The following is a 72,089-nucleotide window of genomic DNA, read 5'->3' as shown; positions in this document are numbered from 1 at the left end:
TTGTGGTCAGAAATCCAAAAATCTATGCTGTTTGAACTATGTTTATAGTGATACAAACACAAAAGTAAAAGAGGAGAAATAAATGAACAATTAGTAACCCTGCCCTAAAGATCCATTGCTTTTTCTGTATTCAACAGAGATAGTGGCTTCTCGGTTTAGGTTACAAGAATTTATCTGTTTTATTCACAGCACCTGATAATCACCAAACTACCTTGAATTAGGCAAAGACGACAGTGTACAATCAAGTTAAAATGCCCACAAAATAACATCAGCCATACCACTGACTTTCTCATTTTTTAAAAAAAAACTTTCATACTTCCCCTTTCAACATCTTAAAATACTTTTAACTGAAAAACCATACCAGTACTGTTACTTCTTATGAAGGTATTATGTGTATAAAGCTGTCACATTTCAGTATTGTTGAAGGTCTCCATGTGATCGAAAAATCTTAAACAGTATGACACTTCAGTGTAACTTCACCTTTCAAAACTGAGAACTGAATGTAAAATTCTGTGTTTTTTGAGTAAAATTTCTCGTTGATTTCATGTGTGCCAGATTTTGTAAAAAAAATATACTGTTGGTGTTACTTGCATGGTTTTGGGGCCATAACTCTGCCCATAATTTTTATGTTTCAGGGCCAGTCTCATGTTAGCTACCATCAGGCATAGATGATCAACTTAGATGATCCTAAGTGGTTTACCTCTAAGTTATAAGGTAATTCTTGCTTTGACATGTTTTTTTAAATAAGCACAGTCTAATATTTTGGGCTTTTTTGGGTGGCAAACCACAAAATTTCCTTCGGGAGTAGTCTTTCTTAAAACAGCTCCATTTGGAGATCTCTGTTCTCCTTTGGCTTGTAGCTGACAATGTCTTGTAAGACAATGTCAAAGCTATTGTAGTGCAAGGAAGAGTCCTATTTTACAGTCAGGTGTCTGATTTGAGATAAATATTGCTGGAATGCAGCTTTAGGACTTGAACCAGAAGTAGTACTAAAAGTGACCCCATATGTTCTGAAGCTTACATATTTTCCTTCACACATAAAAAGATCCTGAAAAAAATTTACAGAAGACTTGCTTCATTGTACACTACAAATAAGTATGACCCCATACCTCCTTTAAAAGACTATACTTACTTTAAAGGACCACCTTATCCTTTCTTTTAATCCTCCCTATGCCACAACAATGAAATTACTAGATATGACAAAATATAAGCATGCTAGCATTGGAGATCTTTGTGATGCTTCAGGGAGAAAATGTCTTATTGCATTCCTAATCTTCAAAATGTTTTTGGTAAAATTGCTCAGCTGTGGGGCCCTTCATTACAGGAAACAGGATTTCAAAAGGAGTTATAAAAAAGCCTTCTCAGGCTAAACTTGCGTAAAGTTACTCCTTTGTGAAAAGATGTCATGTACTGAATTCATTAGCTTTCATATTTCCTTCATGATAAATTAGGACTTTTATGTGAAATTTTATATTACTATAGTAACGACTTCATTTGCTTTAATTTCCCAATTTATTTATTCATCTTAAAATTAATTTGGGATAATTATATGTGTTCACAAAAATGTATTATCAACTGAAATTAAACTCTTTATTCAAGTCTAGTAAAATTTATAGACAGTACAAGGTCATTCTGGTAGTCAAGCTATTCCTTTTTAGGAGCAAAGTTTTCCTAGAGTGAGTGATGCATTCTTAAATCTGTGGAGTTTGTAAAAGACTGTGGCTTTATCAATACACTCCCTTATATAACTCAGTTCAATATTAACTGTGAGGATAGGTATTTACCAAGGCCATGTAAGGCTGCTGCTAATGCTTTGGTTACTTAAGGTGTATTTCCTAGGGTGCTTTTTGCATGCTGGTCACTATGAAAGTAATTGCCAGCTCATCCTGGCGCCAGCATAACCCATAACTTTCCTGTGCACCCAAGGATGTTGCAGACACTCCTTTCCTCTGCTGGCAGCGTAGCAGCCTTGGCTCCTTATGGGTGATGCCTAAGCACCTCTCTTAAAAGTTATCCTGCTCTCAGGCAAAAGTTCCCAGAATGTTCTATGACCACTTTTGCATCCTGTAGGGACACCGATTTTAAACTACAAAAGCGATGGGATTGAGGGGGGTTTTGCCCCTTGGTTTTGGCTAGTTCCCTGTTTCTGTCTTTCCATTCTCTCTGTGTGTCTCCCCTGCTTTTTTCTCTTTTGAGAGCCATTGCCTACTGCTGATGTGCTGATGTGGGCCAGGTAAGTGTCTGACTCTGTTCAGACCCTTGTGTGCACCATGGGGTCACTCAAGTTGCAAAATCATCTAGCTGCAGGCTAAACTGGGAGCTTTGCTCCCCAGCAGCCATCAGAGAGGAGAGTATTTCCCGGTCCCGGCAGCTTCCTACCCCAGACTGACTCAAAAGGTATTTTCTTCCCTGTTTGCTTATATTAAGTAATGGCAAGACCCTGAGTCAAGGATTTTGTAGTGGCGTTGAAGGGAGAGGAGGCTGTATGAGAGAGCACCTTAGGATGGAAATAAAGTGGCCACAAGGTAATATACTTGTGCTGGGAGATTTGTCATGTGGAGAGTGTAAACACATCTTAAGATCAAGGTAAAACAGACAAACAAAAGAAAAGAAAAAAAACCCAAACAACAAAACGCCCTAAAAAACAACAACAAAAAACCCCAACAAACCCAACGTATATTAATGGATAGAGCAATGTACAAATGTATGGTGCTGAGCCTTGTGGTGACAGTGGTTTTAAAGAATCTCAGATGAGCTGCAAGATAGATAAAACTTCTGGTTAATGAATGATGGTGTTAATATCTTAAGGTGTGTCTTCCCTGAACACATGCAAACTGTACCTTCTGATTTTTGGAGCTGCTTCTAATATCTTTCAGCTTCTGTACATTTTTTTGTGATGGTTGCAGTACCCATGATGTAACCGGAGTGTCAAGAAATAAACATTGGCAGAGAACAGCAGCCCAGCAAATGCTCTGCACCAGGTACCTTGGTGTTGTTTGCCGCTTCTGTCTTTGAACTGACTTGGGACTCAAGGAAGGATAAGCGTAGCTATGGAGCTCACAGAAGAAGATCCAAAGGGCTGAAGAAGAGGATCACATTTTCTAATCTGGGCATTTAGAAGAGGGAAACAGAATTGTTTGTGTTGGAAGAGTCTTTTAAAGATCATCTAATTGCCCACACCCCACTGTAGGCAGGATCATCTTTCACTAGCCCAAGTTGCTCAGAGCCCCCAACCTGTCCTTGAACACTGTCAGGGATGGGGCATGTTCCACAAGTTCTCTGGGCCACCTGTGTCAGCATCCAGGGACTGTCCAGGGTAAGTAAGTAGTAACCTCCTACTAACACACCAGATCTTCAGTGAGTAGAAAGCAATTCAGTTTAGCAAAATCAGTCAATGCACATGGATTTACACAGAAGGAAAGCCAAATGTTCTCTGCAGTGAATGTAAATACAACTCCCTCTGCAGTGTTGTTTGTAGAAGGTGTCGTGCACAGCACCTACAGAACGCTGCAGCCTTGCTGGCCCCTAAAACATTTGTTCAATGTCTGGATATATTTGATGTTTTCATTCAGGCTCCTACTTGAGGTTACAAATAACTGTAAAAGTATCACAGTTTGTTTGTTGTGGTGTTGGTGGTGGTGTTGGTGTTGTTTTTTTAAAAGCTTCTAGCTGTTATATTTAGAGAGAAAACCCTGAAGCAGGTATGATCATATGATCAGACTCTTTAAGGATATGAGAGATGTGTGTGTAAAACAGAAGCATCCAAGGGGTTTAATTAACATTTCAGGATTTCAGTGCTTCATCACAGCAATGCAAATATTGCCACTAGGTGCAAGGCTGCAGTTTAGATGTCACTGTGTAGGTTAAATGTTGTGGAGGGGACTGTGGTAATGGTTTTCCACATCGTGAATGGTGTAAGCATGAGCTGATGCATAATGCCTGCATGAGCCCGCCTGTCACTTATGCAGACCAGGCTGCCTGCTGAGTGGTTACTAAATTACCATATAGAAAGAGAGGTGTAAGAAAATTAGATTCTTGGCACTGCTGTTATTCATATCTTTCAGTTATTATTACAAATATGTGAATATCAAATATTCACCCTTTCTTAAAAAAGCTCCTAAGCCTTTAATCCTTTTGTTTTCTTACAATGAACATCTATTATTTTTACTGGGGAAAATATGCAAACCCAAATAATATCCTGTAATAAAACATCTAAATACGTAAAAAGCTGGTGAGGAATAAGTACATAATAATGGTGGCTTTGCTTTGTTTCTTACTTAGTAGCAGCAAGAAGCACAGGCGTTGGCTGGAGGACCATCTGCAGCAAGGACAAGGAAAGTCATAGAAACAGTCAGCAGACAAGGTTTGACAAGAAATGCAAAGGGTCAAAACATTGTGATTTCATTAAGTAGCTACTTTCAGAATTATAGTTTTCCTCGCTCCAAAAGCTAGGAGAAAATCTATCATTTCAGCTTTTGTTCAATAATGTTATGGAAAGAAATATAATTGGTTAGGAAATGTAGATAATGAAGTTAGGACTTAATAAGGTGTGTTTTGAGTATTGTTTACTAACTGTGTTTTTTTATTGCTTCTAGGTTATTGTCTATATTACAGCTCCATAATTTCACCTTAAAATACTTCATGTTGTTTTGGTTTGGTTTGTGGTGTTGTGTTTTTATTTTGGCTTGTGGTTTTGGTGGGTTTTTTTGCTTGTTTGCTTTTTATTGTTCTTCTAACAAAGTGAAGACATTAACACTCATTTAAAAGCAACACCTACAGTTTCTGGCCTTTCTAGTTTCAAGAGGGAGTAAAAAATGTGTGTATGCAGCCTCACGAACCAAAAAAAAGTCAGAGACCCTGGGTTGGTTTTTTTTGTGTGTGGGTTTTTGTTTTTTTGTTTTTTTTTTTTTTGGGGGGGGGCGCGCGGTATTTTTGGTTGTTTGTTTTTAAATAGCATTAGAAAATATATCAAACACTATTTTGGAACTGCCTGATGTATGACTCAAGAACCTTTGGAGCTGGCAGGCTTTTGGGCTTCCTAGTGGTCTGTGCATATGTGTCTTCAAACTGGCTCAAGAGGGTAGTCATATAAATATTTTTCTTTTGGTGTGCATTTTGACAGCCTAAATACAGACTGAGGTGATTTGGGGTCTTAAATCCAAGAGTCTTTTTTGCCTATAGTGAATTATTAGACTATATGTGCTTTAGTTAAGCAGATACATGTATGAATTTACTAATTTCCAGAAGGCAAAAATTGATGACTTGCCTTGGGATGTTTGAGACAGTTTTACCTCTTTTGTAAGGAATCAAAGGAAAGGGGAGGACTTTCTCTTTTTTAAAGATGTTTAATACCTGATGTATGCTTTTTTTGTTTCCTGAAACCAGTTCTCCAATTTTTCACCAATTAGGTTTTGTGTGTGGGTTGTTGGTGGGGGTTTTTTTGGTTGTTTTTTTTTTTTTTTACTCAAAGCAATAAACTGTAACTTGGATATTAACCTTGACCTGTCCATGTTCAGAAACCATCTCTAATGTCTCAGATCTGCTAGTGGAAGATTTCTTTCTGTTAGTACATTTCAGATGGGAAGGGTCACACACACAAAATCATATAAAGCTAAAGAACTTGAGAGAATGAAGACTTGAGAGTAAAACCTAACAGCTGTTCCTAGAAATAAGACCCCAAAACAAGCACCTGCAATGGGCTTGGTCTGTCAGCTTGTGACATGCCACATGAACAGTTCAGATTTAACACACTGCCAAGTTCCACCCTTCAGTAATGCCTTCATTTTCTGGAAAGTCAGTATTTCTTGAAGAAGCATCTGAGCTCTGTTAGAGTAATTTTGCTAGCTGGCTCAAACCGTGAATTCAGATATTTGAGGAGGAATAAGTACTAATGAACTAAACCTCTCTGTTTGGGTGTTCTTCAGCTTTGCTATGGTGGGTGTTTTCATCAAACTGCAAATCAAGAATGCCTTTCCATGCTCTGCACATTGCCTGAAGCAGAGCAGGAAGATCAGGGTTGCTGCTAAAGAGACTGTCTGACTCTTAAGAAGGTGAAGGAGGGGAGAGACAAAAAAGTTTAGGACAGGGTGGCACAGAGGCAGCTGTTGGACCTTATAGGCTTGCAAACACCCTCAGTAGGTTTCAGTGTGAATGTGTTACAGCAGCCCAAAGCTTCCTTGAGGACATGGGCAATATTATCTTGTTTGGAGCATCCTTGAGATGGCAGAGCAGAGTTGTGAAGATGTAGCTCAGGGTTACTGGTTCTACACTTTTGAACTTTATCTACCATCAGGAGCTAGCAATTAGCTGGAAGTAAATATTAATTCTCTTTTTTTATAGGCAGTGAAGTCTGTCTTAAAGTTAATGGTCAGCTACAAATGACGGGTCCAAATCACTTGCTTGTAGGACATGTTACATTTTTGACATCCCTCATGTTATTTCATTACAGCTTAAAAAAATAAAACCCAGACAATAGATTTTGATCAAGTAATGGTGTCAAACACATTTTGATACTTCCGCATCTTGATGCATGAATGGCCAAAGAAAAAATGTATTTTTTTCACAGTCTTGTAATTCCTTCCTCAGCTGAAAAGGTAGATAATAAATACTGGAAATACATAAGATTTGGTTCTAGTAAGACCTACAATTTGCTATCTTAAAGAACAGCAGTTATTAATTTACAGACATAATCAAGTGATTTATATTCATGATTATGGTTCAAACCATCATGACATTTGTTCTTTCTACATCAGATGCCTTCTCAGTTTCTGCTTTTTTTTTAGTTCACTAGGTATAAAGAAAAGAATGAGATGGTTTAAGTTTGGTGTGCTGGTTTTTATTAAAACCTTGTTATATCTCTTTTGCTCTGATTTCAGGTCTTCACAACTGCATCATCACAAGCACCTGAAAAATGTGCACTGCACTAACTACAGTAAGATTTTATGAAATGGTTGCTATATTTTAGAGATTCATAGCAAGTAATTTCCTCATTTGCACCGAGCTGCAAAATTTCTTCCTCTTACTATACAATGTATGTTCAGTTGGAATTCTTATCTTTGTAATCACTGTCATGACTTGTACTGGTCTTTAACTTGACCTAACAAAAATTCATAAATAACACTGGTATTCAATTTTACACTATGTTTGTTACCTCTGCCATACTTTGTTGGCTCAAAAGTGCTATTTGAATGAGGATAAAAGCCCATGGTTTAGACATGCTGAAACCTCTTTATCTACAAAAAGATAGTGTTTATACAATGTCTAATTGCATTGGTTTTAAAGAAACTACATATACTTTGAAAATTAACTTCAAACATGTTCTAATTTGCCATGACAATGAAATTATTCCATTTATATTATTTTTGTATCTGGTTAGTAAACAAAACCAAAATCTTTTGGCTGTTGGTTACTATGACAGGAAAATTACTTTTGTCTGAAACCAGGCTCACAGTATCTGATGTTGAATTGTGAAGTACTTTGGGAAAATGAGACAACTTTGGCTGAATTCAAATTCTTCCTTTCCAGGGTCTTTTTTGGAGAAAAAAATGTTTGCAATGCATTTGTGAGGCTTCCCACGTCCTTGTCTTGCTTGGTCGGATTTGCATTAATCTGAGTTTGGTGTCTGAAGGACACTTCAGAGCAGGTACATATTTTTTTTTTAAATTATTCTCATTTTTTCCCCGTGAGTTTTCTTGATCAGTTTCTCCGTACAATTGATTCACAGCTGTAGTTTTTGGGGGGGTTTTGTTGCTTCCCACCCCCCCTCACCCCCCCCAAACACAGGAATCTTCTGTGTCCTCTTCAGCAGCCTATGATGTTGCAAAGCTGAACAACAGCGTGCCTTCATGCTCAGATTTGGAGCTGTGATAAAAATTTTGCAGGAAGCTCTGGTAAGTCTTCTGTCTAGAAATTTCAATAAAAAGAAACCTTACACTAGTTTTCAAAGTTCTATTCTGAATACTGGGTATTGAAGCTTAAAAAAGAAAAATTATGCCTGTGGTGTGGTGTAGAGGAATTTTAGAAGGGTGAAGGCAGGTTAATTAACACTGATAACATACAGCTGTGGGCTGGCTTCAGGGGCGGTGGGTTGGCTGATGTGGATGATGTGCAGCTGTGGCTGGTTCCTGCTAAGTAGTTAAATAGCTGTAAGGGGTATGGAAGAGGAGCTCTGAAAGAAGCAGAGAGGAGAGGCAGTGCCCCCAGATGTAGGTGATACAAGGAGAGGCCCCGGGAGAAGAAAGGGGCCTGGATGAGGAGATGCTGACTGGAAGAGAAGCCCTCAGAAGAAAGAATCTGGACATGGCAGAGGCAAGAAGCAGGGTGGACTGGCCTGGAGAGGGTGAAGAAACAGCATAGACAGTAGATGAACTTTTGAACCCTTGTGGGGGATTGGTGGCTGTGCCGGGGCAAGGTGCGGGAACTGCTTATTGAAGGTAACCCGGTATGTGATGGTAAAAGCCTTGTTGTAGTCAGCTGGTTTTGATAGTGCTGCGACATTGTGGTATTTAATTTGTTAACAGCCATTAATGAATGTTCTGAAAGTGTTTTCTTTGCAGTCCATCTCCTTACTAATCTTAACAGGCACTGGTAGAGCCCTGGAGGGTGGTGGTGCAGCAAACAAAGCTGTTCTGTGAACCACATCGCATATTCCAGGTGTTCACTGCAGTCTTGGAGAGCGCTAAAGAACTGGTTAAGGTGTACGCTGAACCTTCTTTGCATTGAATTCTACCAAACTTATATTGCTTGGCAGTGTTCTTCAAAGGTCTGAGAACTTTATTCAGGTTTCTGTTTACACATGTACTAAAGAAAATAAAGTACAATCTGTAAAGAATAAAGGGGAAGAGGCATCAGCCTAAATTTTCTTTTGCTCCTGTTTAATATTGCCAAGGTAGTTTAAGAGTTAAAGATACTCTTTTTGAATTAAGGAGTCCTAGTCTTCAACCTCTGTTTCAGCACTGTATATTATATTCAGTGTTTATGTAAAATAGAGAAATAATGCTGAAAACACTCAGTCTTTTCTCCCTGTGAACATAAGAATGGGAAAAGTGTAATTATAGTTTCTGTTACCTCTCTGCATGGGCTGGGATTGTTCTAATGGAGTTTCTAAAACCGGATCTTTTTCAGTATGCACAGGAGCTGTGCTTCTGGTTTTGAAAAGTTGTTTGTGCTCTGGTAGAACACTGAAACAAATCTATGATTTCAGTGTCAGAGGAAGACTTGGGGGACAGGAGTACCATTCATGTGATCTTCTTTTTATTTGGTGGTGGAATTTTATCACCGGGTTCCCAGGAGCCCTTTAAGAGCTGTGCTGAATTTGGACCAGTTTTCTGCTTGCGTGCATCTGCCTCGTTAGTTTGCCAATGTGTCCTGAAATTCTTGGGAGCAAATTCATCACCACTATAAACCCACTTACAGCAGCAGAGTTACAGGGGGAACAGATTGAGTCTCCTGCCAACAACCTGTTGTATGATACAGAATCTGAGACTCTCACCAAAATGTTGATTTGACCCAGTTTAACTTTTGCCCAATTAGGATATTTGCTTTATCTCAGGAAAAGTAAGTTATTACTCAATGTATGCAGGATCTGTAATGTTCAGATATTTGCAGATGCATTTAGATATAAACTGTAGTACAACTGTGCTCATATTGCCAGGGAGGGACTTGTGCATGGTCTCCCTGCCCCCGTACCTGGGACAGGAGCCTGAGTGCAGAGGCCTGCAGTGCTCCTACCAGAGCAGGTGACTGGGGACCAGCACCACAGGTCACAGACCACAAGGCATTTGTTTAGTAGGGCATAGCAGCCAGAAACTTCAGGGTCTGTAAAGCTGTCTGGGATAACAACCCAGTAACTCCTTGGAGAGGCTGGGCGCTCCTCTGTTCTCTAAGTAAAAACTCTATATGCCACTAATCAAAATAATTCACTTAATGTGACCTCACAGTGACGTATATGTTCTGCTGAGGCCCAGCAATATTCTGTTCACACCAGAGTAATGTAAATGTGTTCAGATGTGAACTAAGTAAGTTGTTAAAGCAGAATCTTCTCATAGCTCGAACTGAAGCTTTCCTATCATTGTCTGGTTTTGTCTCATGTTGTGTCTTGGTAAGACTGTTATCCTGCTTTCATCTAAAGACATTAGAAGCATTCACAGAATTATTTTCATCTTCATTACCCACATGGAAAAATCATGAAGCAAGGAGATGAGTGCATAACAATTAGCAGCTGACAGTAAGCTAATGAGTAGCTGACCTGGGAGTGTAGCGCAGACCTATGGCTCTTTGTACCAAACAGTCACTTGTGCTTCAGTACACAGAAAGGTGACAAGGGCTGATCTCTCCTTCTTCTGAAGGAGCAAGGGCGGCATCTGTATTTCAGAGGAGGAGACCTCAGTTGGCAGTTGTCTTGTCATATGCAGAAGGCAAATCAAGATAGTTTCATTTCCTGAGGCTTGAGAGATGAGTCTTTGAGCACAGGGCTACCAACTGCTGTTTCTAAAAACTGCTTAGCCTTCTTCCTTCCTTGAATATGACTGTAGCTGCATTGAAGAGCTCCCAGCCTGCTGAACTGGGATTGCAGAGTTTTTTCAGGCATATAAATGTCACGTGTGGGGAGCACAGGAGTGTGCCCCTGTTGGATCTGTAAAATAGGTGTCCTTTCATGACAGTTAATTATTTGCTTCCTGGTTGAACTGGTAATCAACAAGGAGCTTTTTGCAGGAATTAAGGACCTAAACCGTAACTTAAAGTAAATGTTTGCTACCAAAACACTAAAACCCCAAATCTTGTGAAACTGTAGAAAAAACATAAGCTAATTCTTTTTTCTAACATGGTCCCTTGGCTGAAAACTCAATTATTAGCACAACTGTCTGAGTGAATACGAACTATGACAAGCTAACAAGTTTTTCAAGTTGAAAGTGAATTAAAAATGGACCTGTTAAAAGCTAAGAGATAAATGCCGCTTTTTAAATTATGACATTTTGAACAGTACCTAATTTCCTAGCTTGTTTTCCTACACTATTCTCTACAGTCTAGCTTATACTCCTGGGCTTCTAGTAATTCTTCTTACCAGCTGTTGGAAACAAATCAGCTTTTAATTCCTGGAAACCAAAGCAGGACACAGCAGAGACCATGCTGTTCCTGCTCTTGATTCAATAGAGTTCTTGGTTGTCTTTATGGTCTCTCAGTGTCCCTGACTGAAGAGCCGTCCCCATTCCTCCTCCTTGCAGTTCGATATCACATCTTGACCTGAAAGCCCTGTTGTTGATATCCTTTGTAGACTAATGAAAATATACTTAGCTAGGGAACCTGCTGGTTAACCCTCTTGTGAGACCTTTTTGTTCAGTGCTTTTACACTCTCAAGTTGCATAGAAAATGTTCTCTAGGTGATTGATAATATGTTTGTAGCACTGTGAATTCAGGAAAGCACTTAAGCAAATGGTTATATTGATGGCAGGGTGATTGCAGACATGTTTAAATGAAACACATGGCCATATGCTTTGCCAGACTGAATACTTTCCTGGAACAGTTAAATGAAGATATAAAACTTGGAAAACAGACATATATCAAACAAAACCCCCAGGCCTCCCAAGCTACTGATACCTTCATAATCCATGTGAAACCATTATTTCTCAATATGCACTCATAACGTATCATATTTGGCAATATTGAGAGGGATGTTAGAATTAAATTTCCAGAGTTTACTTGCGCACGTGAAGACATACATGATGTTACAATGAAATGGAGAGGGTGAGGTAGCTAAATAACAGGCTGCTTTTCAAAAACAGAGTCATTGAGAGTGGTGACATTGATTTGTGTAGAGATGGATGGTTACAGGAAAGCCCTAGTGCTCTATGTGTGTGATTGATTTTCTTTCTTTCAAGTGCTGACTAAGGAATAGAGGACCATTCCCTTTGTGCTCAGAGAGGACACATCTCATTCCTGCACTTCACAGTCGGAGGTGAGATATTGAGGAAACTGAATAAATTTATGAACAGTTCAAAGTATACAAGTGGCCCTTCTGAGCTTTTTTTTGTCATTACTGACAAATAACTTGTAAATACTTCAATAGTATGAATTGAAAGCTTTCCTTTGGAAAATAAGGATTTAATGATAAGAATCTATCTGTTGTGAGAAAAAGACTAAACCCAGTTATGTATGAAGATTTTATATTAAGATCATTATTGAAACCTCTTCCTCATAAACTCTTTTCTATATTAATCTTTCATCTTTTTCTTCTGCTTTTGACATTTATTTTTAGTATCTCATGAAATCTGTTTATATTAATATTAAAATTAATACCTTCTAATTCATTCCTAAAAAAGCTTGAATGGTCATGAATTCAATTTTCTCCTGCAACTATTTCAATAGCTCTTTTCCTCATTCAGGAACATTTAATGATTTCTTGTGGTACTAAAAGCAGAAATGGTAGACAAAGAATGTGAAGGTTCCATGAATGTTCTAGTAACAAAGATATGAAAAAGAAGACAATAAAAAATGTTTAGTCATGCAACATAGATAAGGTTATTGACATTTTATGGCTGCTTTTCTCTCATTTGCAGAATCGGATGCATCATATTGAACCAAAATATTATTAATTAACCAGCCACTCCTTGGCTACAATAACCACAGTATCTGTTTCGTACAGTTTCTGCAATCTGCCTGTAATTACGTATGTACCTGCCATTGGTAGACTGGTTAGCAAACAATGCAATGAACTGATAACAGCAAAGGATAAAGCATCAGTTTTAATGTTGAGCATTACAATCGAGAGCAGCAGATGAAGCAGGCAGAGGAGCTTTAAGGTATGTCATTCCTTCTACTGCATCCAAGTTTCTGGAGATTTTTGCCTCACTGCTGAGTACATATTACAAAACAGAACTTACCTTTATAAATTATAAAGCCTTATTTTCAAAGCCACAGGTTTTAGGGGAGACCATGAGAAGGAATGAACTGAAATGCAACATTATAGCTGGGAGGGGTTGGGGCTTGGTGACAATAACTGTAGTAAAATTCTGGTTTTCAGAACAATGAACGTTGCTTTTTAAGACTCTTAACTGACACACATTGAGCCAATGTTAAAGGGAACTCAGGGGAGGAACTGCTGGAGTATCATTTCCTCCTCATAAAGACCAGGCCTTTAAGATGTATGCTTTTCCATGTGCAGTGTGGTTGCAGGCTTTAAGTACAGTACTCCTTGGAGGAGTAACAGTAAACATAGTATTAAAAATGGCTACAAATTTTGATGTTAATGGAGAAAGTACAAAAGCTTCTTTATTAATCACTAGCCTGAAAAGCACTGTTATCGAAGTACTAGCTTCGCTTTTCTGGGGAAAGTTGATGGGGCATTTCAGATATCTGAAAGGGTACTGGTGGGCCTTGGAGATGGAGGAAATCAAGAAGCTGTCTACCTTGTCTGGTCTCCCAGAGGACCCTTCTTGTTGTGGGGTTGCTGAAGGTCAAAGAACAGGTGCTGGTTGCTACCACAACAGTACATCAGTGACAATATTGCAATGAATGAGACTCCCTGATACCCTTTCATCGGCTGGAAAGGCAAGGAGTGATCAGCAGGGCTCGCTCACCCAGTCCCATATGGCCAGTTCAAAAGTCTAATGGAGAGTGAAAACTGACAGTAGATTACTGTGGCCTGAATGAAGCCGTGCTGCTATGGAGTGCAGCCATAGTGGACAAGCTAAGGCTTTGTTATGAACTGGAGTCAAAGGCAGCCAAGTGATATGACACAGCTGATATCACTAATGCATTTTTCTCAATCCCTTTGGTAGCAGACTGCAGGACACAGTTTGCTTTCACTTAATGCACCTGGAATTAACTGCCCCAGGGGTGGAAACACAGCCCTACCATTTGCCATGGACCAGGCTGCACTGGAACAGGGTGAAGCTCTGAAACATCTGCAATACGTTGGTGACATCATCATATGAAGCAACACAGCCAAAGAGGTTTTTGATAAATGGGAAAAAAAATTAGTCCAAATCCTTCTGAAAGCTGGTTTTGCCAGAAAACAAGCAAAGGTCAAGGGACCTGCAGAGGAGATCCAATATTTTAGGAATAAAATGGCAATGTGGACGTCATCAAATCCCAATGGATGTAATCAATAAAATAACAGCTATGTCTCCACTAACTAGCAAAAAGGAAACACAAACTTTCTTAGGTGGTGTGGGTTTTTGGAGAATGAATATTCTGAATTGCAGTCTTAACCATGGGCACTATTGCACAGGTTATTCACATGTGAAACATGCTGCAATCAAACAAGCCAAGTGATTAAAGCCTCTTTGGTATGGAGGACAAAGGCTTCAACATAAATATGGGGAAGCTGGGCAGGCTGACTATATCACACTCCCACAGACCTGTCAAGTTAAACACTGTGTGCTTACAACAGTGGAAGCAACCACCAAATGTCTGGAAATATATACCGTGCCCCATGCCACTGTCTAGAACACTATCCTGGGCCTTGGAAAAATAAGTCTTACGGTGACGTGGCACCCCGGAAAGACTTGAGTCAATTAATGGGATTAATTTCCAAATCAAACCCTTAGGCACTGGGGGCCAAAGCGCATGGCATTGAGTGGCATCCTTTCTCACGCACCAGCTTCTGAGAAAATTGAATGATGTAATGGACTGTTAAAGACTGCGCTGAGAGCAACGGGTGCTGGGAACTTAGGGTGCAGATTTAGCAAAAGCCACCTGGTTAGGCAGTACTTCAAGGGATCTGCCAATCAAGCTGGCCCTGCCCATCAAAACCTTTACATACTATAGGAGAGGATAAAGCCCCTGCAGTGCACACAAAAAGTACGCTGGGGAAGATAGTGTGGGTTATTTCTGCATCAGGCAAAGGCAAACCCATTCATGGGACTGGTTTTGCTCAAGGACCTGGGCACACTTGTTATGTAATGCAAAAGGATTGGGAAGTCTGATGTGTACTTTAAGAGGATTTGGTTTGGGGTGAGAATATCCAATGATGTGAATTCATTATGTTAATTGCCATATAATACTGTATGCCATTAGTACTATGGTTTCTATATACGATATCTATGGTATTACAGTAAGAATTACCCAGATTGCTGAAGAATGAATTCTGATGAAAGCAAGCCAAGTTCGGCAATGATAGAACCAGATAAATGCAGTGGTGATGGAATCGCAACTGGCTTCCGCATGCAACAATCTAACACTGCACACCATCTCTTGTGCCCTGCAGGACTGTTACGATAAATGGAGCCCAAAGTCTAAATGAGCTCAGCAGACATTTTAGAGGGATGGCCCATAGGTTAGGAGAATGATATCTGTGTGTACATATCAAGAGACAGGAAAGGCAGTGGTGATTAATTGGGTTGTATTGGAAAGTGAGGTACCTGGGCTTGACTTAGATGGTATAGAATAAGGGGTGGGTGTTGTCCTGCTTTCAGCTGGGATAGAGTTAATTTCTTCCTAGTAGCTGGTACAGTTCTGTGTTTTGGATTTAGGATGAGAATGATGTTGTTAACACAATGTTTTAGTTGTTGCTGAGCAATGCTTGGACTAAATCAAGGACACTTCAGGTTCTCATACTGCCCTGCCAGTGAGTAGGCTGGGGGGGTACAAAAAGCTGGGACAGCTGGCCCCTGCTGACCAAGGGATATTCCATACCATATGACATCATGCCGAACCATAGAACTGTGGGGAGTTGGCTAGGGGGTGACAGCCCGTTGCTTAGGGACTGGCTGGGCATCAGTCAGTGGGTGGTGAGCAACTGCATTATGCATCACTTTTTTTGTGTGTTCTTTTATCAGTATTATTATTATTTGTTCTTTCGTTTCTGTCCTATTAAACAGTCTATCTCAACCCATGAGTTCTAACTTTTTTCCAGTTCTCTCCCCCACCCCACTGTGGGGGAAGTGAGTGAGCAGCTGCCTCGTGTTTGGCTGCCTGCTGGGTTAAACCATGACAAGCCAGTGTTGCTTTTACTCTTCCTTCATTCCTGTGGCTGTGGGATCCCCATGAACAGGGGGGTGCAAGTGCATTGATGAGTTACACCTGGAGGAAATGGGAGGCAAGCATATACAATAGACTTAAACTGTTATTTCACACATGCACCAACAAAAAAAAAAGTTTCTTCTAAAGTATTATTCATTCCTTTGGGTCATCATTAAAACATGTAGAAGCATTTTGATAAACCAGTGCAATGCACATGTATTCCCACACTTTCTTGCTTTAACTAAAAAACCCCCACCATTTCTATGTATTTTTAAGGTTGTTTTATAAGGTTAAATATTCTTAACCAAATGCAAAATGCAGTAGCAGCTGTCAATGTATCTTGATCTGGATGCTGGAGATTAGTTTTAATTAGTTTTATTGCTGGTGTGCAGTTCAGTGTTCGTGGTACGGCGTTGGTCTCACGGGGCCGAGCAGCTGGCTGTGCAGCCAGCGCAGCCCCTTGGCGCAGCGTGCCTTGCTCCTCTGTGCCTCACAAACAGAAGTAATACCGGAAAAAGACGACTTTTACAGAGCAGTTTAAGGCACTGACTCCAGTGACGTACGCTTCCTCATTTCAGTTGTGATTCCAGCAGCAATCAGTGTAGCTCTCATGGCATTTTGTTCTGCTTTCACTGCACTGAAGCCCCCATGAAATCCCATGGGCTTATACACATGATATGTTCTGCTTCTTCACAAATAAGAAACTTAGCCTGTTACCTATGTCTTGTTTTTCTCAAATGTCATGGGCATGCTATTAGAGCTCATGAGAGGTATTTGTCAAGTCATACTTTTGTCATCCTCCTTTATTAAACAAAATATAGTTTGTGTTCTTGTAAAGAAGAAAATAAAAGAAAGAAAAAGAGGTTTGTTTTTTGTTTCAGGCATTTCAGTAGCATGTAAGAAACTCCATAGTTAATCTCAGGAGAAAATTGATCTTTGTGTATAAAGTGGGTTTACATGGAAGAAAATACATTTCACAGTGATTGCCCACTAGTGTAACATTGCAGTAACCTGTGCTGTGTGAACTATTCTGAATTTATCGTTAAACGTGGTTGAATAAATAGGAGATTTATTGCACGTAGCCCTTGAGGAGTGTTTTGTTTAAATGCAGGGATTAGGGGGCATGGTTTAAAGCCTGAATCATTTATTAATTTTGCTAATTGAATAAATTGGTACTGTAATTCATGAGTTTTCAAAGCTGTTCCTTGTGTTTTCCTTTGACTAACGGTGTTTCCCTGGGTCTAGATGGGCAAGAGGAAGTTCAGTGGGCTGGAAATCACACTGATCGTCATCGTCTGCCTGGTGACAGTCATAGCCTGTGTCCTCATTGGGCTTTTAGCATCAGGAGAATCCGGTGTCAAAACTGCAGGTAAGTAGCTGCTGCTGGTGTAGGACCAGAGCAAAAACCCTGGGTGGGAACTGCTCAGCTCTGCTTGGTGAGGTTGTTGTAAATGTTGCAGAGCTTCAGGAACTACCTGTTGGCATCATTTCTGTCACTGATTCAGACTTTGCAAGTACATGGACGTTCATGTGAGAAAAAAAAAAAAATCACTCTAAGCACTGTAAAACAAAAAAAAAAAAGTAAATTTATGACTCTTAGTGTTACTATGATGTTCTTATCATTACCCGAAGGTGAATATTGGTCATTCCTTCCTTCAGATAATATATGTGAAGTTATCAGTTATGAACATAATAAATAGTGTAACCCAGAATTTATCGTCATGGTAGCAACTTTTATCCCTTTCTCTCAAGGCTGGACTTGTTTTATAAACATATAACTAGCATGATAAAATTTTTGAATATAAAAAAAGAACACTGAAAAAAAAAAAGAAAAAGGATCAGGAGACTATGTGGGAGTGGCCACATTGTGTGGAACATAAATTGTAACTGAAGAAACCATATACTGTTTCCTGCTAATGTGTTGGTCATTAGAAACCACTTGTCTTACAGCGATGTGATATAGAGCATCCGGCTTACAGTCCCATTTTGTCTGAGTAACCCCATTTACACATGGGGATTGAAGTGAAAAGCTTGAAAGTGAAAATGGCAGTAAATATAAATAAGTGCTTATACAAAACAAACACTTTGGTGTTTTAGTAAAACTGCCTATACAGGCTAATGCCTCCATCTTTTCTGCTTGTTTCAGTTTCAAGACAAGTAGGAATCTGCCTGAGCAAAAAGCACAAGTGCATATATTGCAGATAACATAAACGGGTGTGTCCATGTATTTGTGTGCATCTTGGCCTGAGACAAGATTTCTACACTTCACAGTTCTCATTCCAAACATACACAGTGTTCCAACATATATGTGAAGTGACTTTCCGTGTTGGAAGAAACTGAAACGAGCCATCAGGTGCCCTTTTTGCAGCTAAAGTTGCCGAGAGATCACCTTAAATTCAATCTGACAAACCTGAGATCTAAAAGAGCATCCTAATAGAGCTTTAAGGTGCTTTGGCCTGATGCTGTACTTCAAGCCCCTGTGAAGAGCAGTATTTCAGGGGAAGGAACACCTCTGAGAGCAGTGGCACAGTACACCTTAAGAAAAAAGTCCTTCCAATTTCTGTTTGGCATGTGTTTTCATGAGAAGCAATGCATATTGAGCTACAGGATGTACTGAAAACTGGATTAACGTATACCTTAAGAAATAAAATTATCAGTCACCCATATGTTCAAGAACCCTAAAGTGAAGTTGTCCTAACTTTATCTGAAATAATTGCATGCAATTTTTCAAAGGTAAAAATGAATCACACTAGCTGTAACTTACACTCATTTGAATCTATATTAATGGTTAGGGTTTCAATATGGTTAGAAACAGCAGAAGTAGTCATTGAGTTAAGAGGTGATCAAGTTATTCCTACATTTTAGAAATGCTGGTAATAACCTGTTATTTTATTTCCCTAACAGAATTTTCACCAGAATGTCCAAACATATTAATAGCAGAGAGAATTGACTGCATCCCAGATCAAATATCAACAAAGGTCTGAAAACATTTAAGAAAAAAATAGAAAATAAGACTTATCCCATAAAGCCTTGTGCTTAATTGCAAAAATGTAAATTGTCTCTACTATAACAGTTGTTTACTTAATTTTTATTTTTTTTTTTTTAATCTGTGATTGCCTGAATGCTTTGCAGGGTAGTGTAACTCCTGTATAACCTGTTTCAGCCCATTGACAGGTCTCATTTTTCTAGCCACTGTAGCCATTTGCTGTCAAAGGTTGAAGACCACTGGCAAAGTACTCCCTAGCAGTGTGGTTTTGGGATAGGTGGGAATAAAATTCATCAGACAGCAGGCAGCTGAAAAAAGCCACTCTTTTAACAAGTTTGCCTGAAGAGTTTCCTTTTGTCTGATGGTCAAGTACTAGCATTTATAATAGATCAGAAATAGCAGGTGAGGATGCCCTTTACCCAGATGCACAAGACTTTTATAATATGAGACATTGTAGCAGTTTCCTTTCAGAACCCATTTGAATCTCAGGGAATCTTGCTTGGTTGTGGTGTCTCTCATTTGGGAGAGTGCAGAGTTTAGAAATGACGTTTTGTCTTAAGGATCTATGAGTTAAGATTCCCAGTGAAAAGAATCATCTGAATTTTTCAGTGCTCTCACATTCAGAACATTTGTGTAGTGGTTGGTCTTGAAAGGCTATTATTATTTGTATTATCATAATTATTTTTCATCTTTATGATGGATGTTGTCATTTTCTGTTGGAAGCTGGTGAATGCCTGGCATCTTTCTTTGGGGGGTGTGTGTGTGCAGCTTAGGAGATAAAACAGTGAATATATTTACGATGTGTGGTGTTTGTCATTCACAGAGGTATAAAAAATTCTTAACCAGCTGTCTCAATCTCTAAGGAAATTCCATCTAATTCTGGAAATGACAGTTGTTAAAGCTTCTGTCATGCCATGGGTTTTGTTACAATATATAGTTCAATAAAGTCCTGTGAGTGAACAGGTTTGTAAAAGCTCAGAACACAGTCTGTTCCTCTACTCTTTTTGTTCCTTCACCCCACCCCCATCCCTTACCCCACCCCCACCCCCAGAAGCAAGCATACCACAGTAGGAGCACTCATGCAGATCACTTTAATCTTGAATTACTACCTTTGAACCAGTCACCCCACATTCACTGTATGATAACTGCAGCACTTAGGGAAGTAGTTTTGCTCTGGTTGCAGGTGTAAGCCTTATTGTAAGTCTGTCCTTGCTTTTTACCATCAGTGATCAGAAAGAATTAAAAAGAATGAAATGATAGATAACAGCAGAAATGTAAGGCCAGATGCAGGTTTGAACATTGGGGTACTTGCTCTGGAATATTCTGTTCTGAATTATTTCTAAATCTGTTTTTTTTCATTAGTGAAGACCAGGCAGCAGATTTCACAGCATTAGAGACAAACATCACCTTTGACCTGTGCCCTGATGAAAGCTGTTAGGTCCTTGCCTGACACAATCCAGTCCCACCCCAGTGTGTCTGTTCATTCTTGTATAAATTTTCTGCTGGAAGCATTTTGATTGTCCTTTAGGCTATTCTAATACAGCAACCAGCAGAGCTGCAAAACTGCAGGTACCTGCTTAGAATAACATAACTCTTCTGTAGTGGTTTCCATTAGTGGTTTTCAGAATAAACAGCAGCTAGGAAAATTATGATTTGCTTAAGGTCTTATGGCAGGTTAGCGTCTGTCTTGATTTCTTTATTCACTGAAGATGTCCTAGATGATGCCAAAAAATAAGTAGGATTGCAGGGGATAGAAGTATGGAAAGCAAATAGATATTTATTAACTGATCACAGGGCTGATGAAGATAGACATGCTGAAAGAAAGTAGATGTGTATTAGCTGTTCACTGCTGTGGAAAATTGCCATGAAGTTTGATTAGACAATAATGCACCGGTAAAAAATGAACTACCATGAGCAGAGCTAGTAATAGTCCATTATTGGACTCATACCTCTGAAAGCTTAGGGGAGGGGGTATTGTTTTTGTTCTAATTTGTGTGGTTTTTTTCCCAAAATAGCCTGCTGGTAGAGGTTTGTTTGGATACACGTAAGAGAGACATTTTAGTTCAGCACATAGACAAGCTATTCTTTTAATCCTTGGTGCTCAGTTCAATGTTCAGAAGCTATCTCATACTGTACCACAGCATAAATTATTTCCTCATATCCAGGATTAGTTCTAATTAAGTTTTGGCTTTCTTGGGTATTAGTATCTGTTATGCTGGTTTTATAGCTCAGAAGCTGTGATCAGCTCACATCTTTATTTACACTAAATGATAGCTTTTATAACAACATCTCTGGTGTCTTGGGATGAACTCTGCTCCTTTCCCTGTGTCAGCTGTATAACCAGTCTTGCACTTCTGTATTTATTTCCTTATGCAGCATGCTCAATGTACCATGAAAATACAGAGCTATAGCTTACAAATCCACTAGAACAAGATCTAGCTAGATGAATATCACTGGAATGGCAAGCAACTGCTGAAAACAGTCAACAAGTATTCATGAGAAGTAAATGGAGAAAAAGAAAAGCATGCTTATGAAGTTGGGAATGCAGATGCTTAAACTACCAGGCTTTAGGAAAATGTGTTTGAGCTATTCTGCATTGCATGGGATAGTCACTACTCTAGGAAGGGATAAGAGGACAGAGGCAGCAACTCAGTTCTTATGTGTTTGGGATCTTCCCCTGTCTATGAATGAAAAGAAGTAAGGGAGTAAAGCTGCGATCTCTGCAGTCATGGAAGGGATCAGTGCTTTTTGTCATTTACTCTGAAATAGTTTATAAAACGGTAAACAGGGAGTCTCATGGTAGAGTTGGGAAGGTGGAAAGTGAGCATGGGGTTTTCACAGCCTTAGAAAGCACATTGATTTGTGGATCGATGTGGGGGAAAATGAGTCACTACATCTCTCCTCCAACTGTCGTTTTTGCTTGGAAGATAATGAAAATGACAGCAGAAATGTTTTCTGATGTGATGATTCCATGACAGAGAGACAAATATCTTCTCCATTAATCTGAGTTTTATCTTGGGTGGGTTTGCAGAGATTTCTGTGCTCTGTGCAATCACTACTGAATAAATGCACTAAGACCTCCCAAGCCAGTGCGTCTGTGAGCTGGCTCCATGCTTTCCTTCAGCCCTTGCACGACTCGGGCTGGAGGTGGCTTGTCTTTGCTCTGTTCAGAGGCTGCTAAAAATTTTTGACCTGTACGGACCAGTTTGGCCTCTATAACCCAAAACCAAGTGCTCCCAAAGACAGCAGCAATAGAGATTTTGGACCATATCAAGAGGCAGAATACTTTAAATAAGAATGGCACAAACAACAAAAATACTTGGGCACGATCAGATAGAGGCAGAAACAGCTTCTGTTAGTGTGCAAGGTGGAGGGAGGTCTTGAAGAGCTGTATGTTGGAATTGGATATCTGAGATTAGTTATGGACACTGCCCTTTGCCCACAGTGAAATTTGTATTACTACTACTGCTCTTTGCCCTAAGTAATGAATTGAGGTTCTTAAGGTGAGAAAATGTGTGGAATCTTAGGGGTGTATTACCCATATCTTATCGTATTACCCAGATCTTATCTTCAAACATAAAACTTAAGGAAACAGCACATGAATAAATTAATTTCTAACAAAAAACAAAGATAGAATCGTTTTGTAGCTTATTAGACTCCAGAAAAGTAGTGTAAGGGTTGGTGCCACTACACTGAGATACATGCTTTAAACAACAGGTTTATTTGTTTGGGATTTTGTTTGTTTTTCTTTTGGGTGGGGAAGTTAATTTACCTCAATTTGAAGTTCTGCAAAATTAATATGAACATTTCTGCTTTTGGAATATTACACTAAAATGTAGATATTATACATGGCAATCAGTTATGTATATGTTTAACCAGTTGTTTACAAGATATTAAGCCAACTATAACTTTCACCCCCTCTCCAGTGAGTGACTTTTGGTCAGACTGTACTGTATCTACCACACCTCAAATGTTTCATATAATTATTTTAAAATGCTTATGTTGCCTGTGGACCTCATGGTTTTAAGAAAGAATAAATGGCTACTAAGCAAATTTCTGCTCTGAATCCAGAAAAAAAATCCTTTCCATTTAGTGTGTTCTGTGCCATTGAGTTCATTCAATAGAGTTTTAGAGAGCGAGTAGATCTGATTGCAGATATTATTAAGGTTTCTGATGTTTGGGATAAAATGAACTCCATGTGCATTTTAAATGTTTTAGTATAGCTATATATATATTTATATGGTTTAAAATCAGCTCACATGTGCCCCTCATTTCCTTGAATCAGCTCACCTGCATCCTGCGTGGCTGCTGCTGGAGTCCCAGCAGTGATACCAGTGTGCCCTGGTGTTTTTTCCCTTCAAACCATGGGTACAAAGTGGATGGGTCAACAAGATCAACACAGGCAGGTAAGCTTCAGGCTGAGCTCCCCAATTTATGTACGTGCCAATGTTCAATTCAGTACAGTAACATTGCAACACATGTTTTTTCCAAAGGATTCGAGGCTACGTTAACAAGGCTGCCATCACCTTCCCTCTTTGGAAATGATATCAACACTGTTCTCCTCACAGGAGAGTATCAGACACCAAATCGCTTCCGGTTCAAGGTTAATCTTTCTTTTCTGCTGTTTTAAGGTTCATGTTCTATGCAAGATTTTAGGTGGGTTGTAACTCTGCAGTGAGGTTAGAAGGGCTGGACTAATTCCTCTGATACAGTCTTAAGACTCCCATTGAAGTGTTTGGCTCCTCTCTTCTTCATCCTCTGCTGTTGCAATGCATCAGGTTAATGAGCGTTTAGCACAGCCAGATTTCTGCATGAAAAATTACTGAGAATTTTGAAAAGCTCAGCTTTTATATTATCTATGCTTTTTCCCCATGCTAGGAAAATTTTGCAGATAAGTATATTTGTTTACTTTTTATTTATGGCCTGGCTAGATCTCTCAATCATTTTAACAGACAACATTAATACCTCCAATGATTTGTTTACTATGGAAAACTCAACAGTCCATGCATGAATGTAGAGTAGCAACGGGTTCTGGCGTTAAGCAGGGCTTCTGTGGGAGACTTTCTTCTTGAAGTGGGCTCCTGCTGAGCCAGGGAAACAAAGTAAAGTATTTTGATGGTAATGGCTGAAAAACGAGTGATGAAAATTGGAAGTGAATAAAGATGAAGGCAGGAGTCTGGGACGGGTTAGGAATATCCTTAGCCAGAACTGTATGCTAATATTGTAGAATATTTGAATTAGGCAATAATTTTTAAAAGCTCAACACTTCTGTTGTTTAAACATGTGCAGATCACTGATCCTAAAACGCAAAGGTTTGAAGTCCCTCATGAGCATGTGCAACCTTTCACTGGATCCGCAGCCTCCAATTTAAACTACAAAGTGGATGTCAAGCAGAATCCCTTTGGCATCGTGGTGACCAGGATAAGCAACGGTAGAGTGCTGTAAGTAATACTACTGCTTTTTCTGAATGACAGGGATGTCATTGGTTTTCTTTGAAAGCCGACGTTGCCACACAAAAAATATATGTCCAAGATGCCACGTGCAATGTGCCCTCTTGGACAAGGAATCATAGAAAGGTTTGGGTTGCAACTGACCTTAAAGATTGCAATCTATTTTTCCTCTTCTGAGTGATGGATATTCTGCAAGGACTCTTGCAAGGCCTTTGGAAAAGAATTCTGTGACATGGAGAGCTCTGTCTAAAAGGTTTTAGGACCGGTGCTCTGTTCACTTTCTCCCAATACCAGAGAAACCTTTACAGCTTCTTCGTTCCTTTAATTTGGGGAATTTCTGTTTTCCAAAGTATTCCTTTCCAGTGCTTCAAATCACATGGGAACACTCTTCATTGCATCTTTTATTTCTCACAATCATGCTGAAGCTCTGAATCACCAAAACCAGGTTGCCCTTCAGACCGGTGTGATATCCAAGCACAGCTGGTGCAGGCCACTGATCAGCCAGGCAGGTCCTGCTGTGAGTAAAATACTTGGTGGACTTCCACATTGAATGCTTTCGTGCCCTTTGGGTTCTAAAAAGAGATACATAAAGCAGACCTAGAAATCTAACAGCATGGCTTAAAGAACCATTAGAAAGGGGAAGTGTCAGGACGAACATGCTTATTAAATCAGTCCAAGAATGATTACCAGTGGGAGTGCTAGAGCAGTTGGATTATTAACGCTTCAAGTTTAATGAATTAGCGGTTACTTTTGTGCTCTTATTAGTATTGTTTTCTTGCTTAGAATCCTCTCTAATGATTGATTTGCAATTACAGAGAGAGCACAAAAGATGGACTTGGTGTTCGGTAGTGCGTGACTGATTAGGCAGGTATATGGAGAGGGAATACAGAGCCTAGTCCAATAGAACCATGTTGAAAGAGCGCTCTGGAAGATTGTCTGTCTTTCCCTTAGGCCTTTCTTTAATTTGGTAGAAGTGGCTGCACTTCTGTCTCCTAAAGAAAAAAAATCACAGCGGTGCTTGACTCTGAGTGTCTACTTGGAGATGCCTGATGAAGCCTCTTTGGCACCATCAGGGTCTGCAGGAAGGAGCGAAACCTGAAGCTTCGCTGGCCAAGGGAGCCGAGGCTCTGGTTCACCGTTACGGCAAGCTAAAGGAACGAGAGGAAATCACAGAGTCCATTGCCCTGCAGCGAGCTGCTGCTTGGGGCATCCCATGGCAGGAATTGGGCTGCCTCCCGCCCCTCCCTGCCTCAGCAGTGACAACCAGGCTTCCCCACCGTTTCTCATGTCCTTTCCATAGAAACAGGGAGTGACGTTAGGTTCTGCTGAAGTATTTAAAGTTGTCATGATCCTTATTTGGAAGAGGAGTTGTTTGTCTGCAATGAAAGGAATAGAGGAAGGTGCAAAACTAAATGAAGAGAAAAAACTGTATTACTGAAATGGACTTGTCCTGTGTGCTTTGCTAATGGATGTAAAGGAGGAATATTGATCTCGGCTTGTTCTGTTTGTACAGATACACACAGTAGTCTCCGTGTCTATTTTCAACACCAGCAACTTCACACTCCTTGAAAAGCCTCGCGGTGGCTTTATGCAGAATTTGCTGCAGGAGGTGCGATAGCCCTCAAATGGGACTTGATCCATGCTAAGGACGATGTTATTACTTTTAACCTGCGCTCATCTGTGCTCAGGTTGTTTGAGAGTGAGCCCATTTCTACCCCTTACTGTGAGCTTGTTCAGGGAGCGGATTCAGGATGCAGCGCAACAGGTGTGGGGTGGGAAGCTGAGGTGGAAGAGGGGAGTGCAGATGTACCCCTGAAAGTAGATGGGCCGTGGGTATGAGACGTTTCTGCAGGATCAACAGGCTCCGCTCACCTCGTCGTCAGTGCAAGGGTCGCTCTGCTCCAGCCCCGCACCATCCTTCCCCCCTCTCCTTTCAGGTCCCTGGATGGACACGGGAACCTGCCTCCCAGCTCTAACGGAAAGCAGTGGCAACAGTTGTTACAACAAGTCTTGGTTAAATACTGGTTTTGTTTTTTAAACTGTTTCATCAGATTTGATACTACCATTGGACCACTGCAGTACGCTGACCAGTTTTTACAGCTGTCAATCAAACTACCTAGCAGCAACATTTACGGTGTGGGAGAGCACGTGCATAAGCAATACCGACACGATGTTAACTGGAAAACCTGGCCCATGTTCAGCAGGGATGTTGGCCCCTCTGGAGTAAGGACTGGTTTTCTTCCGCTTCATTCTTTGCAGATGATTTCTGAAATCCAAGCGTGTTCTGCAGCTGACACATTAGCAGTATCAATGAGGTTTTCCCTAAAGATGTTTCAGGCACTGCAGGTGCCTTACTAAAAGGTAGATGGTACTGATGAATATTCCCTGAGGAAGAGCTTTTTATAAATATTTTGATTTTTGTGCTGATGTGCAGTTGAAAACCGGTTGTTAAACACTAATATATTAGTTTTCAGTTTCTACTGGTAAGGAAAATAAATAAAAGTTTGTACTAATGCATTGCTGTGTGCAGCATTCAGTACAGATGACACATGCTTCTCCAGTTAACATCCTTGTTGCTTGGGACACGATGGAAACGTTTTCTTTAACAGCTGCCTCTTCCCAAGATAAAATACGTCTCTTAGCTGTTATTAGTTTCTATAGTCTGTATGGCTGTCTCTTTATGAAACGATTTCCAGGGCACCCATTTTGTGATAATTGTAAGACTATTTGATGCTAATACCTCAGTTTTCTAAAGAAAAAACAACGTGCTTTACTTTGAGAGAGCATCTCAGTGTCTTGCTGAAATGCGAGTTATGCTAACAGAAACTAGAGGGTGAGATCACGATATGTAATTAACTATTAATTTTGAATGTGTATCACTTACTTTGAGACACCTTCTCACTGTCCTCTTTATTATTTCTTACCTGAATGGCTCTATTGAGTGTAGACTCATTAAGCAAAATCAACAATGAAAAGAATCTAATTAGTTTTATTTTAGATTGCTCAAGTTTTGTTTCTTGTTAATTTGTTCTGAATTTTGTTTTGCAGGGGAAGAAGCACAACTATTACAGCAATTGTTAAAATTTCTAAGCCTTTTGTTGCTAATAATAATGGAAGAAAACACCAGAAAGGAAATAAAAAAGAAGCAAGGCATTCTGTTATTTCCATAGATAGACATAAGTATGATTACCTTCCGGGGTTAATAGAAGTACAGATTAGATGCAAAACCTAATCTATGGTGAAAGCTGACGAAGGCACCTTTAAAATTCTCTTCTTTGCTTGCTGTGCATACGTATTACCCAGAAACAGTAGCGTAATATATGCGGACTTGCCTGAAGATCCGTCATACCTGCTTGCTTATTTATCTCTATATTTGGAGAAACTTTTGTTTTAATGGAAAATAAAGGAGAAGGATGCCAGGAAAGAGAAAAGAGAACTGTAGGAAGGTGTTAGGATTTTTATTTTGGTTGTTTGCTATATTTTGAGAAGTTTCAAGTTCTACCTGTGATGTATTTTGAAACATCCCAGAACGCATGCTGTTGTTAGAATTTACTCAGCTGACTTATTCTTTTTGTCCTTGAAGGAAATGCATAACTTATATGGAGTTCAAACTTTCTTCTTGTGCTTGGAAGACAGCTCCGGAGCCTCCTTTGGTGTTTTCCTAATGAACAGTAATGCCATGGGTAAGAAAGCTTTCTCTGCAGCTCTGACCATTGTAGTTAAATGCCTTTTTAGATGACCTGTGGGATTGGGATCAAAACTGTAGTGTTTAGCATACATGACGTAAGCAGCAAGTAGCACACAGTTAACACGAAGACTGTGTTGTAAACTCATGGATCAGAAACCTCTCTGAAGCCTGTGCAGGTCTTTGCAGATGTGCAGGACACTGGAATCAGAGCTTAAATTTGGAGTGAGCAATACTTGAAAGTATATGCCCTTTAGTCTCTTTAGATAAGCCTGCATACATGTATACTTTACAGAGCTCTACACATCTCTTGAAGATGGAAAAATGTACTAAAAATTTGAAGATAAAAGATTGAGCCACTGGATTTCTTTTGATTCTTTTCCCTAGCATGTAAAGGAATGGAAATATGGACAGTTATAAGTGTCATCTGAATACATTTCCCCTTTGTAAGTTCAACTAATGGTTTTGGGTTCCTGAAGTATTTTTGGTTTGTGTTTTTTTATAAGTAAAACTTATAATCATCAATTAGAATATTTCAGTTATTTTAGATTTAGCTGTTATTCAAAATTGGCTTTGTGCACTCTTGTCTGTCAGAGTTTGCAGTGCAGCCCACTCCAGCAGTGACCTACAGAACCATTGGTGGGATCCTTGATTTCTATATCTTCTTGGGGAACACTCCAGAGCAAGTAGTCCAGGAGTATGTGAAGGTACCTTCAGCTAGAGACGTGATGTGTTGAACAGACTTTTTAAAGTGCTTGGGATTTATTGGTGATCCCCAGCCCCTCCCCTCCCCCTCCCCCCTCCCCCTTATACAACAGGAAGCCTTCTCTATGTTACCTATTAACTGAAAATATGTCTCAATATATATTTAACTAAGAATAACTGTTAGTATGTCCCCAATGTGACTGCTGTCATTAGTAATAGGTAGCTGGGGTTAAGGTGGGGTGTAGATATTTTTAGCTGCCCTGTTACAGGCAGCTGAAACTTAAGTACTACTTGTACTAGCTATGCTGGAGCAGAGACCATGCAGTAGCTCAAGGCTCGAGTCTGTAGCTGCTAAATTCTTCAGTCTGTATGGCTTGACTGATGTGCAGCAGACACTGGAGCTAGAGATGTTCTACATGTAATAACTTGTTTGCTGGGGCTCTCTTGTTATAAGGACAAATTCCTCTTCCCGTGGTAGTATTATAGGCTAGACAATGTGCTTACAGGTATGTCATGATTTTAAGGTCATAAGATATTGCTGATATCTTTTGTACTTCTTGAGATCCATTTATGTTTCAGTGACATTTTAAAGAATGGGCAGTGTTCCAAAATATTTGTATTTCTTAAAATAAACCGACAAAAGCCATAGAAAAATATATCATTTGGGAGTGATCTGCTCATTTCACATACTCAAGCTTAGCGTATATTATTCAAATAGATTTGAGGAGTAGGGATCTAGGAACGGGCACCAAGGTGACACACAGTATGCACTGATGATGTATGGGATTTTTGCTCTCAACTTGCAGCTTGTGGGACTGCCAGCATTGCCATCCTACTGGAGCCTGGGCTTCCAGCTCAGCCGCTTCGGTTATGGGTCTCTGGATGAGGTGAAGCGAGTTGTGGAGAGGAACAGGGCGATTGGGCTCCCTTATGTAAGTATGGGGTCTGAGGAGGAAAAAGCAACGCTGTGAAGGCAGACTTCTGCAGGAGGAATGACCAGGAGATCCTGAACATTGTGTTCTGCAACTGGATCATTTCACATCAATTTAAATTAGCAAATTTCCAATATATAGGCTTCTGGTGTCAAAGGTTTTTGTGCATTTTAACAGTAGACCCATTATCAGAATGTGGGACGTGGTGGGACTTAATTACAGTAAGTTTTATTTGAGCACTTTGATATTTCTTCAGTTATACTTTTCATCTGTATTGATTTATCTTCTCATATTACCTAATCCGTGATTTTTTTTTTTTAATTCTCTTGTGAAAATTTAGGGAACCATATGTTACTCTTAATTGACATCCAAAGGTAAAGTATAATAAACTTTAAAAATTAGATTTCAGATTAGATTAGCCTGATGGTTTGGTTCAAATAGAATAAAAATACTGTAATGGTAAACCAAGAGTTGAGTAGGATTTAAGGGGATAGATGTTGAAGTCAGGCAATTGCAATGAAATAGCCACGCATCCAGGGGTTATTTGAAAGGATGCCAATATACACATTAATTTAAATCATGTTAATGTTAAATGCAGCTCTTTATAGGACAAAAGACGTGTCAGTACCATTAATTAGGGCTGTAAGTACGTGATGAGGTGCACATTGTTTGCAAGTGCTCCTGACAGCATACTTTCTGCCAGGTTGCTGTAAAGTCCCAGCAGTACATTCACTATAAGATAAACAGGAATTGTCAGCAGAAGTTGTATGGAACTAATATACAAAATCTTTACATATCGCTTCTAATTTTAAAGTTGAACTCACTTCTCTTTCAGGATGCTCAGATCACTGATATTGACTATATGGAGGAAAAGAAAGATTTTACATATGACAAAGTGAAGTTTCAAGATCTCCCTTATTTTGCATCTTATATGCATGACTATGGACAAAAATATATTATCATATTGGTAAGCATTTCACTATTTCTTTTTCCCTTGTAAATACTATCATTATAACTATTGATTATTATACTCTGCTTATTCTACATAATTATTACATTTATTGCCTAACATTCTAGTGGCCTTTAATAATTGATGGAGTGTATCCTGGTTTCTTATTCTTTGTTTTCCAATTTATTTTTTTTTAGGATCCTGCTATTAGCATAAAAAATCTAGTGAACGGTAGTTCATATGAAAGCTATGTCAGAGGAGAGAGTAAAAAAGTCTGGGTTAATGAATCGAATGGAGTAACAGCATTACTTGGGGAGGTAATTGAATTTTTATGCATTTGAACTTGATCTGTTGTCACTGTTATGGTTTACTTTAGGTCAGAGAGCTCCTCTTGAAGTGTAATTTTCTAAGTTTCTTCTTTCAGTAAAATCCCCTGCCAGTGAGAACTAAGTTTATAAGGACTCACTAAAGATATGATACTTCTCAACCTTTCTTGATTATTTTATTTTTTAGCAATTTTTTACGTTAAACAAAAAGGAAAACTCAGGTAGTTTGAAGGCTCAAGGGACAATTCATCAGCCAGCTCCTATTTATTTTCAGTAGTGACTGAAAAGCCAGTTCCCACATTATCCTTTTAATTTATGATTTTAAATTCTGTTGAGAATTTTTTCTGGTGTGTATAGTTTCTTGTATGACTTAAAAGTAACTGAAAACCTCAAAGTTAAGAAACTCATATTCTTCCTGCTTTCTTTCTGCATGCAAGCTATTGTCACTTTAGCAGTTTGTTGTTCAAAAGTCTTCATCGGAGCTCTGTATGGAGACTGGCCATGATGGCTAACTACGGGGTCCTGCTGGACAACAGGCTGAACAGGAGTCAGCAGTTTGCCACTGCAGCAACAAAGGCAAATTGGACTCTGGGCTTCACCCACGGTGGCATTACTAGCAATGATGGTGATGTGATCATCCCACTCTACTCAATCCTTTTCAGGCTGCACCTGAGAGCTATGTCCAGTTCTGGCCCCAGTAATTCAAAAAACATGCAGACAGACTGGAGATGATCCAAAGGAGGGTCATGAAGGTGATCAAAGGGGTGGAGAACCTGCTCTACTAGGAAAGACTGGATGGAATTGGGTCTTTCTTCCCTAGAGAAGGGAAGGCTCAGGGGTTACTTCATCACAGTGTTCCAGTCCTTGAAAATCAGCTACAGAGAGAGCAAAGGCTGTCTCTTCACAAGGAGCCCCATGGGGAATAGGAGGGATAACGGGTGCAAGTTGCACCAGAAATTTTTCACACTTGAGAACAACTGATCACTGGAACAACCTCCCCAGGGACATGGTAGAGTCCCCATTACTGGAGGTTTTCAACTTGCAATTGGACAGGATACTAATGATCTCATCCCAGTCCCTTTGCCAAGAAAGGTGGGACCAGATGATCTGTCAATGTCCCTTCCAACCTGGTCTGTTCTATGATTCTATAAACTCTTATAAATATCATTAAAAGTTAAATTAATTATTTCCCTTTTCATATTTCAGGTGTGGCCAGGGGAAACTGTGTTCCCAGACTTCACCAACCCAGACTGCACTAGCTGGTGGGTGGAAGAATGCAAACTGTTTTATAGCATAGTGCCATACGATGGGATCTGGATTGTAAGTAATTCAGAACTTTCATTTTTATTTTTATTTTTAAAAATAGACAAGCATTGATGTTTATCAAATTCAATTTGCATTGAATTTGAAAGGGATGTTTACTATTATGAACCTGAAATCAGTGCAGTATGTGTATGTCTTCTGGTGTTGAATTTGCAATTCAAATTTTAATTTTAAATTTTAATTTGAATCATTAATCATGGCATTTAAATGATCAGTGTACTGTTTTTTGAATCTTCAGTGACACTTTAAAATGCTTCAATTGATGAACCATTGCTAATGGCAAATGCTAGCACACTCCTGTACTCAGAATGGTAATATTTGCAGACCTGCATACCTGCTCAGTGAATGTGTGCTAAACAGGCTCTGAATATAGTGTAAAATATATATTTATGAGCTCCAAGTAGCTCATGGATTTTCTGGTTAGTGAATCTCCAGTTGCTGTTCCAGATAAGGATTTGGAAAAACCAGGCTCTCTAGACAGGTTCTCCCACAAAAGGGCTAAAATACAGTCTTGCAAAGCAGATTTCACATACAATTCATGGGAATCAGATGAAATTAAGAACCATTTTGGCTGACCAGATTAGTTTTTTTAAGGAATATACTGCAATGAAGCTTCTTAAAGAAGGTGTCTGAAGGAAATCTGTACTTAAACTTCTCAATCCCTGTCTCAGTGCCTTCTTCCCTTTATTCTTTTTGTCATTTTCCTACTTCCTTGTATTTAAAAATAAATAAATATTTTGAAAGAAGACAAGAATCTACTGAATATTTTGCCAAGCATTTTAAAAAGCTGTAACCATTTTAAATTAATCTTTGTGGCAAAATACAGCCCTTCAGCTGCTGTGTGTGTGGTGGGTTGACCCTGGCTGGACACGTGTGCCCACCAGAGCTGCTCTGTCGGTCCCCTCCTCAGCTGGGCAGGGCAGAGGAAATATAACGAAGGGCTCATGGGCTGGGGTGAGGACAGGGAGCTCTCTCAGCAGTTACCATCACAGGCAAAATGGACTTGATTTGGGGAAAAAAAAATATTTCATTTATTACCAATTGAATCAGAGTAGGGCAGTAAGAAATAAAGCAATTCGCAAAAAACCTTCCCCCCACCCCTCCCTTCTTCCGAGGCTCAACCTCACTCCTGATTTCCCTCCCTGCTCCCTGCCAGCAGTACCAGGGATGGGGAATGGCGGTTATGGTCAGTCCATCACATACTGCCTCTGCTGCTCCTTTCTGCTCCCACTCTGCCCTGCCCTGGCATGGGCTCCCCCCATGGGGGCACCCCTCGGGCACAGCCCACCACGAGGGGTCCCTTTGGGGTCCCCAGCCTGCCTCCAGTCCTGCCCCAGCAGGCACCCCCTGCCCCAGCTTGGGCCTTTCCCTGGGCTGTGGGGGGGGGATCTGCTCCCCTATGGGCTCCATGGGCTGGGGGCACAGCCTGCCCAGCCAGAGGCTTCGCCACGGGCTGGGGGGGCATCTCTGCTCTATGCCTGGAGCCTCCCCGCCTCCTCCTGCGCTGCCCCGGTGCCCGCAGGGCTGCTGCTGTCACGTACCCTCACTCCTCTCCCCCGCTGCAGTTGTACTTCAGAAGGGAGAAAACCCCCGCACATTACCCCCATTGTGGCCGGGCTGGGCCATGGGCAGTGCTGGGCCCGGTGGCACTGGCTGGCACGGGCTCCACCGGGCACGGGGACAGCTTTACAGGCACCTTCACACCCGGCACCAAACACTGGCCGTGCAAACCCAATACAATTTGATAAAATGAATTTTTCTCACTTATTTTTGCTGATTCTGTGTTCCATCAAGTCAAGCTATTAAGTGTTAAGACTGCACAGTGCTCTTTACGGAGAGCAAGTACTTTGAGTGAAGCAAATTGGTCACTAGACTGTGGTGCCTCCATGATGAATTTGCTCTCTTCTTCCATACATGCTTTTCCTGTAGCATATTCAGGGATGCACGTAGAAATACACTGACAGAATTGCCAAATAAAATATTCATGGAAGGAGGCAGCAAAGTTTGAAAGTATAATGGCTTGGAAAGTATTATAAAAGAGATGTTTAAGAATATCTAGGTATCTTGTGTATTTTGAGAGGAAGCATCAATGTACATTTACTGGTTCAGCATTTCTCTCTAAACAAGCACTCCATACCAAAGATATTGCCTTGAGAGATGTGTGGAGTAGGTCATAGGCAGAGACAACGTATACATAAGCATCTCTTGCAGTTTCTTTCGGTGGAGGGATAAGATGTAGCTCTTGCGACATAATGTTCGCCTGCATATAGAAGTCTGTCCAACAGAGAGCTATGTTAATACAGGAATGAACCAGGTCACTATCTGAGTTATATTATTCTTGCCTAGTTGTATGGTACTAGTTCTAAGTAATTATTCATTAAAGGCTAAGAGAATAGAATGTAAGACTTTGTTAAGAAAATGTACTTGAGGAAAAAATTTTACATTCTGTGTCTTACCTTTTCAGGATATGAATGAAGTAGCCAACTTTGTTAAAGGCTCAAAAAATGGTTGTGCGCAGAATGACTTAAACTATCCTCCTTTCACTCCCCGTAAGTCCATTTACTGTAATTAGAAAGCAAAATATCAAAAAATGTATGAATTACTGTGCAATTGGCTACAAGGATGTAAAGTGATTTTAGTTTCATTCTTACGGGTGAGGTTTGAACATTACTAGTGATAGAAAACACCAATATACTGAAGCTGTAGTTCATATAACTGGCTTTGTTCCATTTTCAAAGTATTACTTAATATTGTCCTTGCCTTAATTATGTCGGATAATATAATGATCTTCTTTCACTATCAGTACTTTTTGAGATGTAGGCAGAGCTAAAATGGAACTCATAGTTTGTATTAAATAGTAGGTTTATGTAACCATTGCCAACATGTTCTCAGATGATGATTCACAATTGTAGAATGTAGGTCTCAGTTGTTCTTTGTATGGGTGGAAAAGGTCACAGACAAATCAAACCAGCAGCCAAGAATAACATTTTGTTTTTACAGTAGTAATACTGGCCTTAGTGCAAACAGAAAAGGGCTTGAATGTCATGAATGTGCATTAAAGAAAAGATTGGAAATATTCATACTGAAAATGTACCTTAAAAATTATATTTGTCTTCCTTTATTGAAGGTATTCTTGATAATCTCATGTTTTCTAAGACACTTTGTATGGATGCAGTACAGAAGTGGGGGAAACATTATGATGTCCACAATCTTTACGGATATTCCATGGCCATATCAACACAGAAGTAAGGAATGTATCCTAAAATCTTTACAAAAAGGTTTCAGAACAGTGCATGGCCTGCGTTTTGAAAAACAGCAAAAGACTTCACTTCTAAAGGGAACCAGTTCCTAGAAAACACTGTATTATATTTAAGACAATGCAGCTAAGGCAAAATCTACTAACTAAAGCTGATAGTAAAAGCCACATGTTGCTTTTAAAAGCTACATATTGCTTGTAAAATCTGTATGGAAGGATTATTTAACATTAATGTATTGAACTTCGCTAAAATACACCTGCTTAACTGTAAAGGAGTTCACATATCTGGTACGAGTAATTATTGTAAATCAGTCAGTGTAAATCTGCCGTATAAAAAAACATTGATGTCCAAATTGTCTTTTTCAGTTTACATAATTCCAGTCTTATTTCCTTTCAAGAGTCATCAATACACTGTTTCCTGGAAAACGAAGCTTCCTTATTTCACGGTCTACTTTTGCTGGATCAGGAAAGCACACAGGACACTGGCTGGGAGATAATGCAGCAACATGGGATCACATAAAGTGGGCGATACCTGGAATGCTGGACTTCAACCTCTTTGGAATTCCCTATGTATCACATTACTTTGTGACATCCTTTCAAAATATATGGATGAACAGTATCTCCATCTCTGTGATAACAAATTATCTAATCAAATGCTATCTAGATAACCATCTTATATTTTCAACTCCAGATTAATCCCCTTTAGGAATTTGATTTAGACTTTTTTTCCCTAATCATTGATTTTGAGTTTAGGCCACTTATTTTGATTGCTGTGTCTGTATGGTGAGATAAATATGGGTAACATATTATCTTATATATCCCAAATTACCTGTTACTTCTAGTAATTTTTAAACACTAGTGATAGATAAGAAGCACTTGCTGTTTTTCTTACCTTTTCTGATTAAATAGAGGCATCTGTTTATAAGGGAAATAGCCAATCTCCTTTCCATGATTTAAATTTGTATGACTCTGGAGCTTTTTTCCTAATGTAGGCATATTGGCATCAAACAGGAAGGTAAAGGTTTGGAATAATAGAACAATGAGCAGTGTTAGTTACTACTCAGTATAATTTTTTGTACAACATAGCTAAATTTGAAAGAAAAGAGGTACAAATATGTTGAATGGCTCAGTCACTCTGGCTAGCAATTAAGTTTGAATTAATGTATATCTGAAAACGAGAAGTTTTATGTACAGATTAGAGGTGCAGCATACTGTACATCCAACACATTCTGTTTTTATTTAAAGGTTGGAGCAGATATTTGTGGTTTCTTTGACCACACCACAGAAGAACTTTGTAGAAGATGGATGCAAGTAGGAGCATTTTACCCATTCTCCAGGAATCACAACTCTAAAGATCTCATAGTAAGTTGTGCTTTCTCTTACCACATGTTTTGTTACACTACCATATTGCCTTTACTAGTATCACTAATAGTCATTACTGTCACTGACAGTTATACAGTTGACCAGTTTGAAAACAGCAGAACTTTAAGCTCTCTTTATGAAATCTTAGATCTGAGAGGTTAGGCTCCATAAGGGTTAATTCAGACTACACATTTTTGCCAACAGTTTCATCACCATTGGTTGTGCATACCACTAAGGGCAAATACTAACTGTTATGTGACCCACCAGACTGACTCCTGGCAGCCCTTTAACATGCACCTGACTGCATGCCAGGATGAAACCCAGGCTGACCCTGATGCACTCTCCTTGAAGATGGGCAAGGAGGAATGTGGAGTGCAACATATGGTGAGCCTGGAGGAGCAGGACCTCAGGTCACACCTCTGAAAGGCCAACACCACACAGATGTCCACCACTGAATTTCAGCCTCTCTGAAAATGCAGCCACTTTTCCCATGTTTGGCAGAGCGGTTTCTGCATGGTGAAAATAATAATTATTATTATTATCTGATATTTCTTTTCAGCCTCAGGATCCAGCTGTGTTTGGACCTGATTCCATCTTGGTGAAAAGCTCCAAGCATTACTTGAACATTCGCTACACTTTGCTGCCCTACCTGTATACACTCTTCTATAAAGCTCATACTCAAGGAGATACAGTTGTGCGGCCGGTTTTGCATGAGTAAGTTTAGTCATTGCCTTTGGTGAGTTTTATGAGGAACAAAAAAATCAGACACTTGAATGTTGTTAGGGGCTTTCTAAACACTGATGTAGTCTGTGGAAATGTACGTTGGAATATATATAGACAACTTCTCAATTCATGAAATACCATTTTGGAGCAATCAGAAGAGCAATCAGAAACCATCTGTAATTTCTGCATGTACGCATATATTATTGTCAGTCACTCTTAAGAGTTGCTATGAGATGTTATTGTCAGCTAATCAAATTATTCTCCACCATCATCATATATATGTGTGTGTGTGTGTGTAAGAATCATCCTGTGTGTGTGTATATATATATATATATTTATGTAAGAATATATGCTTCCTTGCCTGGAAACTCTTGAATAAGCTGTGTTAAGAGCACATGCACACCTACACTTTCAGACACATGTAGAGAACGCTACCTAAACTAGTAAGACCTTACCTTCTTCAGGTTGCCTCACATTTAACAAAAAAAAACAACATAGGAGAGAAAAAAAAAAAAAAAAAAGGGACTTTTGAGATGAGAGATGACACTCTTCAATCGTGTTTCTAGAGAACCCGTACCCTGAAATATTGGGATTGCTGGTGATGGTGTAGTTCCTAAACTAACCAGTTTACTGCTATATCCTTCACACTTGCTCAGGTTCTACTCCGATGAAGTGACGTGGAGTGTTGACAGGCAGTTCCTGTGGGGTCCTGGGCTGCTTATTTCCCCTGTACTTGACCCGGTAGGTTTGGCTGGTTGAGTACCTATCTCATAACCCTTGGGGGGGGTGCAGGGACACGCTGAGACACCGTTTCCAGCTCTTTTCTCTGGCAGGGAAGTGCAGCCTGAAATGCCCAGGTGACACCATTCCTGTCACTCCTTTATTGCTCTGATTAGACACCACCTTCCACTTCTGAGGCTTTGCTGTTCAGTCTTGTGACAATTCTATTATTCCGGTTGGAGGTTATAGCTCCTCTCCTATGCATGTGTTTCCTGCTGAAATCACACACCACCCCCCAGCCCACTGCTGCTTTTTTATGCTGAATGTGCTGAGGTGCAGAAGCAGGCTCTGCCGTTTCCCTGCGGCTCCCAGGAAATCTGCTCTGGCCCCATTCTTGTCAGGATGTTTCTGTCTTGACCAGACCTGTCAGCTCTATTGGCAAAGCAATTGCAGAGGGCCTTGTTAATTAGCATCAACACAGATCTATCTCCAGTGCAAATATCTTTTGTTGATGATGTTGTTGTTAGATCCTTAGATCATATTTATTTTTGCGTGGGTTCCCCACATTACTGGCTTGTGGCTGAAGATGGATTTCTAAGAAGCCTAGGGTTTGATTGGGTTTTCCCCCCTCCTTTCCTTGATTGCTTCCAGTGGGAGAGCCCACAGAATATTTTTATCAGGGTTGAAATGGAAAATCTTGCCCTTTGTGCTATTAAATCCCACTGGTATTTTCCAGTCCCCTTGGGAGTCAGGGTCATGTGGTCCGATATTGTGATTCACTTCACCTGTGTATCATCTCTGGATTTTCTTCAGAATTGGCTTCTCTTGCTGCGTTTCAGCTTGTCTGTGGTGCAACAAGAAAGCAGGTAGATCATGGCTTATTCTGTGGCAGAATCATGTAAATAATAGTTCATGCCAGCAACACATGCCATGGAGAAACACAAAACACTTGTTAAATACATCAAAAGAAAGTAAGAATCTGGAAGATGCCAGCCAGGAAAAATTTGAAAATCAAGAAGATACTTGAGGCCACGATCTGAGCCAGTGGATTTGAAGCACTGCCTTCTGACTCTTGGCTGCGTACAACGAGCTGCCACATTGTGGAGTGGGGATTCAGTTGTCTCCCAGTAGCTTTGCAGGAATTGTGTTTGGGTTGTTCTCTTCCTTTCTGTCAGCATCCTCATGAAAACCATGAAAGAAAGCAGCAAAGAGGGGGAGTATCAATTATCTTTAAAGTGTGAATTTTACTGGAAAATTCAGTTTCTTGGAACAGATTGTCTTCAAATATGGACATTGATTCTTTGTTCACCTTTCAGGGTGTGGACAGAATTCAAGCATATATTCCTGATGCTGTGTGGTATGAGTATGATAAGGTATGTAAATGCATAGGATACTTTGGGGGGATTTTCTAAATGGCTCTGTGATGAACTTTCCAGCTTGCTCTGGTGACAGAGACCTAAAGTAAAGCCCACAGGAAGGAAACAGCGAGGCCAGGGGTGAAGGGTGGTGGGGTAAGTGCCTGAAGCAAGAGCGGACACAGCTATGGAATAAAGCACAGGAGATGGGAAGACAGATTGAGTGGAAACTTTAACAAAGACCATATTTGAAATCAAATGAAATAGAATAATTGCAATTACGCTACACAAAAGTGGTAAATTATAATTCTAGTAATTAATAATAAAAGTATAAGTTACAAATCTCTTTTCCACAAATAAGTTTCCCGCTACTGTGGTAATAAGTTTGATTGGTGAAAAAGGACAAAAGTGAGTAATGCAATATGCCCGTTCCCTTTTACATCCCTGTCAATAAGGGGGCAAAAATCCCAATGAGAAAACAATGGACCAGTATGTTCCTGCCAGCCGACAAACTGGGACTCCACCTGAGAGGTGGCTATATTTACCCTACTCAACAACCAGCTAACACAACAGTTGCAAGGTAAGCTTCAAAAGGGGATGCTTTTATGGTGGCTTTTTTTCAAGACCGGGCTGAGGACTTTCACGTTCCAAATCAGTAGCAGCCCCTTGTATTTAACATTTTCACCTTGAAGAAGTCTGGGAATAACTGTGAGCCACACCTCACTTCCCCAACTGCTTACATTACAGGTTCAGTGATTAATCACAGGTTTATTTGCCTAGCGTGTTGTAAATTTGCCATGTATTTTCCTCTGTTTGCATGAAAATGAAAGGCAACCAAGGGCACATCTAAGGCAATTCTCAGAGTATTGCAACCCTGTTGAGTGTCACGTTCTTACCATGAAGAGGAAGGCTTTAGTGGGCCTGCTTCGGTAGTTGTTACACGTGTCAGACGGAAAGTCTCTCTTTCCACAGCCGCAAGAATCCCATGGGACTGATAATTGCCCTGGATGACAACAGTGCAGCTTCTGGGGACTTGTTCTGGGATGACGGAGAATCTACAGGTGCGCAGTTACCAGTACTGAAATAAGCAGGGTTAGCAAAGCATCAATACGTACAAGTGTTGCTCTTCCTGCCGCTCTCACGGAGCAAGAAGGCGGCATTGTTGTAATGTGATACTAATACTTGCTTGTATGTCAGTTGGTTTTCATCGCTTTTAGGTGGAAATCTGTAGCGATTTTAACTTAGAGGTTTTTCTTGATCAGGTTTCACTATAGCCTTAAAGCTGCAAAGGTTTGGTATGTTAGTGCGCTGACTGTCAACCATGCTGTCAAGACTGATATATATTCTGTTACACATACCCAAATTGGTTGCCTTGGGTGCAAGAATGCACAGGGTTGGTGATTGATACTAAGAATTGGTAGAAGAGGAATAACTAGCCCTGTTATTAACTCTCTGGGTTTATCGAAATTGCTCGTGAAAACAGTAGGAATGTTGTTAAGTCAAACATATGATATTGGAGCCAACATTTTTTATGCCATGTGGGTTTCCACAGCATTCTGGTGCACGAGCACGTGAGTAAGCGCGTATGGGATACATTTGTCACATTGCCAACCTCGCTGTTAGCAAAGCTTCTGGAGAACTTGTTTCCCCTGGGACAGTCCCTATGATTATGCCCAGGCCTGTCAACCTCATCTCTTGCAACAAACTGGCATCGATACTACTTACCTCACCAGTTTTTTCTGTCAAACAATTTATATCACCACGTACCTCTTTTGCTTAGGGTAAGATTAAAGGCACTGTTCAACTGAAGTTAAAATTAAAAAAAGAAAAACAACCAAACCAAACCAAAACAAAACCCCAAAGCTAACAATAACAACAAAACAACCACAACACAAACCTTAATATAAGGTTAAGGTTGTTCAGGCATTCTGTAAATTTAATAATTTTGGAATACATGTATGACTAAGGAAAGCAGAGTTTGTTCTAGAGCAATGGAAAGAACCTTTCCATTATATATCCATAGATACATTGTTTATTTTAATCTTGAGATGAAGGAAGTTTTGAAAGATGAAGTATCTTGAACTGTGGGATTTTCTGTGAGGTTTCTGAAGCTTTAGTTAGGCACCCTGTTTCCATTAAACTAAAAGTATTTGGGGAACTTTAAATCCTTTAGGCTGCTTTACTAGCCTTTGTCCTCCTTACGTGTGTTTCTGAAAGTCAGCAAGCCGTTCAAAGGGTTATTCTGAAATGATTTTTGGAAGAACTTCTACCAAATACTCAAGCTTGCATTAAAATGATTTAAGGGCTTGTATTTTGCAGATGTTATTGTTTTATTTGCAGTGAGCCATAACGTTCAGAGCTAAGGACTTTGGTTTATGGCGTATGCCAGCTTCTGTCGTTACATTTCAAATAGACCTGATCTCTGATTCATGTCCTATCGTATCTGTAGACTGCTGTCAGTGGCAAAAGCGTCAGAGCTTTCTTTAGCTACACTGGAATAGAATGTAGGTTAGAAAACAGGAAAAACTGCAACCTTAAGAATGGACAGATGAGAATGAAGTCAGAGTGGTATTACGATTGAGGTAAAAATAAATAATGCTACCATATTTTGCACAAGATTAATATATGATCTTGACAGTTAGGTCCAAATCCTTCAGGCAGTTGTTTATGGACATATTTTGTCTAGCCATGCAGGTCCACAGACCGGTATCTGAATTAGTGCGTTCTTACCTCTGTCTTCTAATACAGCTAATCACCTCTTCTAGATACCAAAGTGTCCAGTTTCTCTGGCTTATCCTCCAGTTCCTAAAAGCTGCCTTTATCCTTGGTCACAATCTATTTGTTTCACTTGGGCAGGGGCCAGGTCTCTGCCACAACTTCCACAAAAGCAAACAACTTTTGGTGTTCAAAATTGCCTCCACCTTTCCTAATTGCATAGCTACCTTGTCCTCCACACCATGCATCCAACTGTCGAACTCTCTTCTGGTCTTTGAATTACACCAAACATATCTTCCAGAAAAACTTTCAAGCCTTTACTTTTTCTAAATTTTATGGATGTTAGGAATGCTTTTAAGAAACAGAGCTGTGATTCAGCTGATTATTGCTGTCATAAATTTTGAAGGCCTTGGGTGGTTGCAATACGTATGGGTGACAGCTATATGCACTCCTTTGTCAAGGCCTAAAATAATGAAGCTATATCATTGTACTCACTTCTGTTAAGAAACAAAACAATAAAACATCTTGTGATTTTATTTCCTGTTCAAAACGTATAGGTTGCAGTCTTTTCAGGGAAACTTTACAATTTGCTTGCAATGACAGTATTTTTCTTTTTGTACATGGGAAAAAATGTTAGATTGACTCAACTTTTGTATTTCTTCTCCCCAGATGCATGTTATTTCCTCTCTTATGGTTCTGTAGCAAAGATTATTAATATTGTTGTCATTTTTGCATGAAAAGTGCTTATTTAGGGTATTTTAAAGGATTAACTTTAAGCCATACATCCATATGTAAGAGAAGATAAGAAAAAATAACAGTAAAAATTTGCACGTTTTAGAAGAGCTGATTTAAAAAAAAAATTGAAAATGTTGGAGAAATAGGTCTCCTGGGAGACTGGGCTATGGAAAAAAACAGAAATTTCAGTTCCTCAAAGAAACATTAGTAAAAATTTGAGATGTTCCGTGAAGTCTCTGAATGCATTAATGATAATAATTAACAATTTATTGGTGCCCAGCAGTGGCACATCCTGTTTTTAATGCTGCTTCTGCACTGCAAGTGTAACTTCTTTCTTTACCTTTTAGGTACAGTTGAGAGTAAAGCCTACATTTACTACAAGTTTACAGTTTCCAATGTAAGTTTTTTATTTCTAACAATCATATTTTGATTTATTATTTTTATCAATCATATCTTCAAAAGAACATTCTTTTGTCCCTCCTTATTCTCCTAAAAGATTTGCTACGAAGCAATATATTTGACTGCAAAGTCAAAGCGGAGTCATGTTCAAATTACAGTAATTTAACAGAAGTGAAAATCTGGTGTTTGTCTTTTCTTCTCCTAGTTAATATAAGTGTCTGAAGAACACCTGTTCTTAACCTCCTAGTTAATATAAGTGTCCTGTTGTCCTGTTTCCTTTCACATAACAAACTCAGGAGCAATGTTTATTGAGCAAGACAGCTATAAAACATCAGTGGCAGTTAAAACCGAGTCAGAGAGGAGGTGAATGTAATGTTTGTGATACTCAAAATACTGAGAATTTGAAAAAATCTTTGTATGCTACAAAAATATAGCTAAATGCTTCCAAAGAGTGATGAAAATCTATGCCTAGTCTGAACCCAACAAATCTACTTCATGACTGTTTACTTTTTAATTTTTTTTTAAAGTGCTTTGGCAAAGTGAATTTATGTCAAGCTGGAGTCCAGATAGCATTCCTGTTCAATATTAACCAGAGCTATCCTATGACAAGGTTTCCAAGAAAAATGATATCATATTTTTAGTACAACAATAATAATGTCTGCTAATTTCCTTTGCCATGGTGAAACAGCAGGGCAGGAACTGAGAGAGAATGTGTAGGAACGTGGGAGTGAAAGCAAAGGAATAAAAATCGGAAGCACACACATTAGGTTTTGTGGGTTTTTTTGTAATCATATGTAATCATATATTCATATACAGATAAGAAACCTCAGTTACTGTTGGAGTTTGGAACCCTTGTAGCCAAATCGTCAGCTGACTGTAATGATGTTGAATTAAAAATTAATAAGGAAGAAATTTAAGAAGTATAAGGAAATATAATAAGAGTAATAAGGAAGTTATACACTGGCATATGTGACAGCCATGGTACACTTCCACTGTTTGAACTCTTAATGTAAGTAATGTGATTGAACTAGAACTGGCATTTTTATATCAGGAAAAGTGAATATGAACCGTCACTTGTTAGCACCTGGCAAGATCCCAGTCAAGTAGAGGTTATCTGCCTTGTTGCAGACATGTGTCAGACTTTTGCTATTTCTAAAACAAGCAAAAAAAAAAAAATATGGAGATGAAACACAACTAGGAAGCATATTACATACATGGTGGAGAAGTATTATTGTAATAACAAACAATAATTAATATTATGAACAAGGTATTGGCTTACCTTATGCTACAGTAAGAAGTTCTAATTAGAAAAAGTTAAATCAGGAGGATTTTAGGTAGATTTTTTAATAAGAATGTGATCAATGCCTTATTTTTCAGAATGTTCTACAAATGGATGCTATAAACAGCAATTATACTGATCCAAACAACCTGAAATTTGAAGAAATCAAGATACTGGGAGCGCTCCAGGAAATAACAGCAGTTACTGTATCTCAGAAAAATGTTGTGGAAAGTTCTTTGCTTAATATCACCTATTATCCTTTAGAAAAGGTAAACATTAAAAGGAAACATCTTTCTTTGGGAGATAAACATCTTTGAAATTGCATCACCTTTATTTTATATGTTGCAAAGGACAGTATTCAGTAATAATGTTGTTTCAACAAAACACATTGTGTATTTTATTACAGAAAAAAGTACAATTGCATTAATCTCAACTGCATAGAAAGTTCATCTAAGTTTTGCTCTCAGACCCTCAGTGCAACAGAAAATATAGTTAAGCAGTTATTTATGTTGCAACATGTAATTTTTAAGAGGAGGACTAGCTTTGTGATTTTGTTTGATATTAGAGGAAGGAAACAAATACTTATGTTTTAGATGTTTCTTTTTGCACTAATCTGTAAAACAAAACCAAGCACAATGTTTAAACCTCCTTTATCACTTATACAGAGTTTTTCACAGGATGAATACAGGAAAGCAGCAACACAGTGCATTTATGTGCAAGGCAAGCAAACGTGCTGCTGCTAGTGGGAAGCTTTCATACAAGTAGTTTCCAACACTAACGATAGTGCTGACATTGCTTTGAACTTGCATTGTACACCCTCTTTTATTATTACAAGCAGCTGAGTTACCTGTTATTTCAGTTACTGAAACAAAATATTTTAATTTTTTCTTACCTCTTGCATTCATATTTCAAAACACAAAGGAACTGTACCTTTATCTTTATTTCTGTTTGCTTCCAAGGAAGCTATGGGATGAAGTAAAACTTTTTTAGATTTTTCAGATTTTTATCTGCAAGAATATCAGTTGTGTGTGTTTGTAAAAGTGACACTGTATCAAAACCTACAGGACAGGGGTTTCTTTGAGTTGTCATGTAGCAAAATGTATTACACCTGAGGACTCTCATCTCTGCTGACTGAAGGAAAGATGGATGTGATGTGAGATTTAATAACTGCTGATTTCTTAATATTTATAGGTTGCTCATATAACAGGACTTCAGCTTGAACTGGGAAAATCTTACACAATAACATGGACTCAACAACTGAGTGTCAATGAAAGGTTTAATTGTTACCCCAGTCCTGACCCAACACAAGAAAAATGTGAACAACTTGGCTGTGCTTGGGAAGTAAGCAAAAATAATTTCCCTAAACTAATGAGACAGAAACATTTCCAGAATCACAGCTTGCTCTTTATAGCTGTTATAGTGTAAAAAGTAGTCTGGCAGATTTGTCAGACTTGGAGAAAATGGGGCACAGACATCAGCTGGCCGGTGCTAGCAGGTTTTATTTACCTGACCAATACATGGTAGTTGGCAACTGTGTAAGCTCTTCCAAAGTATGCCAGAAATCAAGGAAAAATGTGGTCTTTTTGAAAGATGGAAAGAAATAATGTTAGTTATGAAAATATAGAGTAGGCTAGATATCTGCATCTTCAGCTCCCTCTTCTGCTTCACTGGCGCCATGGGCCTGAAGGGCTTAACCCCTTTGTTTCGCCCTCGTGGTCATAGAAGCATCAGATTCCTCTGGACCTCAGTTTGGGAGGAAATCCTTGAAGCCCCCAGAAGTTTTGGTTCGTATGTGAACTCAATTGTTTATACCTATATTGAGGAGGTATTTCCAAATCATAGTCTCCAACATGCAGTTCTTTACCACCTGGATTCATTCATGACTCTCCCGTGGCCGTAACCAAATGGGAGCAGCATGCTTTGGCAAGGTTGAACTGATAGAGGCTCTCTCCAGCTGAAAAGACTCCACGCTCCTCTAAGTCTAAAATTTGCGACTTAGACATATCTCTTAGGCATGAAGACCCAAATTCTCTGCTAGCTTCTCTTGAGCCAGCTACAGCTAAGGTGAGTTAGGAATATTTTCTGTACTTTTGGACATTTGGAAATGACTTTTCATGTGCAATTGAACTCTGGTCCTGTTCTGGACTTGCGTGTGTTTTGAACACTTACTAAGTGAAAAGGCGCTTTGATTTTGGTGACGACAGTTGAATGAATATTCATGAGCAATTAAGATGTGCAGAGCAGGCCTGGTTTCATCTGAACAGCTAGGCAGGATTGATGGTAAGTATCCAGAGGTGGGAGGCTAATGCATTAACCTACATCAGCTCATCTAACCTCAGGGCACCTAGTCCGAGTGTTTCTGCTGCACTGTAGCAGGGAACTGAAAGTAATTTTGTTGTCAAGAGATCTTCGATAAATAGGATGTAATTCTCAGTGGATATTTTAAAGGTAATACATGTGAATAAAACCAATGGAAAGGTCTCATCTGATGTTACCTGAATATCTAATGGTTTTGGACACATCCCCTTGAAGGCAGCCAGAGACCAGAGAGTAATAAGATTTAAAGGGGGGAAGCTTTAGGAATTTCAACAGGCCAAGACGAAGCTATGTTGTGGGATTGAGGTGAATATCACAGATATAGGGAAAGTAAATCCACCTTCACTGTGCAAGGATTCAGTTTCCTGACTGAACTATTTGTACAGCCTTCACTGGATTGTTTGAGTATGTCTGATTTAGTGTAGAGATCAATGGGTTCGGTGTTACTTCTTTATTGTTCACTAGTTGCATTAAGTTTTCCCCAAAATTATACATTTGACAGATATCTGATAAAAATGGGAGCTTTGGATTCTGTGCTAATAACCAACACAAAATACAGCAGGGCAGTGTAGCTCACTAACCTGTAACGTATTTCTGTTTGCAGCAAGTAACATCAGGCTTGGATATTCCACCCTGCTATTACAACTCCAGCAATGCTTACTCTGTAGACAAAATAGAATACACCTCGTCAGGTTTGGCAGCCAGCCTCACCTTAAACAGTGCCAGGACCAGGGCCAATGACAATTTCACTACACCGATTAGTACACTACGCTTGGAGGTGAAATATCATCTCAACCACATGCTGCAATTTAAGGTAATGCCATTCCAGAATCTATAAGTATACGTAATGTCCCATTGTTAAAAATAGTCTTATTCATGGAAATTACATGGGCTTTTTATAGTCAATTCTATATGACAGACAGTAGCACCCTTGCCTAAATATGTTTCTCCTTCTAACCAAGCAGTTTATCTTGCATCTTTTTTTGTCCTAGAATTTTGTGCTTGGTTTTACAATGCAATTATATGAATCAAAGATATAATGTCATTGTATATGTGTAATGTCAACTACAAACTGGAACTGAAGACATGTTATTAACATACAAGTTAATTTATCTAATTATAGAATTTATAGATAAACTTTATGATGAAGGTACAGCTTATGTTTACGTTAATTATTCTACTTCTAAAATTGTTTAGATTATAATTTATTACTGTGCATCTAATAATAGTGATATAAATGTGATGCTTTAAAATTTTCAGGCATCAAGAACTAACTTCTGTCAGCTTTCAGAACATGTAAAGCTTAAAAAAGAATCCCTCAAAGCTTGCTAAAACATGAATCAGAAGGATATTTGCCATACACATACATATACGCCTATATTTTAAATATAAGTATATACTTTAAATTCATATAAATACTTAGACAATCCATTCCTGATCCAAAATAAATCCTTAAGGTTTGGGATTTTTTTCCCTCAAACCAAAAATTGTGAAAGAATTTGTTGAATAATATATATTGAAAGAAAATATTCATCTCAGCAAATGTTTTCAACAATTTTTCTATCAGTTTCAGTTTTCTATCACTATAGATAAGAATACAAACAACTCATTCATTGAAATTAATTGATTATTACTTCACAGATTTATGATTATCAAAACACACGATATGAGGTTCCGGTACCACTAAATCTCCCGAGCTCCCCAACAAGCACTGATACGGAACGACTCTATGAAGTATCAGTTCAGAAAAAACCATTTGGTATACAAGTTTGGCGCAAAAGCACAGGAACAGTCATGTAAGCCATAGCCACTTTGTTTTATTTCACTTGGCTTTGTTAGCTCTTTTCAAGTAAAACCTTGTGTGCTATGTACTTTCTTGTGAACTATGTTGTAAATACCTTAAGACTGGCTTTTGCATCCTTCCCATGAAATGACTGGTGCTGCTTCAGTGGAGGTGGCTTCACCACTGCATTGTATGCAAGCACTGATCATGGGGAGGGTGGAGAAGCTGACATGAACAACGTCCGAATTTTTCTCATAATTATCTAAGGTTTCTCCGCTGTCACTTCATAGTCTGACACTTGCAAAAAGCCTTCTGCAACATTTGAAGTGTTGAACACAGAAAGCTCCAAAGGCAGTGTTTTGTGTAGTTTCCAAGTCTTTGAGAGATACAATGATTTTCTACACTTCCTAAAATTTTCCTTAGGTGTGACCACAGCACTGATCATTAAGGATCGATCATTTGGTTCAATTTAGGAAAAAAAAAAAGTAGACGAAAATAGTGTCACAACTAACTTCCAGATAGGTTTTGGTAACATCACAGCTAATAAGTATGACAGGAGCTTCCACATTTCTTTCCTTGATTTAGCCTAAGTCAGAGCTAGAAAACAGAGAACAACAATGCTAGCAGTCTCTGTGTTACATTTGTTATTCAAAACACATTCTTAGGTCATTATTTTAAGTACTTAAAATTTAATTGCAAGCTGAAGTCCTTTTTGCCAAGCAGAGTAATAATTCAAACTGCAATTCAGCCTCCTGGAATGAGGTAATTCTTTGGCAGAGCACCATCATGTTGTAGTTTGTTTTCCAACTGTAAAGATGGTGATTTAAAATAAATGAGACCTATGAATATACTTTCAATGTAATCTGCACAAAAAGTCCAGAAAATTGTAACAAGCAACTTATTTTCTGTATTTCATGTGGCATCAAGGATCAGTCTGTGACAAAAATCCAAGCATACTCTCCTGAAATACATTTTCTCGCTAAATTGCCGAAATATGATGCAACTTGCGGGGCATGATGCCTGTGTCTTTGAGACATATGGAGGACTTTCTGTCTCTAAATCATGTATCAAATTCTTAGACATTCCCATTTCATATGCTTTAAGTTTTCTCAATAACCATAACAGTTTTATTGCACCTTTACTCAAGAGTGAGATTTTCAGAGAGAGTAGCCTAAAAAAAGTGTCTGCCGGCTAAACACAGCACTGAAGACACTGTATTCTTGTTTTTATTTTCTCTTTTCCATTTTAGCTGGGATTCACAGCTGCCCACCTTCACATTCAGTGACATGTTCATTCAGATTTCTACCCGCTTAGCATCCCAGTATATATATGGATTTGGAGAAACTGAGCACAATACATTTCGACATAACATGAGCTGGCATACCTGGGGAATGTTCACAAGGGACCAGCCTCCTACTGTAAGTAGAAGCAAATGTGGGGTTTGGACCAATGAACCTAATGTGCAGCAGGATTTCAAAGTACAGTGGATGTCTGCTGGTACTGGACGCACCTATTGGCTTTGATTGTATTTATTGTGGTTTATAATTTCGATGGTGTCTCAATGGCAATGGTTTCTCTAAACCTCTTCTTTGTGACCAGCAAGACTAAGGTGTGGAGCTCATGTCCTGAGCCAGATGTTGGAAGACAACAAATGGCTTAGAAATAACTGCATATTCCTCCTTTTTATATTATTCTTTTCAGCTAATTATTCTGAAAGCTAGACATGAGTCAGGACAACTCCTACTGCTCTGGGATTAATTTAGTACTTACAGAGGTAAATCAGAAATCTTAGGTATATGTGTGAACTTGTGTTATTTCCTATGAGATAGCACAATGTATTCAGTTTGCAGGGAATGACCGACGAAATAGTGGCAGTTAATTATAACTCTAATTTCCAGTTCAGGTCTGAATATATTTTTGAGTAAATTAAAGATCACAGAATGCCACCAGCATCTTCTGAACATATAGACACCTGCCACTGTTTGAAAAGAAGGGAGAGTTTTGTTCTGGGGGAAGCACTTTCTCATTTGGAAGTTTTAAAGGCAGTAATACCTTTGCTTTCCTTCCTTGTCTGGTCAGCCTCAACAAGACTAACCACCTTTTATTAAACTTATTAATAAATTTAAATAAGCAAATGCATGCAATATTTCCCCAGTAAATTTATTTATTTTGTTTGCAGTACAAGTTGAATTCCTATGGTTATCAGCCATTTTACATGGCTCTTGAAGAAGATGGCAATGCCCATGGAGTTCTTTTGCTTAACAGCAATGCAATGGGTAAGAAATCCTTCACTTTATTTTCTCAATGTGTTTTATATTTATGGTCAGTGTTTTACAATAGTGGCAAATCCAGGTATCATTTTCTCATTTCACTTCCTCCATTTCCAGATGTGACATTCCAGCCAACCCCCGCCCTGACATATCGCACCACTGGTGGAATTCTTGACTTCTACATGGTTTTGGGCCCAACGCCAGAACTTGTTGTTCAGGAGTACACTGCAGTAGGATCCTTACTCTATGACAAACTAATCCTGGGTTTTGGTTGGTTGGTTGGTTTGGGTTTTCTTCACCTTCTCACCATAAATTTCTTATTTTTAGCTGATTGGACGACCAGTCATGCCACCTTACTGGTCTTTGGGATTCCACTTGTGCCGCTATGGATACAGGAATGACTCAGAAATCGCCCAGCTGGTGGAGGGCATGAAGGCAGCTGGAATTCCCCATGTACGCTGGTAGCAGTTAACATTTGAGCTCATGCCTGAACTTTTGGCTTCACCATATTAACTAAGACCATTTAAATAAGAAATCAAAAACTAATCAAAAAAACCCACCACCATGGTAGAGCAGAGCAGACAGTTTTATGCCAGAGCTGAACATCTCTGCACACCCTGGACCATCTTAAATGTAGGCCTTAGGCTGCTTCATTTGCTTTAACGTTCATACCAGAGAGGTAACCAGATGCCTTTAGTCATTCATGGGCTCTTGCCATGCTGGCTATGAAGGAGCAAAGATCAGCAAGAGAAACAAGCAGGAAAGAAAATGAGGCAGCATTATTTTGATGGTACATTGCCCTGTGTCAAGTCAGCTATGATTTGGCATAGGTGGCTGTTGGGAAAGTTGGAATAGCACATAGGTCTAACAAAATTATACTGTAAATGAAATGTGACTTTTCATTTTAAATGTAATTAACATTGTTATTTCAATACAGAACTGTTTTCAGTTTCCTTATAGATATGGTAACGTGTGCAGTTTCTGTGTACCTACACATATATACTAATCCAGGACTCTTTTCTCTATTATCTATTGATTTCTACCCTCAGACTAGATGCAGTAGTGAAAGGTTTATTTTGTATGGACTTTTTGATAGGTTGTGTAATATTCATTTAATAGCTTTAGCTTAAAGTCACATCTGCTTGCAATTTTACAGTTCAAGAGTTCAGTAGTTTACTTATTTTGGCAGATTTTCAATAAATATATATTTGGGGGAAAAAAAAAAAGAGAAAAAATAATTTTACATTGTTATTGTGAACTGCAGGATGTCCAATATGCAGATGTTGACTATATGGAAAGGCAACTGGACTTCACCATAGGCACACGCTTTGCTGGATTACCAGCTCTGATCAACAGAATAAAAGAAGAAGGAATGCGATTTATAATTATCCTGGTCAGTTTTGAATACTGCTTTTAAATTTCCATATATCATTGCAGAACGCAGAATATATTCAACAGCATTTCTAAACTTGTTTTTTTAAGCATAAGGGTAAAACTGTTTTTCATTGTAGGATCCAGCCATCTCTGGAAATGAAACCAATTATCCTACTTTCTCAAGAGGTCTGCGGAATGATGTCTTCATAAAATGGCCCAATACTGATAACATTATATATTCCAAGGTACTGTTCTTAAAAATTAATGACAGTAGAGGCATGCTTGACTTTACATGCTATCCATAGTGGGAAAGTCTGCTAATGGTATAGTCATGCCTGCTGTAGATGACACACTGAATAAATACTACAAACTGGAATGTCTTCGGTTTGTGCTGTCATTCCCATAGGTATCAGGGAAGAATTGTTATATCTGTCTGTTTATGCTCAGTTTATATTCAGTGTGGTTTGATTATTTTAAAATGTTCTTTGTCCTGTTAGGTCTGGCCATTTCTTCCCAATGTACAAATCAATGAGTCACTGCCTGAGCAAACCCAAATACAGGTAATGTTGATATGGTTTGGTTATGGACTCAAATACAGACAGACCAGCACATTAATTAAGGAAAATAGCAGTATGCTTGTTGACAAATCTTACGGGAGGAATAAGGTGCAGAAATTGGCTAGTTTTGAAAGAGCCAAAAAAGTTAGTGAACAAGTAATTTTTAATTTTTTTCCCCATTTTTTTTTAAACAAACACCAACATTTTAACAGCAGGATGCTTTCAATCCTCTATCTGTTTTGTTTTCCTACTATTTTACAGATCTATGGAGCACATGTTGCTTTCCCAGACTTCTTCCGCAATTCCACTGTGGGGTGGTGGAAGAATGAAATCCTGGAGTTCTACAACAATCCCACCAACCCCTCCAGCAGTGTCAAGTTTGATGGCTTGTGGATTGTAAGTATGGAAAGGTATTTGATTACTGGATTTTTTTTTCTCTGCCAGACACTAGTAGAGGCAGAGGGTATCTAAACTATTAAGTAAAATAAAAAATAGGCTGGAGGGAAAGCAGAGCACCAGGCAGAACCTCAGCCCCCAGCCAAAGACACCACTTTGGTTCTAGATTATACACTGCACTGCTTCAGTATATTGTGACTTTCTTCCTCCGCTATGACACTGTTTGCACTGGGAAAATGGAGCCCAGAGTCATTGTTCTTCCCTTGAAACACTTCATGGCTCCCTGTCCCTGCATTGTGCCACATGTGAATGTGTCGGGAAAACATGGAACAGCAGACAGCCTGCAGCTGTAAGGGCTCTGGAGAACTTCTACAATGCTGCTTGCTTGTAGTTTACTGTGTTTAGTAGGTTTGAAGCAAATACGAACAGGTTTTACTCTATGATTTTAGGACATGAATGAACCAGCAGCTTTTCTGAATGGTGCCATTGGCGGATGTAGAAATGACCTCCTAAATATGCCACCATACATACCTGGTAAGTCTGATCACTCCTTAAAACAGTTTTAGGTCATTCTGATTATTATGTTATTTCTTCTATGGTATACGTGGCATAAATGCCTGAAGTTAGGTATGTAAACCCACAACTCCTAACTGAAAGTGGCCCTTTATTTCTGAGATTATGGGCACACTTCAACGTCATCTATTTCATTGGGAGCAGTAACTACGTGGCACTTGTTTTTAAGAATAAAGTAATTTTCAGCTCCTTGCCTGTATATGGATTTTGATACCTATTTTATATTTAGGTGCTTTGCTTTAGGCATGTTAGAGAATGTAGCTCTCTGATTTGCAGTTTTCTCAGATGAATACTGCAATTAATTAAACATTTAGAAAATATTCTTGTGATACCTCTTGTTACCATTTATCTATACAGTCAAACACTTAAAATACTTCACTTTCTTAGCTTGGCTTTACTTAAGCATTGGTGTAAAGTAGTACTAATTAGCAATTATTTATTAATGGTTTATTAGCATACTCCTGTTTCTTACAGTTGTCTTAGTTATTATGAATAGTTTCTCAGGAATTGTCAGGAAGTTAATATTCACACACAGACCATATCGCCCACCCCACACATTTTTCTGTTTATATGGATGATATGACAGGGTTTACAAAGATTCTCAATATCTTCTGAATTTGAATATAGTCTGTTCACTCTCTGAGCCTTTTCAGTAAAAGCATCTGTAACCTACAGACCCAAATGCCTACATATGAATATTAGAAATACTCTATTTTTAAAAAGCTATTTATATATATATAAATATTTTTTTTTTGTTCCCTCTCCGTTAGATTTGGGATACCGGTCAGATGGATTAAATGTCAAAACTCTATGCATGGAAGGTCAACAATATCTGCCAGATGGTACCCCAGTTAGACACTATGATGTACACAATCTTTATGGATGGTCACAAACCAAACCTACCCTGGAGTAAGTGACGTTTGCATGCATTCTTGCTGTCTCCAAAACATGTAGCAAATGAATACTGTGTGCCTACATTCTTAGAGCCCAAACTTTCATCAGTTTATCTAATATGCCTGAGAAATCTTTCTTCTTATTCAAATGTCTTTGAATCTTCAACTCAGCCAGAAGTGGAGCTGGATACTCAAAACCTTTTGAGCAGTAGTGCTGAGCTCTGGCAGTTGTTATCATTTCAGTCCCGCTACTGCTCAGCGCAGTGATCTCACCTGTGGTACAAGCAGGGTGACATGAACCTGAGCTGCTGCAGGGGAGGGGGGTCTGCACAGGTCTGAGCTGAAGCTGTGCTTCCCTGCCTTCACTGCCATAAATACCTTCTGCACTTGGAGCCACCTAGAAGGGAAACCACACCTGCCCAGGCACATCTGCTCCTGCAGCTGCATCACTGACTGTCTCGGGACAAGCAGGCAAGGTCTCTTGAGTTTAGCAGCTTTAAAACCACTGACCCTGAGCAGAGACACAATTTTCAAGGTACGATTTAAAGACAGCTTACCCAAGCGTGGTGCTAAAGAAACTTATTGCTCCCCGAGCTGCGGAGCAGCTCTGGGTACACTGGTCCCGAGGGCTTCATCCATAGAAATGTTCTGTTGCGCGAGCTGAACTGGTGACCTGTGTTACAAAGTGAGGTGGCCACGGTGCTGTTTCTCATATAGTTTAATTTGGATGTAATTACTCACCATCGAGCGCTTCCTTGTCTCAGCACCTTCAGACACAACATGTTGCCTTCTCAGCAGAGATTTCTATCATGAGGCAGCGCCAAGGCCACCCCAGGGCGATGCTGTGCGTTGTAACCGAGAGCTGTCAACCCAAAGGCACCGCGCGGGTGTTCCCTCGCAAGGCAGAATGGAGAACAGGTCTGAACGTTTTGATCAGCCTTTGGGAACAGTAATTACTCAATGATAGCCTCCCATACTTACTGTAATTAAGCTATAGAATACTTTTTGTGGCTAGGCTTTGCTGGGATAGCCTGGTTTATTCCCAGGGCTGACGCTGCTGTTTTAGCCTTACGTTATACACCCGGTGAGGGAAAATGAACATAGCTTCTTAACAACGCAAATTTAAGGGCTCATTTATGTCCTCTGTTTGAAAGAAATGAGCAGTAGTGAAAAGGGGAAACAGTGACTTTTATTATGCAAACCTTGTGCATAAAGCTTTGCTTTTAAGAATTTATTTCTTCAGTGCCAAGGCAACTGTCGTTATCTGTTCCTTTCTGAATAGTCCCCCAGCCTGCTTTAGATAACGTCTGATCTAATGATAATGAATCTGTGCTGTTTCATTTCCAATTCAAGGAGTAAGCAAGGGAGAGTGTTGCTTTATAGGTCTTAACGACCTTAAAGCCCTTGGTAACCTTGATACTACCATAAAGAAAGAAAATATCAAGGCTGCTTGAATTTCTGATGGAGTGGATGTTACATCTGGCAGTGGGCCATTGCAGCGCTGCCAGTCAAGGCAGGAGCGGAGTTGCTGACAGGGCAGAAGGCAGGTTGGATCCCCCTGCTGCCAGCCGAATCACGTCTGTCTAGGCGCTGGGAGTAGACAGTCGTTTGACAGTAGGAGGATAGTACCATCTTTCCTGTGTATTAAGTATGAACTGACATGTAGTGAAATATTTCCTCTGTTTTGAGAGGCACCGTAACAGCAGTGACTACAATAAATTACACGGGTTATGCAGATATTCTTGCAGTTCCAATTTACAGAAAAATGAGAGCTTAGGTAAACAAATATTTATGTATGTCATCTCCCAATTTATTCTTTGGAATTCGGTGAGGGAGTACTTGTGCAACTGAAGACATATTGTAGCGATCCTTTATTCTAATGTCAATCCAGCCAAACAGGAAGATCGTTTGTGCACAAAACTGGCAAATGCCTGTAACTTAGGTGAACAGCAATTTTCTAATGTAACTTGATTTAGCTTCTCCATCCGTTAGGCAGAGGGAGCTTCTGGATATTGGCTTAACGCTCTTATTTTGTAGTGAGGCCTTTGCACAGACCTGAAAAGTGGTGAGTAGTGTGACCGTTGGGAGGTAAATTTGGGCTTTGTGACGGGAGTAGTTGCTTTTCATGGGCACAGTCCTGGAGCAGAGAGCTGGCACCTCCTGGGAGCAGAGCCCTCATGCTCTTGCTTTACGTTTGGAATTTTGGCTGCAATTTCCAAAGCATTGTTGAAGTAGGGTAAACCAAGCGGAGGCCGAAAATACTTGATAGTACGTGGCAAAGAAATAAAAGATACTAGAAAACTTACTGTTTGTCTTGGAAGAAATAATTACAGCACATTAGTCTAGTTTAATTAGTACAGTAATTTAAGTGACTTGTGTATTTTTGCTGTAATTACAGTGTCACCAAAGCTGCAAATCCTGTAGAAAAATAAATAAATCGTGCCTTATTGAAGCAGCTGTTTAGGCAATTATTGTGGAGCCAGCACTGGAGAGAGTGCGATTTAATCAGTGGAGCTTTCTAACTAGTATTGTGGTTTTGGATTTTGCTGTAATGATTTACAGTACGTGTGCACGGCTGCAAAGGAATTGTTCTGAGAAAGCGGAGCAGTAACGCATCCATGCTGGTCACATAGGATAGACCAGCCACATACGCTGCAGAGAACGGTGCTTGTATCCTTGGTGGAGCAGCTAGGAAGCATAACTCCCCCTGAATTCAGCAAGGTTTTTTTTTTTATTGGCCCTAAAACTTACTTGGTTGCCTTGCAGGTGCTTTGTGGCAATGACCAAGGCTTTATTTAAGAAAATGATGATAATTTTTAATTTTTATTATTACTTGAGGAATGAGGTCAATTGGTGAATCGGTTCTCCATCCAGCTCATTCATGCCCACACCTCTGTGGCCACAGGGGCTGTGCTCCTGTATCATCACCAAACCACAGTCTCCGCTCCCTGTAATAATGATCCCAAGTAACACCACTGGGTTTTAGTGCCAGAGCATCCCGAGAAGTCCGTGACAGTTCTCGCCTGGTGCTAGCTGTTCCCTTCTATACCACAAACCCAAGCATCTGTATGTTTTCCACTCTGTAGGTTTTTGCCTCTAATTTGGAAAAGACAAATAAGTTCCATCATCCTCAAAAGGTTAATAACCTCTGGTCGAAATCTCTTCTGCCTATGAGAAAGCCAAACATGATCAGCCCAAGGTGTCAGCCAACGCCAAGGTAGACACGCACATTGGTAGTCACTCCATAGCTGTAAGGCCTATTACCTGCTCCAAGGAGACTACATCTGGTTTAATACGTTTGTTCCTAGACAAATCCATGTCATTCATTTCATATTGAATCCTGCCATCTCGGTGTTTCTGAAGTGCCTACAGATGACTTATTTTTTGTTTCAATACCTTTTCAGTAACTAGTTATACTGACAGGTGGAATATTCCTGGCACCTCTCTTTTCCCCCTTATGATCTTTCTGGTAGGAGTTTTGCTGAATTATTTTAACTGTTGGTGCAAGTTTTCAGGTACTTAAAGTACAGTAAGTAAAGAAAGGAGTGACATGCCTGGAACGCATCTTAGAGCCCTTAGAAAATGTGCAAGTTGTGTTATATTGGTATTTTCCCGCACAATAATTGGACTGAGCTGGAAATCTTTATTCTAACACCTCCTTGTTTGCCAGTTTTCTTTCTAACTACAGCTTGGCTGACACAGCCGAGTTTCTGTGTATGTGTGAATAGTAGTGAATTGCTGTAAAAAGCACATCTGCATTGGATGTATGCATGTTCATTTGCTATGAAAATATAAACCCTTAAATTTATTTTCAGAGGATCTGATGTAAAAAAGTAAGTAATATTTCTCATGTAATTTTTTTGTTTGTTTGTCTATTTTCAATGTCAGTGGTTTGCAGAGTGCTACCAAGGAGCGTGGGATCGTTATCACCCGTTCCACATATCCCAGTAGTGGAAAATGGGCAGGACACTGGCTTGGTGATAACACTGCAGCTTGGGATCAGCTAGCTAAATCTGTTATCGGTATGTAAAAGGAAAAAGATCTGTATTCAATTTACAATGTGCAGCTACTTCTTTTCCTTCATTTACTTCCTTTTAGCATTCCTGTGGTTTTAGCTAAAATAACCACTTTAGTTTAGGAACCAGAATTCATGGTCAATTCCTTTTTCACTACATCTTCTTTGCTTCTGCACCAGGTCCTGAGAGCTCTTTCATTCCATTGGGCACCTTCATGCCCTGTGTCCTGCCACTGATTTCTCTAGTCCTGACCACCCACCTCCCATCAACTCCTGTAGCAGAAAACCATGAAACAGTAGAGAAATCATGGGGTTTGTGTGTGTTTGGGTGGTTCTTTTCCTTCTCATTCAGCATTATTATGTATTATGTATACATAATACATATATACACACATATATAATATGTAAATAAATAAATATTATAATATGTATTCTATGTAATCATAAGCACACCAAAGGTGGGGGAGAAACCCCAGCTGCTAATGTTGACTTGTTTTTCCTTTCAGGTATGATGGAGTTCAGTCTCTTTGGAATATCTTATGTAAGCTAATGAGTTATTACCCTACATTTAATTATCTTGATGTTGTACATGATTTTATACTATTCCAATTGGATCATTTTAAAAATTTCAGACAGGAGCTGATATCTGTGGCTTCTTCAAAGACTCGGAGTATGAGCTGTGTCTTCGCTGGATGCAGCTGGGCGCGTTTTATCCATATTCGAGGAATCACAATCAGAAAGGAACACGGGTGAGTCACAATTTTTTAATGGTTGTCAACAGCTGGGCCTTGGCAACACACACGTATAGAGCAGCCAGAACATCGCACAAGCTGGCCTGGCTCAAAAGAATGTACATTCCGAGCAAAATGGACAAGACAGAAACATGTTTGGCTCTTTATCAAACAAAAATTGCCTTTATTCATAGGCTGGCTGTGCTGTAGGGCTCCCCCTCACCTGGGAGGTTTTGTGCCCACAGAGGGGCTGCTCGGGGATTTGGGCCACTTGGAGGAAGCATGTGCTAAGTTTCCTTTGACTGAATCAAACTCCTCCGTATTTTTCCCAGTGTGGCATTTTTATTTCAATGCACTACACTGACAAGACTAAAATAGAGTGCTTTTACGGCAAGCATACTTAAAGGAACAAAACTGACCTTGGTGCTCTCAGTCCTAATTGTCCATCATTATACAAGAGACGAGAAAATGGAGCAGTGTAATAAGATTCTGGAGTAAGACTCGGCAATGTCTGTACTTTGCAAATTTGCCACCATCAGATATTGTACTTCTTTTAAGAGTAAAGGAAAATAATTGCCTAAATATAGGTCTGTGCTGGCTAAGGACCCTAGTGTAGAAAGCTGTAAAACAAGATAACTGGAAAAATAAAAAAAAATGGAACGAGCACTTCTGTTCCAGTTAAAGCTTCTGGTCTAGCAGAGTTGAGCTATTTATATGGCGTCTATCTAATGGATTAAAGTCTCCTTTTTAAAAACTGTGTGCTTTATCTTGCAGCGGCACACCTTTCGATAGGACTTTTAAAGCCTTTAAAAATGCAGATTCAGGGTTATCATGTTGTTTCCAGTCTTACCCAATTTGCCAAGGTATTGTTCAATACATTTAATAAAGATTGGAAGTGCTCCCTGAAATCAGTCATTAATGCTTCGGTCTCTTCTTGCAAGTCCTGAGTGCTGCCCTGCAGAAAAGAAGGGTAATAAATTATGTACGCTGGGATGTGTCACGCCTCTGGGACGTTTTGCATTAAACATGTTTTACGCTACTTCCCCACCCCCCACCCCGAGGTTTTTCTCTCCTTTCCTCTTTCTCGTTCCCCTCTTAGGGCTGACAGTGATACCTACTGTTTTCTGTGTCACTGTGTCATTTAATTAAAGACTATATAAATGAAGGTGCCCTAGTTCGGTGGAGAACTTTATTTTATTTTATTTTTTCTGAACGAAACAATCCAGTTTGACTAACTGCCGTCTCTTTTCTTTCAGAGGCAAGATCCTGTTTCGTGGAACTCAACTTTTGAGGAGGTTTCCAGGAATGTGCTGAATATAAGATATACCCTGTTACCTTATCTGTACACGTTAATGTATGATGCCCATGCCCATGGCAGCACTGTGGTCCGCCCCATGCTCCATGAGTAAGTGGAACTTACTCTTTTGGTCTCCTTACCAGGAATTTCCACTAAAACTTCTATAGTTACAACCTTCCTAGCAAGTCTTCTCTAAGTTACAGCAATTTTCCTACCAACAAAAAAAGCATGAGATTGAGACTATGAGCTTTCATTATCAAGTCTCACTTTGAATAGCAGTAGTTCTCCATTTTTCACTATGAACATTTGAATATTTTCTTCTCCAGGAGTAATACTTAAATTGTAAATCTCTTTGGGGTGAAGGAACAAAATGCTGGGCATCTGTAGAATGAAAATAACAAAAAAAGAGGGAATTCTGCCAGGAATCATGAGAGTTTTACAGGGGAAAATGGCTTTTTTGGTGTGTGTCCAAGCTAATAGAGCAGATTTTTAAAACAAGTGTTAGACACACAAAGCCGCCTTTGTTCCTTGTCAGGTAGGGCAGTACCTGCAAAAGCTTTAACTCCTTGTGTTGTGGAATTAGATGTGGTCTAGTATCTACCTGAATGTCTTGGCTGAGGAGCAGAGTTGTTTGCATATATTGACTTGCTTTTCTGAAAGCAACTATGAACAAAGCAACACAAATTAGAAAGTTGTTCTCAGTCTGTCCACTAACTAATCTTATTATTGCTAATACTGGCTGAGCTCAAAAGACCTTCTAAGATTTGTGATCTAAATACCCTGAAACGGCAAAAATAGAAAGTTAAGTATTACCTTGTATTTCTCTAATGAGTTTCACATTAGGATCTTTATGCATCTTTGGCAAGCATTAATTGATCTATGAATTATTAATTGCAGAATAAAAAGGAGGAAATAGTAGATACTGGGAATAGTGGATTCAATTACTGACAAAAATGACTTTCAGAAGGAACACTTTGGAGAAGTTCAGCACCCAATATCTAATCAATAGTCTATTAACTTACAGGTTTGTAGAAGACAGAACCACCTGGGAAATATATGAGCAATTCCTTTGGGGACCTGCACTGCTCATCAGCCCTGTGATGCAACAGGTATATTTTTAAGCACTTATGGAAATAACAAAGTCACTTTAGCTAAACTTCGGGTTTTTTATTTAAGGTATCTAAAATGTGCATGTTTAATTCCAGAATGCTGTAACAGTGATTGCTTACTTACCCAATGCCCGCTGGTATGATTACTACACAGTAAGTAATTTTTAAAATTCTATTTTATATGTCTTCTTCAAAGTGCAGTTCAGACAGCAGCAGGGGGTGCTGAGAGTGGTGGTGAGGTGTGAACCCTCTCTCTCCCTTTTACAAACCTGCATTCGGTATCACTTCTTAGCAATATAACATCTACTTAGTTGATAAGAATTTTTAAATTCTGGTATAATAATGTAAAACAAAATTAGCACATTTACAGTAAAGTCAAAGGTTAAATAAATACCTTTAATCTGAAGTCCTTCTCTTGACTTTTTTAAACCTCAAATGATATACTTAATACCTTTGTATGAAATGCTGTAATGCGGAAAGACAAAACGGGTTTAGCTGCATCATCTTTCACAGAAAATAAGAAAAGATTTGGTAATAAGAAGGGCAGGCATCAAAACTCACTTCGTTAATCACAAGTATGTATTTCACCTGGCTGGCCCTTTTGGTTCTGCTGTTGTCACCTACAATCAAGCCAGTCTTTCATAGATCCAGAATGTTAGTTTCTCTTAAAAGCATTGAGTAGTTACTCAAGCAGTAGGAACTCCTAATTAATCTGGCTAGCAAAACAAAATAATTTCAGTCTAAAAAAAACCCAGTAAGGCGAGAGTAATTCAGTAGAAGGCCATTTTATTTTTCATACATAGGATGAAGAGATTGGCTTTAGGGGACAATTCCAAATTTTACCAGCTCCTTTGGACCATATCAACCTGCATATCCGAGGTGGATACATCCTTGCTTGGCAAAGACCTGCTAATACAACTTTTTACAGGTAAGATTAGCTGAAATGTTAGATTTAAGTTTGAATAATTACTGTATAAATGCTGCCAGTCTTCAGATCACCTATATGTATGATAGCACTGGATCCTTATGGCTGGTTTTACTTTTTAGTTTCCTCCTAATGGTCTCCTTTAAATTGAATAGTGTAGATTTGGGAAGTTGACCATGGGAGATCAATTGCGTGGTACACAATACTTTTAAAAACATTCTAACATTGGATGAATATGTAATGTGATTAACTAAGGAAACTGAGGAAGAATCATTGTGTTTTCCGTAGCCGAAAAAACCCGATGGGACTCACTGTGGCTTTGAATGACGCCCTGTTTGCAGAAGGACAGCTTTATTGGGATGATGGGGTTCGCATTGGTATGTATGGTGCTTCTAGCCTTCATGAAATCCTTTTTTGCTGTGAGGATTGTCTAGCAATTTCAGAGTGGGAACTCCAAGCTGTAGGAGAGTGCATTGCTTAGGCATCGCTTTGGAAAAGAAGCGCTGGTGGCTGCTTCTGCCTTAGAAGCTTTCAGTGTAGCGAGGGGTGTTGGAGGAGGAGCTTTGGGAGCACAGGGAAACGATGGATCCTGGCCAAAGCAATCACATTTCTGGAGAACATACCTGAACATGCCTTCAGAGGCAAAACTGAATTTAAACCTTCAGGTTAACATTAGAGTAAAACAAAAATAAGTATCCCAATTTAAACCGCATAATACTATGATTTCTAGAATCAATATGCCGTTTAAAAGAAATTGTGACCTGGAACCTAAGGCAACAGAGATAACAAAGATTTTTCCTCAAGCCTATGGGAACCAGAACCATGGATTATATGGGAAGCTTTAACTAATTTCTTCAACATTACTACATTTAAATTGTCTTCAGGTACGAGATACTTAAATGTCATGTATCCTTTCCATCCAGAATGTATTACCCTTGGAACAGCAATAAGCTATCACAGAGATGGCTGCAAGTAATGCAGAAGAGGGTGGCATTTAGCATAATGGTGTGTAGGGAAGTTTTCAGGATGCTGTTTGTGTACTTGGAGGGGCTGCTCATACGCTGCTGCCTGTTAGCAGTGGCATTCAGAAATGATGGCTGTGTTTATGGAAGCCCAGTGATAAATGAAATTAGCATAGATTCCAAGGTGCATCTTGCCAGGAGGCCTGTGATCTGCTTGTGGTAGTGCAGAAAGGCAAGAACTTGCAGTGCCCGTGATTACCAGCACTACTTTGCGTGCATTTATTGCTGAAGGATAGGATTGATGACAGCGATTTCGAAGAAGCATCAGCATTTATTGTGACCATGTGTGACTGGACAGTGAACGAGCTGGATGTGGGAAAGCATTCCCATGCCTTCTTCAATGAGAAACGTTTTCCTCTTACTGGTCTTAACACCCTCGATCTTCCTAATGCTGTTTGTTTGCCGCCTTTTGTATCTTAGCTTTAAAATGTTTTTTGTTTAAAATTTTGTCTTGATTTAAATAGCACGCATAACAACAAGAAGGTACTTTATGCCTAAAAGCATGTGAAGTCTGGAAATAGAGAAATTTATGTATCGATACTTACCATATATATGTGTATAGTATATGGACACAATTCTTGAACTGAAATTTTGTTAATGTGTTAAATAAGGTGAGTAGTAAATACATTTTATTTTATTCTTTCTTTTGAACAGATGCATATGAAGACAGTGTATATCTGCTAACATCATTCACCGCTAATCAGGTACGTAGTTTTCACTCACATTTTTTGAATCATCATGTAGGGTGATAATTATTGTATTTTTAATTATGGGTATTTTAACTTGGGACTTCATAAAGTCTAGAGAACCCACTGTAACAATAAATTGTGCTCAGAATCAAATAGACTACGACAAATATGATTAAATTATTAGGTAAAAATTTAAGAATCATTCTGAAGTTATCAGTTATTCTGTATTGGTAAATAGTGTGTGCATTTATGGCACTGTAATTTCTCACATAGTTCTGAAAGTACAAGTTTATTTCATAAATTAATTCTGTAAAGTGAAAACACATACCAATATAGAATATCTGGAGCACGTAGATGGGCCAGAACAGCCATGCCAGGAAAAACAGCCCTTGCTGGTGAGAAGGTAGCCGGAGGCTGAAGCCGGGAAGCTTTCAGGACAAAAGGCTTTGACCCTTTTATAGCTACAGAGAAAGATCACTGCCCAGCAAAGAATTTGGGTTTCTTCTCAAGAACTGGCACCTAAAATTGTTCCTAATCCATTTGGCAAGGTCAGGGTCCTCCTTGCTATTCTCTACCTTGTTGTTCAAGCTATGGCATAGCTCCAAAAGGAAGGAAAATGTCACACGGTCAGCAGGAAGGCATCTATGTTAGTAATGCATTTGCCCATATTCACCATAGAATGTATTTATTGTGTGCAGTCTGAGCTCTGGGAGGAAGCAGCAGAATACATGGTCATTGGCAAGCACAAGATAAATCATTCTCTAAAGTAGCAAAAGAGGGGCACAAGGCCTGCCCATTCACGTCTGGCATGCATTCCTGGGTAATGAAGTCAGTGAACAGGAGTGTTTATTTTAAGTACTGGCATTTATAGGATGTTGGGTTTCAATTTTTATCATAACCAGTTAAATATCTGGAATTAAGTTAGTCTGTAGTTATATGAACTATATGATTCTATGGTAATAGAAAACACACTTTATTTCATTAGTTTTTCAGGGTGACAGAACGTCTTCTAATTTTACATGCACCGTTGTCATTTAATTCTGTCTTTGTCAAATTGTGGAATGTTAATTGCTAAGGAAGAGAAGTTTATTTTTCTAACATTCAGTATTTGTATTTGCAAGGAGATTATAAAATAAATTCACCTTTTCCTGCTCTTAGAAAAAGTTGGTAAGGAAAAGCCTAATTGAAGAGGTCTTGAATCAACCAACAATAAAAAATACTCACACCGAAAGTGATACCTTCTAAACACTAAATGTGTAGAATTATATTTGCAGGGGATGACACCTGGGCTGGCACTGTGTCTGGGCTGCTTAACATGGCATTCGCTCCCTGGAGACCTGCTGGACCTGGGTACATCCCAAAGAAACCACGTGCCTACCATCTTAAAATCATAGCACCTGGAAAAGGGAGGGGACCTGTGAGTGCAGAGGGAGGTGGCGGGGGTGGAGGAGCTGTTCTGGGAGGGCTCAGTGCAGAGAGAGCAGAGCCTGGATCAGGCCTTAGGGTCGCTAGCAGATAAGGCTGTGACAGTGAAGGAGGGGGTTTGTCCATGCAGCACTGGCTGCTCATGTCAGGGGTTAAGAGTATCCTGTTGTGTCCTCCTGACATCTATCAGCAGAGTGGCAATTAAAGACACAGCAGAGCTCAGGATTTAGCCAGACTAACAATGTGAAGAAAACTGAAGCCTTCAACATTTGGAAAATCAGTAACAACATACAGGTATTTAAAAATAAATAAATAAATAAGTAGGAAGAGAGGACAGCAAGCGAATAGCTCAAGTGGATTTGTAGCAGTCTGACAATCTCTAATATTACTTTTTTCCTTTTCCTTTCAGAATGTTTTAAATATCACGGTTTTGCATCATGGTTACACTGATCCAAACAACTTAACATTTACTGACATTAAAGTCCTGGGGGTGCCCACCAGCGTTAAGCAGGTGACAATATCACAGAATGGTGGGATGATCACATCAGCTCACACTGCAAACTACTACGATGCCAAGAAGGTGAGATGCCGTTTATGGGGATAATGCCACTTTCACAACTGCATATGTGCTCTTAAACATTTGGCGATTCAGCTCCCAGCTGTAATACCCTATTGAAAATATATTTCAGCAAGGTACACAAACTGCCATCAGGTAATGAATGCTATCAGGTAATGATTATATAATACACTGTTTAATATATAGTAAATATTGTGCATAAGTGTGGTAGAGCTTTTAAGCCTGGAAATTACTGTTAAAGAACCCAAACTACTTCTGATAGTAGAAAATGGTGGATATCGGATTGTGTCTGGTTTCCACTCTTCCTACCAGCTTACTTGCAACCTGTGAGATTTGAAGGAAGGAAAAGTAACTACAAGTATTTTCATAGTCTCTGCATGACCCTGTTGTTGTCAGTCTTGTCTGACAAAATTTTCATTTCCCAGCCCTGTTTGCCTACCACCATTTCTTATTCTGTCATGTCATATTTTGGCTGCAGGCATTGCAGCACAGGCTTCCTACATGTAGAAGTCAGATCTCAATTCTTCTAAAGTTGCCGGCACCCCTTCCGCCAGCTTCAGACCACCAGGCTTTCTACCTGCATGGTTTGTGCCCATCCAGGGCACTACCCCCTCCTGCCTCCCCGGACCATACAGTCAAGCACTCCTAAAGGCAGCTGCAATAAATGTATAAAAGTGTGCTGCCTTTCGAGATGGCACTTCTAGGGAGCATCTTTCAAACACGAACAGCGCTGCTGGGGCATTCAATCTAGCCAGTCTTCTGGCAGAGGGAGACTGCCCAACCTCTCCTGCTGCTGGCGTGTTGCTACCCTTCCTTTGAGATTCAGTATTCTGTTAAGTCTTAGTTCTTCCTCTCTTTCAGTAGGGAGCCAGGACTGTGTAAGCTCTGTACATAATCAAAAAGATGAGTTAAAAATGTAAAAGAGAATGGAAGTGTTTCATTGTGCTGTTCACTTTTTGATAGAAGAATGGGAATTCATATGCACAGTTGAATTAGAGTATGTTTCATGTTTTGTTGCCTTTGTTATTTTATTTTATTTTTAAGAAGAATATCAACTCTAAAAGGGCTTCTGAATGCAGGGAAGGCATCAGAGCCTCATGATCAGAAATGCAAAAATTTATGCTGCTTGAACTGTGTTTATAGTGATACAAACAGAAAAGTAAAAGAGGAGGAATAAATTCTTGTAACCTAAACCGAGAAGCCACTATCTCTGTTGAAGACAGAAAAAGTAATGTATCTTCAGGGCAGAGTTACTAATTGTTCATTTTGTCTGTTCTATTCACAGTTGCTGATAATCACGAAGCTTCAGCTTGAATTAGGCAAAAACTACACTGTGCAATGGAGCTAAACTGCCTGCAGAATAGCATTGGCCACACTGAAGAATTTTCTCATTGTTTTAAAACAATCTTTCAGTTTTCCAGGTGCCTCTTTGTCATCTTGAATACTTTTTTCTATCAAAACATAAGACTTACAGTCAGTTAATATTCAGGCATTATGCATATAAAGGAGTCACATTTCAGTATTTTTGAAGAGTAAATATGACGTCTCCGCATGTTGTAAACACCTGTATTTTAAACAGTATGGCACTTCAGTGTAACTTCATCTTTCAAAACTGAGAAAGCAATGTAAAACTCCGTGTTTTCTCAGAGTAGAATTTCTGGCTGCCTTAATGCATGACAGATTTTGTTGAAAAGATAGGGTTGGCGCTACCTGCATGGATTTGGGGCTGTAATTCTGCCTATATTTAACTTTCATCTTATTTTTAATTATGCCTATGTAAGTCACTATCCTGAGAAGTATTTAAGCCAAAGTAAATGTTTTCAGATTCGTGATTTTAGCATGAAACAATGTTTCAAGTTGTTGATCTATAAAATACTAAGATATGTGCAAAATAAATTTGAAGTTCTTTTTGTCTGTGACTTTAGCCAGACATTTGTGTTCCCCAGTGGTTTGATCTGAAGTTGTAAAATTAAGCCTGAAGTTTCAAGGTTAACTAATGAATGTTGGTCTCTGAGTGTTTATTTCACTGAAGGAAATGTTATTGTATGTTTACTATTATAGTAAAGACTCTTTGTATCCCAAGAGTGCAGCATATGATCTAAACAGATTGGTAAAGAATGTATATAATTAAATTTGATGGGAATAAACGGCTGTCCAAAGGTGGTAGTAATCTCTAGTGACTATGCTTAAGGTTCATTTAAAGGATTCCTCTCTGCTTTAAAATTTTCTGGTAAAACAGCTAAGTACCCAACATCTCATAGGTGGATCAATGTATTTACAGGGCTAAATTTAATGAAACTTCCCTGTAAAATAATAATTAAATTGACAATCCAGAGAAAATGATCATTTACAACTAAACATTTGATTTTGACAAAAGTTTTTGCCTGAAGGAAGAAACAACAGTTTCTGCAGAGCCTGCGATGACCGGCTACATAGGTAAGCGGATGCAATGACGCGTCCTGTCGCTGCCGAGGGGAGGTGAGGGTTTCCGAGCCTTCAACCATTCCCTCCAACATTATGTCCTACTGCTTTGTACCTGCCTGACTGACGTGTGAAACCTTAGGCACAGCCCAAGGCTTCCAAATGATTATTTTAATAATTTTTTCTTATTAGATTTATTTTGGGAATCTCATGGTTCTGTTTCCTTGGCTTTGAAAAGCTCAGCACATCAGCTGAAGGAACTGCATTTCAGCCATGGGGGAAGGCTTTTACTACGTCCCCAAGATTATAACATATGAGGAACTCATACAGACTAAGAATCAGAGCTTTGGCACAGACATCGGCCACCTTGGGGAGGTACTGATCTTTAGGAGGTATCTCTTCCATCCTGCAGTTCGCATGTGCAACCCAGCAGAGCCTGGCCCACAGCTCACTCCTGAAACATCTGTGCAGCATCACATCCTTAGGTGGAGACAGAAGAAGCTATATGCTGAACTTGGGTGCTGTTTTTTGCAGGTTGGTAGCAGCTCTTCATGCAATGCTTTTCTTTAGTTCAAGAATGCATATATGTTGTGAAAAACTCCTGCAGGAAGTCCCATCAAAGTCCATGAGCTGTCCTGAGTAGTTTCAACAGAATTGAGCAGCAAAATAGACTGCTTGTGTTGAGGATGGGACTTTATGACTATTGCTTTCTGCATAGTTTAACTTTCTAGCACTTAAAAAAATTACTTGTAAAATAGTGTAACAACATCCAGAGGTTTGATGCAATCCTGCTGCCCATTGCACCAGAAAATTCTCACTGAAGACACAATACCTTCCCTGAAAGCCATAAAGTTCTGCTTTCAATATTCTTTTTTTCCTGAACTTCATTGGCCACTGTCCTGGGCAGCAATTGAGGGGAAAAAATAAAAAAAAAGGGAAAAACAACATACAACCAGTACTTGTGAAAAGTCAGAAATTTGTTTGGTGTATTAAAATTTTCAGCTATTTTTTTCCTAGTATGAAGTTACCAATTACATTATGCATATTGTTGTGGGTCAGCCCTGGTAGGCAGCTACATAGGGTCAAAGACCCAATAGGCTGCTGGAAATCAGGAGGGTGAAAACATGCATCCTGGTCTGAAACTGGTACCAAGCATGGCCAGTGGCAGGATGCTGGGTGATGTAGCTCTTTGTGCTGAGCCAGCATCTGTTCTGCATCGTGATCTGGACAGATGAACAAAAGGAAAGTTCACTTCTTAATGCCATGTCTTGCGTTTTTAATTCCTTAACAAACTGGAAGTTTAACCCCAACCATTTTGAGCAGGGTTCTTCATGTCATATGTACAGCTGAAATCTGCCTTTGAGAGAGACAGGTGGATATACTGAGAAGTGTGTGTTTATACATCAGTATATGCGCGTGTGTGTATATATATATGAGTATTTTATATAAATATATACACACACCACTATATATATACATATACACATAAGTATGCAGGAATATGTATATACACCTTTATCTCTGATATATACATAAACATATATGTATATATACACACATATGTGTGTATATATATGCACATGTAAATACATGTGGTTTGTTTCACCATTAAATGTTCCACTTTACTGAGACTTTGTAAAAATATTAATGATGTTCAGGTTTCAGGGGACCTATACCAGTGAACAGCCAGATGGAAACAGGACCTGATGAGTATACTTTTTTTTCCTTCAAGAAATGTTTAAGTAGCTCATTCCAGAGCTGATCCAAACCTCATGGGCATCTGGTGAGGGTTTTTTTCTGTTGGCTTTGGATCTACTCCTGAAAGCTTAGGTCTGTTTTTTTTAAAACCTGTGCCTCCTGCTGCTGGCACGGGTGCAGCTTCATTCATCAGAGCAAAAATGGCCTTTGAATCTATTGTTGCAGACCAAAACCACAGCCTAGACATTAAATCAAGGTCAAGTAACAGGTTAATGAACTTCACAAAACTGTCTCGCCTAGCTACCTAATTAGGAGTTGCAACCAAACAAGAACTTTGTCATTCCAGTTGCTCTAACCTCGGTATGCAAAGGACTTGAGAAAGTTATCATAGTACAGCAACTGCACTTAAAGCTAATGTTGGTTGTGCAGAGCCCTCCGGCTCTGGCTAACGTACTTCTGTAAGAGAACAGCGGATACAGAGAAAATGCCCAATGAATCGCCTCCCAGATGATGACAACTTTTCAAGTACTAGCAGATAACCCTGACCCTTTTAAAGAATATAAAATATATTTTTTTTTCCATGTAACAAACAGTTAATATTGTAGTTACACGCTGGAGCTGCGCTCCAGCTCCCCAAATCAGCCTGAGAGCAAGGCCAGTGACGGGACTGCTGGAGGCCAGATCTGTATCTCCACGACAAATCAAGAGGAAATTACATTTCCCATGACAGGTAGCATGACCTTCAGTACCTTGCAAGACAGAAGCATTTCACATCCAATTATTATTAATTCACCAGCCAGCCTGGCAACCACCGTGTTTGCCCTCATGCACTGAGCCCACGCAGTCGACCCGAAGGAGAACACGCTCTGATGGGATGTGGCTTGTTTGGGTTGCAATGCCAAGGGGGTGGGTGACTTCCCACCTGGCCTCTGCTAAGAAAGTTCTGCTTTTCATTTTAAAAAGAGAGAAAGCAGAAAACCTGCAAAACTGGGTTTTCACTTCAATCCTTTTCCTTCCTATTTCTCAAATAGTGAGTACACCAGACCTCTCTGCAGGCTCCTGCGCCGTTTAATCGTTTGTATTTCAAATATGGTTATGTGGCTGTAGCAATGTGTAATATTTAGATCTAATTAACTTTCTCATGCTTCAAAAGTGGAA

The 72,089-nt window shown here is 39.4% G+C and overlaps 1 protein-coding gene across 2 annotated transcripts; it reads left to right on the top strand.

Annotated features, from left to right (window-relative positions):
* The first annotated feature begins 17,205 nt into the window (after nt 1-17,205).
* SI (sucrase-isomaltase) lies at nt 17,206-68,894 on the top strand. Of its 2 annotated transcripts, XM_056359137.1 has the most exons (48): nt 17,206-17,333; nt 18,798-18,799; nt 18,865-18,938; nt 23,232-23,352; nt 23,440-23,549; nt 24,236-24,387; nt 26,448-26,619; nt 27,980-28,079; nt 28,676-28,788; nt 29,593-29,718; nt 30,554-30,685; nt 30,865-30,984; nt 32,200-32,313; nt 34,781-34,865; nt 35,444-35,561; nt 35,971-36,142; nt 36,818-36,934; nt 37,494-37,648; nt 38,314-38,398; nt 39,694-39,750; nt 40,188-40,312; nt 40,705-40,793; nt 43,530-43,579; nt 44,959-45,129; nt 46,052-46,201; nt 47,781-47,990; nt 48,818-48,972; nt 50,209-50,377; nt 51,139-51,235; nt 51,347-51,459; nt 51,557-51,682; nt 52,494-52,622; nt 52,741-52,848; nt 53,101-53,163; nt 53,422-53,556; nt 54,006-54,090; nt 54,900-55,038; nt 58,911-59,044; nt 59,544-59,578; nt 59,670-59,786; nt 61,025-61,173; nt 62,090-62,174; nt 62,271-62,327; nt 62,978-63,102; nt 63,388-63,476; nt 64,776-64,825; nt 66,645-66,815; nt 68,098-68,894. In XM_056359137.1, exons 1-48 carry the CDS (start codon nt 17,206-17,208, stop codon nt 68,158-68,160), a joined length of 5,442 nt encoding a protein of 1,813 aa, XP_056215112.1. In that variant the 3' UTR covers nt 68,161-68,894. The 2 variants fall into 2 exon arrangements, with proteins under 2 accessions (XP_056215112.1, XP_056215111.1); XM_056359136.1 differs by lacking the exon at nt 18,798-18,799 and having other exon boundaries at nt 17,206-17,329.
* Nucleotides 68,895-72,089: the final 3,195 nt, after the last annotated feature.

Source organism: Falco biarmicus, chromosome 13, assembly GCF_023638135.1.
Source record: "Falco biarmicus isolate bFalBia1 chromosome 13, bFalBia1.pri, whole genome shotgun sequence".
Taxonomy (NCBI): Eukaryota; Metazoa; Chordata; class Aves; order Falconiformes; family Falconidae; genus Falco; species Falco biarmicus.
This window is presented reverse-complemented; position numbering and strand designations above follow the sequence as displayed.

Bases quoted from the DNA above. Each gene is read 5' to 3' on its own strand.
- SI (XM_056359137.1), top strand. From the start codon at position 17,206: ATGGGCAAGAGGAAGTTCAGTGGGCTGGAAATCACACTGATCGTCATC. The intron at 36,935-37,493 runs GTAAGTTGTGCT...ATTTCTTTTCAG, and splicing joins ACAACTCTAAAGATCTCATA to CCTCAGGATCCAGCTGTGTT. The intron at 62,328-62,977 runs GTAAGTAATTTT...TTTCATACATAG, and splicing joins GCTGGTATGATTACTACACA to GATGAAGAGATTGGCTTTAG.